General features: G+C 44.7%; 15 non-coding genes across 15 annotated transcripts; 10 read left to right on the forward strand and 5 right to left on the reverse strand.

The window, feature by feature from the left end:
- Nucleotides 1-10,312: 10,312 nt before the first annotated feature.
- trnaw-cca (transfer RNA tryptophan (anticodon CCA)) lies at nt 10,313-10,384 on the reverse strand. The gene has a single exon. It is a non-coding gene; the product is annotated as a tRNA-Trp (tRNA).
- An 11,619-nt stretch (nt 10,385-22,003) lies between these two features.
- Nucleotides 22,004-22,076, forward strand: trnar-ccg (transfer RNA arginine (anticodon CCG)). The gene has a single exon. It is a non-coding gene; the product is annotated as a tRNA-Arg (tRNA).
- A 4,516-nt stretch (nt 22,077-26,592) lies between these two features.
- trnav-uac (transfer RNA valine (anticodon UAC)) lies at nt 26,593-26,665 on the reverse strand. The gene has a single exon. It is a non-coding gene; the product is annotated as a tRNA-Val (tRNA).
- Nucleotides 26,666-27,800: 1,135 nt separating this feature from the next.
- Nucleotides 27,801-27,873, forward strand: trnan-auu (transfer RNA asparagine (anticodon AUU)). The gene has a single exon. It is a non-coding gene; the product is annotated as a tRNA-Asn (tRNA).
- Nucleotides 27,874-27,951: 78 nt separating this feature from the next.
- trnal-cag (transfer RNA leucine (anticodon CAG)) lies at nt 27,952-28,034 on the forward strand. The gene has a single exon. It is a non-coding gene; the product is annotated as a tRNA-Leu (tRNA).
- Nucleotides 28,035-32,695: 4,661 nt separating this feature from the next.
- Nucleotides 32,696-32,783, reverse strand: trnap-cgg (transfer RNA proline (anticodon CGG)). The gene is given in 2 exon segments: nt 32,696-32,731; nt 32,748-32,783. It is a non-coding gene; the product is annotated as a tRNA-Pro (tRNA).
- Nucleotides 32,784-35,635: 2,852 nt separating this feature from the next.
- On the forward strand, nt 35,636-35,709 carry trnan-guu (transfer RNA asparagine (anticodon GUU)). The gene has a single exon. It is a non-coding gene; the product is annotated as a tRNA-Asn (tRNA).
- Nucleotides 35,710-36,150: 441 nt separating this feature from the next.
- trnav-aac (transfer RNA valine (anticodon AAC)) lies at nt 36,151-36,223 on the forward strand. Its single transcript has one exon. It is a non-coding gene; the product is annotated as a tRNA-Val (tRNA).
- Nucleotides 36,224-38,847: 2,624 nt separating this feature from the next.
- Nucleotides 38,848-38,920, reverse strand: trnak-cuu (transfer RNA lysine (anticodon CUU)). Its single transcript has one exon. It is a non-coding gene; the product is annotated as a tRNA-Lys (tRNA).
- A 7,858-nt stretch (nt 38,921-46,778) lies between these two features.
- Nucleotides 46,779-46,850, forward strand: trnag-ucc (transfer RNA glycine (anticodon UCC)). Its single transcript has one exon. It is a non-coding gene; the product is annotated as a tRNA-Gly (tRNA).
- An 11,326-nt stretch (nt 46,851-58,176) lies between these two features.
- On the forward strand, nt 58,177-58,249 carry trnak-cuu (transfer RNA lysine (anticodon CUU)). Its single transcript has one exon. It is a non-coding gene; the product is annotated as a tRNA-Lys (tRNA).
- A 69-nt stretch (nt 58,250-58,318) lies between these two features.
- trnal-cag (transfer RNA leucine (anticodon CAG)) lies at nt 58,319-58,401 on the forward strand. Its single transcript has one exon. It is a non-coding gene; the product is annotated as a tRNA-Leu (tRNA).
- A 5,748-nt stretch (nt 58,402-64,149) lies between these two features.
- trnap-cgg (transfer RNA proline (anticodon CGG)) lies at nt 64,150-64,237 on the forward strand. The gene is given in 2 exon segments: nt 64,150-64,185; nt 64,202-64,237. It is a non-coding gene; the product is annotated as a tRNA-Pro (tRNA).
- A 4,396-nt stretch (nt 64,238-68,633) lies between these two features.
- On the reverse strand, nt 68,634-68,716 carry trnal-cag (transfer RNA leucine (anticodon CAG)). The gene has a single exon. It is a non-coding gene; the product is annotated as a tRNA-Leu (tRNA).
- Nucleotides 68,717-70,000: 1,284 nt separating this feature from the next.
- Nucleotides 70,001-70,073, forward strand: trnav-uac (transfer RNA valine (anticodon UAC)). The gene has a single exon. It is a non-coding gene; the product is annotated as a tRNA-Val (tRNA).
- Nucleotides 70,074-71,146: the final 1,073 nt, after the last annotated feature.

Consider the following 71,146-nt stretch of genomic DNA (forward strand, 5'->3'; position numbering starts at 1 on the left):
GAAAACGGCCTTGAGCTAATTTCTGCTTACTCCAAAAGCACGTTCGCTAGTTCCAACCAAAAACCTAAGGATGACTTTTATCTGATAATTGTATTGCAGTCCTCCGCTGTACGAAGGGAAGCAGCCAGGATTGCTCTCTTTGGTAAATATTCACTGTGCGCCTTTTGACACTCCCGGACTCGTGGAGTCACGTGTGCATGACCGAGACTGACTCATTTCCTGCTCAGACCGCAGCGCTGTGGCAGTGTGAGCTGCTACTTTCTCTGCACACCGTGCAGCAGTGGATGTCGTGTCTGATGACAAATCAGAAGATTGTCTGGACAACTCCTACCTGACTGGATTGTTTTTGCCAACTGTCCATTACTTTATGACTTTAGATAGCTTGCAAACTAACCTAATTGGCAGTGCTGCCTGGCAGTCTCCACCGTTCGTGCGCTTTTCACACAGCAGGGAGTATATTAGTTTTATTAACTTTGTAAATCCTGAGTTCAATCCACAGAAAAGATATCAGGACTTGTGAAGCTTTTTTCCATGTCTCACTTCATCTTTCCATCTTTGCTAAACACCAAAATCAAAAACTTTTGCTGACTGCAGCACACCTAAAGATTTGCTGCTCATTGATCTCGATTTATCGAAGCTGAGGATTGACGTGGGTTCTGGATTTGCTGAAAACTGACACCATTTTTGTTTCGGGACAATTCCCCAAGGTAAAAAAGTGAGTGGAAAATGCGGGCATCGATCCCGCTACTTCTCGCATGCAAAGCGAGCGCTCTACCATTTGAGCTAATTCCCCTACTTAGCAAGTCCACTTGCCCTTCACAGTAGTCGCTTAACACTCGCCTCCAAACAGCGCCACGAATTGCCACCTCCCTGAATTTTTTCAATCCTTTGTTCCAATCCGCGGTATCGAGTATTCGCAAGTGAGCAACCGCAGAACGGGAAGGCACAGTAATCGTGAATGATGCCGAGAAGAGCCCGAGCCTGCGGAAGGAAGACGAGGTCATCGGAAAAGAACAGCAGCCCGAGCTTGAGGGAACAGCGAGAGCTCTGTCTGTCTGTCTGTCAGACTGACCGATCGAAGGCTGATTTGCCTGAAAGTGAGTGCGGTTTGACGTGTTGTTACTCAAAGGCACTCCCTGCTGGTGAGCAGAGGCAAATGCTCGAGCAAAACAGCCGTTTTCGGGCAGACACAAAAAGCTTTCTGGTTTCAGAAAGGAAAGGAGGTCTCCTGTGCCTCAGCGCCAACATGTTAAGCTGTCGGCTGTCTGTAAAGTAAAGAAAACGGCCTTGAGCTAATTTCTGCTTACTCCAAAAGCACGTTCGCTAGTTCCAACCAAAAACCTAAGGATGACTTTTATCTGATAATTGTATTGCAGTCCTCCGCTGTACGAAGGGAAGCAGCCAGGATTGCTCTCTTTGGTAAATATTCACTGTGCGCCTTTTGACACTCCCGGACTCGTGGAGTCACGTGTGCATGACCGAGACTGACTCATTTCCTGCTCAGACCGCAGCGCTGTGGCAGTGTGAGCTGCTACTTTCTCTGCACACCGTGCAGCAGTGGATGTCGTGTCTAATGACAAATCAGAAGATTGTCTGGACAACTCCTACCTGACTGGATTGTTTTTGCCAACTGTCCATTACTTTATGACTTTAGATAGCTTGCAAACTAACCTAATTGGCAGTGCTGCCTGGCAGTCTCCACCGTTCGTGCGCTTTTCACACAGCAGGGAGTATATTAGTTTTATTAACTTTGTAAATCCTGAGTTCAATCCACAGAAAAGATATCAGGGCCTGTGAAGCTTTTTTCCATGTCTCACTTCATCTTTCCATCTTTGCTGAACACTAAAGTCAAAAACTTTTGCTTACTGCAGCACACCAAAAGATTTACTGCTCCTTGACCTCAATTCATCGAAGCTGAGGATTGACGTGGGTTCTGGATTTGCTGAAAACTGACACCATTTTTGTTTCGGGACAATTCCCCAAGGTAAAAAAGTGAGTGGAAAATGCGGGCATCGATCCCGCTACTTCTCGCATGCAAAGCGAGCGCTCAACCATTTGAGCTAATTCCCCTACTTAGCGAGTCCACTTGCCCTTCACAATAGTCGCTTTACACTCGCCTCCAAACAGCGCCACGAATTGCCACCTCCCTGAATTAATTCAATACTTTGTTCGAATCCGCGGTATCGAGTATTCGCAAGTGAGCAACCGCAGAACGGGAAGGCACAGTAATCGTGAATGATGCCGAGAAGAGCCCGAGCCTGCGGAACGCAGACGAGGTCATCGGAAAAGAACAGCAGCCCGAGCTTGAGGAAACAGCGAGAGCTCTGTCTGTCTGTCTGTCTGTCTGACTGACCGATCGAAGGCTGATTTGCCTGAAAGTGAGTGCGGTTTGACGTGTTGTTACTCAAAGGCACTCCCTGCTGGTGAGCAGAGGCAAATGCTAGAGCAAAACAGCCGTTTTCGGGCAGACACAAAAAGCTTTCAGGTTTCAGAAAGGAAAGGAGGTCTCCTGTGCCTCAGCGCCAACATGTTAAGCTGTAGGCTGTCTGTAAAGTAAAGAAAACGGCCTTGAGCTAATTTCTGCTTCCTCCAAAAGCACGTTCGCTAGTTCCAACCAAAAACCTAAGGATGACTTTTATCTGATAATTGTATTGCAGTCCTCCGCTGTACGAAAGAAGCAGCCAGGATTGCTCTCTTTGGTAAATATTCACTGTGCGCCTTTTGACACTCCCGGACTCGTGGAGTCACGTGTGCATGACCGAGACTGACTCATTTCCTGCTCAGACCGCAGCGCTGTGGCAGTGTGAGCTGCTACTTTCTCTGCACACCGTGCAGCAGTGGATATCGTGTCGAATGACAAATCAGAAGATTGTCTGGACAACTCCGAGCTGACTGGATTGTTTTTTGCCAACTGTCCATCACTTTATGACTTTAGATAGCTTGCAAACTAACCTAATTGGCAGTGCTGCCTGGCAGTCTCCACCGTTCGTGCGCTTTTCACACAGCAGGGAGTATATTAGTTTTATTAACTTTGTAAATCCTGAGTTCAATCCACAGAAAAGATATCAGGGCCTGTGAAGCTTTTTTCCATGTCTCACTTCATCTTTCCATCTTTGCTAAACACTAAAATCAAAAACTTTTGCTTACTGCAGCACACCAAAAGATTTACTGCTCCTTGACCTCAATTCATCGAAGCTGAGGATTGACATGGGTTCTGGATTTGCTGAAAACTGACACCATTTTTGTTTCGGGACAATTCCCCAAGGTAAAAAAGTGAGTGGAAAATGCGGGCATCGATCCCGCTACTTCTCGCATGCAAAGCGAGCGCTCTACCATTTGAGCTAATTCCCCTACTTAGCGAGTCTACTTGCCCTTCACAATAGTCGCTTTACACTCGCCTCCAAACAGCGCCACGAATTGCCACCTCCCTGAATTTTTTCAATACTTTGTTCGAATCCGCGGTATCGAGTATTCGCAAGTGAGCAACCGCAGAACGGGAAGGCACAGTAATCGTGAACGATGCCGAGAAGAGCCCGAGCCTGCGGAACGCAGACGAGGTCATCGGAAAAGAACAGCAGCCCGAGCTTGAGGAAACAGCGAGAGCTCTGTCTGTCTGTCTGTCTGACTGACCGATCGAAGGCTGATTTGCCTGAAAGTGAGTGCGGTTTGACGTGTTGTTACTCAAAGGCACTCCCTGCTGGTGAGCAGAGGCAAATGCTAGAGCAAAACAGCCGTTTTCGGGCAGACACAAAAAGCTTTCAGGTTTCAGAAAGGAAAGGAGGTCTCCTGTGCCTCAGCGCCAACATGTTAAGCTGTAGGCTGTCTGTAAAGTAAAGAAAACGGCCTTGAGCTAATTTCTGCTTCCTCCAAAAGCACGTTCGCTAGTTCCAACCAAAAACCTAAGGATGACTTTTATCTGATAATTGTATTGCAGTCCTCCGCTGTACGAAGGGAAGCAGCCAGGATTGCTCTCTTTGGTAAATATTCACTGTGCGCCTTTTGACACTCCCGGACTCGTGGAGTCACGTGTGCATGACCGAGACTGACTCATTTCCTGCTCAGACCGCAGCGCTGTCGCAGTGTGAGCTGCTACTTTCTCTGCACACCGTGCAGCAGTGGATGTCGTGTCTAATGACAAATCAGAAGATTGTCTGGACAACTCCTACCTGACTGGATTGTTTTTGCCAACTGTCCATTACTTTATGACTATAGATAGCTTGCAAACTTACCTTATTGGTAATGCTGCCTGGCAGTCTCCACCGTTCGTGCGCTTTTCACACAGCAGGGAGTGCATTAGTTTTGTTAACTTTGTTAATCCTGAGTTCAATCCACAGAAAAGATATCAGGACTTGTGAAGCTTTTTTCCATGTCTCACTTCATCTTTCCATCTTTGCTAAACACCAAAATCAAAAACTTTTGCTGACTGCAGCACACCTAAAGATTTGCTGCTCATTGATCTCGATTTTTCGAAGCTGAGGATTGACGTGGGTTCTGGATTTGCTGAAAACTGACACCATTTTTGTTTCGGGACAATTCCCCAAGGTAAAAAAGTGAGTGGAAAATGCGGGCATCGATCCCGCTGCTTCTCGCATGCAAAGCGAGCGCTCTACCATTTGAGCTAATTCCCCTACTTAGCAAGTCTACTTGCCCTTCACAGTAGTCGCTTAACACTCGCCTCCAAACAGCGCCACGAATTGCCACCTCCCTGAATTTTTTCAATCCTTTGTTCCAATCCGCGGTATCGAGTATTCGCAAGTGAGCAACCGCAGAACGGGAAGGCACAGTAATCATGAATGATGCCGAGAAGAGCCCGAGCCTGCGGAACGCAGACGAGGTCATCGGAAAAGAACAGCAGCCCGAGCTTGAGGAAACAGCGAGAGCTCTGTCTGTCTGTCGGTCTGTCTGACTGATGGAAGGCTGATTTGCCTGAAAGTGAGTGCGGGTTGACGTGTTGTTACTCAAAGGCACTCCCTTCTGGTGAGCAGAGGCAAATGCTAGAGCAAAACAGCCGTTTTCGGGCAGACACAAAAAGCTTTCAAGTTTAAGAAAGGAAAGGAGGTCTCCTGTGCCTCAGCGCCAACATGTTAAGCTGTAGGCTGGCTGTAAAGTAAAGAAAACGGCCTTGAGCTAATTTCTGCTTACTCCAAAAGCAGGTTCGCTAGTTCCAACCAAAAACCTAAGGATGACTTTTATCTGATAATTGTATTGCAGTCCTCCGCTGTACGAAAGAAGCAGCCAGGATTGCTCTCTTTGGTAAATATTCACTGTGCGCCTTTTGACACTCCCGGACTCGTGGAGTCACGTGTGCATGACCGAGACTGACTCATTTCCTGCTCAGACCGCAGCGCTGTGGCAGTGTGAGCTGCTACTTTCTCTGCACACCGTGCAGCAGTGGATATCGTGTCGAATGACAAATCAGAAGATTGTCTGGACAACTCCGAGCTGACTGGATTGTTTTTTGCCAACTGTCCATCACTTTATGACTTTAGATAGCTTGAAAACTAACCTAATTGGCAGTGCTGCCTGGCAGTCTCCACCGTTCGTGCGCTTTTCACACAGCAGGGAGTATATTAGTTTTATTAACTTTGTAAATCCTGAGTTCAATCCACAGAAAAGATATCAGGGCCTGTGAAGCTTTTTTCCATGTCTCACTTCATCTTTCCATCTTTGCTAAACACTAAAATCAAAAACTTTTGCTTACTGCAGCACACCAAAAGATTTACTGCTCCTTGACCTCAATTCATCGAAGCTGAGGATTGACGTGGGTTCTGGATTTGCTGAAAACTGACACCATTTTTGTTTCGGGACAATTCCCCAAGGTAAAAAAGTGAGTGGAAAATGCGGGCATCGATCCCGCTACTTCTCGCATGCAAAGCGAGCGCTCTACCATTTGAGCTAATTCCCCTACTTAGCGAGTCCACTTGCCCTTCACAATAGTCGCTTTACACTCGCCTCCAAACAGCGCCACGAATTGCCACCTCCCTGAATTTTTTCAATACTTTGTTCGAATCCGCGGTATCGAGTATTCGCAAGTGAGCAACCGCAGAACGGGAAGGCACAGTAATCGTGAATGATGCCGAGAAGAGCCCGAGCCTGCGGAACGCAGACGAGGTCATCGGAAAAGAACAGCAGCCCGAGCTTGAGGAAACAGCGAGAGCTCTGTCTGTCTGTCTGTCTGACTGACCGATCGAAGGCTGATTTGCCTGAAAGTGAGTGCGGTTTGACGTGTTGTTACTCAAAGGCACTCCCTGCTGGTGAGCAGAGGCAAATGCTAGAGCAAAACAGCCGTTTTCGGGCAGACACAAAAAGCTTTCAGGTTTCAGAAAGGAAAGGAGGTCTCCTGTGCCTCAGCGCCAACATGTTAAGCTATAGGCTGTCTGTAAAGTAAAGAAAACGGCCTTGAGCTAATTTCTGCTTACTCCAAAAGCACGTTCGCTAGTTCCAACCAAAAACCTAAGGATGACTTTTATCTGATAATTGTATTGCAGTCCTCCGCTGTACGAAGGGAAGCAGCCAGGATTGCTCTCTTTGGTAAATATTCACTGTGCGCCTTTTGACACTCCCGGACTCGTGGAGTCACGTGTGCATGACCGAGACTGACTCATTTCCTGCTCAGACCGCAGCGCTGTGGCAGTGTGAGCTGCTACTTTCTCTGCACACCGTGGAGCAGTGGATATCGTGTCTAATGACAAATCAGAAGATTGTCTGGACAACTCCGAGCTGACTGGATTGTTTTTTGCCAACTGTCCATCACTTTATGACTTTAGATAGCTTGCAAACTAACCTAATTGGCATTGCTGCCTGGCAGTCTCCACCGTTCGTGCGCTTTTCACACAGCAGGGAATATATCTTTGCGAAACAACAAAATCAAAAACTTTTGCTCACTGCAGCACACCAAAAGGTTTACTGCCTGTTGACCTCTCTTTATCGAAGCTGAGGATTCATGTGGGTTCTGGATTTGCTGAAAACTGGCACCATTTTTGTTTCGGGACAATTACCTGAGGTAAATAATTGAGTGGAAAATACGAGGATCGATTCCACTCCTTCTCACATGCTCAGTGAGCGTTCTACCATTTCAGCTAACTCCGGGCGCTAAATTACGCTTCACAATAATCACTTCATACTCGCCTCCAGGCAGCGCCACGAATTGCCCCCTCCCTGAATATATTCAATACTTTGCTCCAATCCACGGTATTGAGCAACAGCAGAACGTGAAGCCACAGGAAGCGGCCTTGATCAAAATGCTGCTTATTCCAAAATCACATTCGCTACTTGGAGACGGAATTCAACCAGCAACCTAAGGGTGACTCTCCATTGTTTTCCACTATAGTCCTCTGTTCTACCAGCTGAGCGATCGAAGGGAAGCAGCAAAGATCCTTCTGTTTCTTGATTGTTCACCGTTTTAATCACCCCGACTCGTGCAGTCACGTGGGCCTGACGGAGATTTACTCGATCCCTGCCCTTCACAGTCGCTGCTTTGAACTCGCCTCCAAGCAGCTCCATGACCAGCAGAGAAATCTTGCCTTGGGTTGGCCCCTCCCTGAATACAATCAATACTTTGCTCCAATCGGCGATATCGTACATCAGCAAGTGAGCAACAGTAGAACGGGAAGCCACAGTAATGGTGAATGATGCTGAGAAGAGCCCGAGCCTGCGGAAGGCAGACGAGGTTACCGGGAAGGAACAGCCGCTCCCCGCTTGAGGGAGCAGCCAGAGCCCTCTTTGACTGATAGAAGACTTTTTGTCCTGAAAGCATTTTTTTTTTATTTATTCGTTCGTGGGGTGTGGGCGTCGCTGGCGAGGCCGGCCTTTATTGCCCATCCCTAATTGCCCTTGAGTGCGGTTTGACGTGTTGTTACTCAAAGGCACTCCCTGCTGGTGAGCAGAGGCAAATGCTCGAGCAAATCAGCAGTGTTCGGGCAGACACAAAAAGCTTTTAGGTTTGCGAAATGAAAAGAGGCCTTCTCTCCCTCAGCACCAACATGTTAATCAGTCGGCTGCCTGTAAAGTTAAGAGAACGGCCTTGAGCTCATTGCTGCTTCCTCCAAAAGCACGCTCGCTAGTTCCAACCAGAAACCTAAGGATGACTTTCTCCACGGATGCTGCCTCACTTGCTGATGATTTCCAGCATTTTCTCTTTATAATTCACATTTCCAGCATTCGCATTATTTTGCTTTTGATTGGATAAACCTCGCCCTTCTAAAACCCATCACAGAATAATCAGCAAGAGGGGCTTACAATGGCGGATGACATTACCCAGAATGCCGCGCGAGGTAGAATACGGTCTATCTCCATTCGAAGGGGCCCAGCGGGAATGCGCGTCAAGAGCCGCCGGTCGCAGAAATCAGCGCCTTGGAGAGACCCTGAGATTAAGAGTCTCATGCTCGACCGACTGAGCTAGCCGGGCCTAAGCTTTCCTAACCGCCTTATCTGTTATTGCAGCAAGCCGGAGAAAGACTCCATTTCAAATTATTGGAATTAATTCTGAGGGAAAGGATAAACTGTCACTTAGAAAGGCACGGACTAATCAAGGACAGTCAGCATGGATTTGTTATGGGGAGGTCGTGTCTGACTAACCTGATTGAATTTTTCGAGGAGGTGACAAGGAGGATCGATGAGGGTAGCGCAATTGATGTCGTCTACATGGATTTTAGCAAGGCTTTTGAAAAGTTCCCACATGGCAGATTGGTCAAAAAAGTAAAGGCCCGTGGGATCCAAGGGAATGTGGCTTGTTGGATCCAAAATTGGCTCAGTGGCAGGCAGCAAAGGGTAATGGTCGACGGGTGTATTTGTGGCTGGAAGGCTGTTTCCAGTGGGGTGCCGCAGGCCACGGTACTTGGTCCTTTGCTTTTTCTGGTATACATTAACGATTTGGACTTAAACATAGGGTGTATGATTAAGAAATTTGCGGGTGACCCAAAAATAGGCCGTGTGGTTGATAGCGAGGAGGAAAGCTGTAGACTGTGGGGGTTCACGTAATTTTCTGATAACAAAGCACTCAATCTATCTCTGATAAAATTTCGAACGAATACGTTGGTTTGATCTGGCACAGGCACGATGGGCCGAATGATCTCCTTTTGTGGACTAACATAATACGATGATACTAAGTGTTGTCTGACGGAAAAGCAACACATTCCAAATAAGAGCAGAGAGAGGAAAGCAGTCTAACAGCATAACAACACGGTGAGATATTGTATTTGTGAAGAAGAGGAGGGATTGTTTATCATGGTGGTAGTCACATAGGGTATCATTTGTGACTTTGATAAGGACCATTTCATGCTGCGACAGGGGCGGAAACCTAATTGGAGAGATTCAGCCCGGGTGCGGCCCCATCGTGCGCGGAAAGAGGGAAGAGGCGGGGGGGAGGGGTGCGTGTAAATGTCAGAGCTGGGGCTCACCGGTGGAAGCCGTATAAAAGTTTAAAACGGTACTCGCCCAACGTGGGGCTCAAACCCACTACTCTGAGAGTTTTTAAAGAAAAGGGGGAGCAGCCACTGTCTGTGTCTCTCGCTGCACTTGAAACAACACATTCCAAGTCCGAGCAGAGAGAGGACACCATTCAGTTGTCCGTTGTGTTGAATAAAATGCTGTCGGTTTCCGTAGTGTAGCGGTTATCAGGTTTGTTTTAAAACGGGGAAGTTCCCGGCTCGATCTTGGGCAGAAACGTTATGTTGGAATTTGGTCTCCAAATACATCCCGATCGATTTTCTTCTCTTGCCAAAAAGGGAGACAGTGGCTGCTCCCTCATTCTTTTTCAGCTGTATCTTTTACTTCATTAAACAGATAACTTTGAGTGATAGAAAACTGATCGACAGTGACGCTCACTTCAAGTTTTATTCCCTTTTAATCTGGAAGGATATATTGGCTTTGGAAAGGAGTTAGTAGCGTAGGATCGACAAACCTTTTCCGCCAGTGGTGGACAAGGGAACCGAACCAATCATCGACCAAGTTCTCCTGAATTCTCCAGTGCAATGGGAAACCGACCAACAAAAGCCCTTTCATTGACCGTGGAGGTTCAGACAAATTTCTGATGACGAAGCGCTCAATCTATTTCTCTTGTCTGTTTCCCGATCCTGTCTGCATCTCTGCCCTGTGTTTATCTCACGATGTGTCCACCTGCAGGTTGGTTTTTGAACGAAGACGTGTGTTTGTCTTCTGTTCGTTGCATGAAATAAATGAGGGATTCAGGTGCTTCCCTCCCTGACATTGGGGAGCCAGTGGCAGACTTCAGAGTTGGGTTCTGTTAATTGTGAAGACGCAAAGAAAACATGAATTGCAGAATTATACAAACCAGCCTTAAGGGAAAAAACTGTGACCCCGACGTGATTTGAACACGCAACCTTCTGATCTGGAGTCAGACGCGCTACCGTTGCGCCACGAGGCCTGGATGTAACACTGCGTGTTTGTTTCTATCAATGTTTGTCAAGCACCGCTTTAGAGATCCGAGATTGGTGGAATGGGTTGGCTTTCAAATCCCCGCCCACCCCCACCGGATGTCAGGCAGCATCAGAAGTCTCCTTCACCTGTCAGCGGCAGCATGGCGCTCGCTTCCATCGCCTGCTGTCAGCGGACTGCAGCAAATCCAATTACATTCATCCTGCACCCAGAATTATCACATCACAGGAAAAGGATGTGGGAAACTGCTCAAGATAATTAACAGGAGGGGAAACTTCTGAAAAACACTGAGACTTTCGGTGTTTCGACTTCGATTCGAACTGCAAAAAAGAACGTGTGAAAATATAAACTATGGGTGTGATGTTTATATATGTAGGAAACTGCTCAAAATACATAACAGGAGGGGAAACTTCTGAAAAACACGTGGACTTCCGAATGTTTGTACTTTGGTTAGAACTACAAAAAAGAACGTGTGAAAATATAAACTATGGGTGTGATGTTTATATGTAAATTGAATGTTTCTTGGCGGATTTTTCCCGTTTCTCTCGCAGCTATGGGTTGTTAATCCATCAACAATAACTTCTGCTTGATTTTAGCCCGAGTGGTTACAAAATAGCAAGTTTAATAGGTTGACTTACAACAGAGTTGCACGACAGCAGTCTTCAACATTACATTCAACAGTATTATTATTTTAATATAACTGTCTACAGGTTACATTAATGACAAGCAATCAACACAACCTGACCTGTCTTCGAATCCAGGTATATCGGACCTGACGTTAGCGGACTGCCTGTGGCAATGGACTTCTGACTGTCCCCTATTGAGAGCTCTAACATTTGAGAAGGGAGCATGCCCTATCTTTAGACGATTCGGCTGCATTGTTCTGTACGTAAGCACCACTGATCTTAACTCATGGTCGTAAACCATCCCACTTTGCTGACTCTCAGAAACCACCAAGGATTGTTTCGTGTCTTCGTGTTTATTTAGCCTTTCTCCGTCATCAGGTTTTGGATGCTTATACCAGGTTACCACAACCTGGAGTTCAGGTGTCCAGGACACTCAAGATTCTCTGGACATCAACATTTCATAATTTCTCACCACTTAAGAAATATTCTGTTTTTCTTTTCTTCCGACCAAAGTGAATAACCTCACATTTCCCCACATTATACTCCATCTGCCACCTTCTTGCCCACACACTTAAACTGTCCATATCCCTTTGCAGAATCTTTGTGTCCTCCTCACAGCTTACTTTCCCACCTAACTTTGTATCATCAGCAAACTTGGATACATTACACTCGATCCCTTCATCAAGTCATTAAAAGTCGTCCATAGGCATATAAATAGTAAACAGGTAGTAAGAGGAGGGGTAAGACCGAATAGGGACCAAAAAGGAGATCGACGCATGAAGGCATAGAACATGGCCGAGGTACGAAATGAGTATTTTGCATCTGTCTTTACCGAGGAAGAAAATGCTGCCGAAATCACAGTAAATGGGGAGGTAGTTGAGATACTGAATGGGGTGAAAATTGCTAAAGAGGAGATACTAGAAAGGCTGGCTGTACTTCAAGTTACCTGGTCCGAATGGGATGCATCCTAGGTTACTGAGGGAAGTAAGGGTGTAAATTGCAGAGGTCCCGACCATAATCTTTCAATCCTCCTTAGATACAGGGTTTGGTGCCAGAGAACTGGAGAATTGCAGATGTTACACCCTTGATCAAAAAAGGGTGTAAGGATAAACCCAGCAATTACAGGCCAGTCAGTTTAACCACGGTGGTGGGAAGCTTTTAGAAACGATAATCTGGGACAAAATTAATAGTCATTTGGACAAGTGTGGATTGATAATAAAACGCCACTGTGGATTTGTTAAAGGCAAATCGTGATTGAGTTTTGTGATGAGTTAACCAAGAGGGCTGATGAGGGCAATGTGGTTGATTTTGTGTTTGTGGCCTTTCAAAAGGCGTTTGATAAAGTGCCACAAAATAGGCTTGTCAAAAGGGGCGATAGTGGCTGCTTCCTTATTTTTTAAAAGCGCTTTCTTTTATTTCACTCAACAGATAACTTTGAGTGAGCGAAAACTGATCCACAGTGACGCTGATTTCAAGTTTATACCTTTTAATCTGAAAGGATATATTGGCCTTGGAAGGAGTGCTGCACAGATTCACCAGATTGTTACCAGGGTGCAATGCGTTAAATTATGACAAGATGTTATATAAACTAGGCTTAAAATCACACAAGTCAAACTGCAAGAACTTTTCATTTTTGATACATACTTTAATGACCTGGGCTTGGGTATACAGGGTATAATTTCAAAGTTTGCAGATGACACGAAACTCGAGAATGTCGTAAACAATGTGGTGGATAGTATCAGACTTCAGGAGGACATGGACAGCCTTGTGAAATGGGCTTTATTAATAGAGGCATAGAGTACAAAAGCAACAAAGTTATGCAAAACGTTTATAAAACACTGGTTAGGCTACAGCTGGAGTATTGTGTTCAATTCTGGGCACCACACTGTACGAAAGATGTCAAGGCCTTGGAGAGGGTGCAGAGGAGATTTACTAGAATGGTAACAGGGAGGAGGGACTTCAGTTATGTGGCGAGATTGGAGAAGCTGGGATTATCCCCTTAGAGCAGAGAAGGTTAAGGGGAGATTTGATAGAGGTGTTCAAAATTATGAAAGGTTTTGATAGAGCAAATAAGGAGAAACTGTTTCAAGTCTCTGAGATGATTCTCTTAATTACCATTAATAAACACACAACTTTCTGTTTCGCACTCAACGAAATGCTAACAAGTTTGATGAATGACTGTCGAAACTACGCTAACTTTTCTGACTTTCTTCCCTTCTCATTTTACTCACTTTATTTTAGGAGACTGCTTCGAAGTTTTCAGTGGTTATGAGACCAGGAATCTGATGCAGCCGTTGTTGAATTTGAAAGGATTGCAGCCCAATTTACACGAGACAAAGCTCGCGGCTGGAAGTTTGTGAGGAGCAAGTTCCAGCAAATTGTTTCTGACCCGGGATTAAACCGGGAGTTTTTCGTGTGAGGCCAACATGATAACCATTACACCACGAAAACATCTATTTAGTTCAGCCCAGGTCAGATGGAAGTGTTAAGGGAGAAAGTGAACTGCTGACTCCCACTTCTGGGGGATATCCCAAAGCGCTTCAAAGAGGTGTAATCAAAAACATAGAATCATAGAATCACAGGAGGCCATTCGGCCCATCGTGTCTGTGCCAGCTCTTTAAACTAAATGGTGCAATTTTAAAGGGGGTGCAGGAACAGAGAGACCTGGGGGTATACGTGCACAAATCTTTGAAGGTGGCAGGACAAGTTGAATAGATTGTAAAAAAAAAAGTATTCAGAATCGGTGACTTTATTAATAGAGGCCTAGAGTACAAAAGCAAGGAACTTATGCTAAACCTTTATAAATCACTGTTTAGGCCCCAGCTGGCTACCACACAATTCTGCCCACCACACTTTAGGAAGGATGTCAAGGCCTTGGAGAGGGTGCAGAGGTGTTTTACTAGAATGGTGCCAGGGATGAGGGACTTCAGTGAGGTGTAGAGACTGCAGAAGCTGGGGTTGTTCTCCTTTGAGCAGAGAAGGTTAAGGGGAGATTTAACAGAGGTGTTCAAAATCATGAAAGGTTTTGATAGAATAAATCAGGAGAAACTATTTCCAGTGCCAGAAAGGATGGTAACCAGAGGACATAGATTTAAGGTCATTGGCAACAGAGGTGAGATGAGGAGAATGTTTTTACGCAGCGAGTTGTCATGATCTGGAATGCACTGCCTGAAAGGGTGGTGGAAACAGATTCAATAATAACATTCAAAGAGGAACTGGGTAAAAACTTGATGGGGAAAATTTTGCAGGGCTATGGAGAAAGGGAAGGGGAGTGGGTCTAATTGGATAGCTCTTTCAAAGAGTTGGCACATGCACGATGTGCCGAATGGCCTCCTTCTATGATGTTTCCATGCTGAGATTCGATGTTATGGAGGATTTTCTGATGCAGTGGATATTCGGGGCAGAGGACCAAGTGGGGATTGAGCTCGACGGCAAGTGTATACAGTTCGTTCAAAGGACTGAAGCCGATGGTTTCATTCTTCCCGTCGTTTAGCAGCAGGAAATTACTCGGCCATGCAGGCGACTTTTTTTGTCTTCATTCATGGGATGTGGGTGTCAATGGCAAGATCAGCATTTATTGCCCATCCCTAATTGCTCTTGAGAAGGTGCTGGTGAGTCGCCTTCGTGAACTGCGCCTTTCATTGACTGTGTCATTGACATTTTCTGGATGGAGAGAAACTATTTCCGCTGGTTGGGGATTCTCGGACGAGGGGCCAGACCTTTCAGGAGTGAGATTAGAAAACACTTCTATACACAAAGGGTATGTTCCCATGTTCCTATGTTCCTATGATATTATTAATATAGAATTCCGACAGGCATTTGATAAGATTCCACACAAGAGACTGTTCGCAAAAATGAAAGCGCATGAAACTTGAGTCAAATTATTGACATGGGGAGAGAATTGGTTCGCAGATAGGAGACAGAGAGTAGGGATAATGGGTACATACTCCAATTGGCAGGATGCGACTTGTGGTGTCCCCCAGGGATCTGTAACTGGGGTCTCAGCTTGTCATTATATTTATCAATGACTGAGATGAAGGAACAGAGAGTTGTATATCCAAGTTTGCTGATGACACTAAGTTAGGTGGTACAGTAAGTAGTGTGGAATGCGAGTTGAAAGTTACAAAGGGACATTGATAGATTAAGTGAGTGGGCAAAACTATGGCAGATGGAGTTCAATGTGGGGTAATCCACTTTGGACCTATGGTCAGGGTATTTTCCAAATGGTAAGAAGCTCGGAACTGTGGAGAAGCAGAGAGAATTAACGGTTCATTTACATAAATCAGTAAAAGCTAACGGACGGGTCCAAAAATAATTTAAAAGACTAACGGAGTGTTAACCTTTATCTCAGGGGGCTGGAATATAAAGAAGTGGAATGTATGTTGCAGTTATATAAAGCTCTGGTTAGCCTGCGTCTGGAGTAACTGCGTTCAGTTTTGGACACTGCACCTCAGGAAGGATAGATTGACCTTTGAGGGGGTGCAGAGCAGATTGACCAGAATGTTATCGGGGCTAAAAAGGTTAAATTATGACGACAGGCTGCGTATTCCCTCGAGTATAGAAGATTGAGGGGCGGTCTGAGCGAGATGTTTAACATGTTTAAATGATTCGATAGAATAGAGAGAGAGAGAGAATCAATTTCCTCTGGGGAATCAAGAACGAGGGGGACATAAGCTTAAAATTAGAACCATGCAACTCAGGTTCGAAATCAGGAAGCACTTTTTTACACAAAGGGCAATAGAAATCTGGAGCTCTGTCCCCCAAAAGGCTGTGGATGCTGGGGGGCAATTGAAGCTTTCAAGACTGAGATCGATAGAGTTTTGTTGGCTGAGGGTATCGAGGGATCGGGAGCAAAGGAGGGTAAATAGATTTGAGGTGCAGATCATCAATGATCTAATTGAAGGGCGGAACAGGTTCAAGGGGCTCAATGGCCTCCTCTTGTTCCCAATGGAAATGTTGAGAATATGCTTTGTTGAGGCTGTGACGTCTGGGTCAACCCCTGTCCAAACAAGGCAGGTCACATTTGGGAGTTGAATAACTTTGAAACGAACATTTTTCTTTTGTGACTTGTGCAACTTCGATCAATTGAATAGTTATGAAAGAGAATCAATGCAGTCACTCTAACTTCTGGCTATTAATCAGAACAGAGGTTTCCGTAGTGTAGCGGTTATCACCTTGTCCTGATATGCAGAAAGTCCCCGTTTCGATCATGGGCGGGAGCATTATGTTGGGGCAGGTTTTTTTTCCTCTGTGAAAACTATGGAGAAAACAGACACTTGGGGAAATGTAACATGGGGAAATGTAACATAGGAACAGGAGTCGGTCATTCAGCCCCTCGAGCCCACTCCGCCATTTGATAAGATCATGGCTGATCTGTGATCCAACTGCATATACCTGCCTTTGGCCCATATCCCTTAATACCTTCGGTTGGCAAAAAGCTATCTATCTCAGATTTAATTTTTGGACTGTGCCCCCTCGTCCTAGAATTCGCAACCAGCGGAAATAGTTTCTGCAAATCCAGAAAATGTCAATAACACAGTCAATGAAAGCTGCAGTTCACGAAGGAGGCTCCCCAGCAACTTCTCAAGAGCTATTTGGGATGGGCAATAAATGCTGACCTTGCCATTGACACCCACATCCCATGAATGAAGACAAAAAAGTCGCCTGCATGGCCGAGTAATTTCCTGCTGCTAAACGACGGGAAGAATGAAACCATCGGCTTCAGTCCTCTATGTCTTATTTGTCATTGCACACAAATACATAACACAGATACACAGAGATATAATGATAACCACCACACAGTTACACCCAAATGTATTTATAAATGTCACAGATGCAATCATACATATTTATGACAAGATATATCATATTTTAAAAATAATCAAAATAAATTTTTCAATGGCACACAGAACATAAACACTCACTTTATAAAGAAGCATGACATCCATTTATACAAATCCATAGTTTACATTTTAACACCGTCTTCTGAGCAGTCTTGAACAAATTCCACACACCGAAAGTCTCCGCGTTTTTTCAGATGCTGCCCGTCCTCTTCTGCATTTTGAGCAGTTCCTTTCCTGTGATGTGATGATTCTGGGTGCCGGGTGTGTGCCATTGTGTTTGCTGCAGACAAGCTGCCGCGGACAGGTGAAGGCTGCTTCTGAGGCTGCCTGACACCCGGTGGGAGTGGGCGGGGATTTGGGAATCTGAAATAAATGAAACAGTAAATGAGAAACGTTCATAAAGGTAAAACCCAACTCTCTACTATCTCACTTCGTGGCGCAATGGTAGCGCGTACTGACTCCAGATGAGATAGCTCAGTGTTTAAATCACATCTGGGTCGCACTTGTTCTTCGCGCTGGTAAGAGACTGAATAATACATATTGAGATCCCTTTTTCACAATAAACAGAACCCTGCTCTGAATTCTGCCTCACTAGTTCCCCAGTGTCAGGGAGAGAAGCGTCTGATTCCCTCATTTATTTATTGCAAGAAACATACACAAACGCACTTATTAATTCAAAATCAGCCTGCAGCTCCACACGCACAGAGATAAACACAGCCAGAGAGACAGGCAAACACCGGGAAATAGACAAACCGGTTTCTCAGAGAATTGCCTGTCCCTCCACGGTCGAATGTAAGGGCTTTTGTTCGAACATAAGAACATAAGAAATTGGAGCAGGAGTAGGCCAATCGGCCCCTCGAGCCTGCTCCGCCATTCAATAAGATCATGGCTGATCTGATCCCAACCACAAATCTAAAGAACACAAGAAGTCGGAGCAGGACCCGGCCACATAGCCCCTGGGCCCTCTCCGCCACCCACAGGGCATTGACCGATCCGAACTCAGCTTCATGTCCAATTTCCTGCCCGCTCCCCATAACCCCTAATTCCCTTTACTTCTAGGAAACTGTCTATTTCTGTTTTAAATTTATCTAATGATGTAGCTTCCACAGCTTCCTGGGGCAGCAAATTCCACAGACCCACTACCCTCTGAGTGAAGAAGTTTCTCCTCATCTCAGTTTTGAAAGAGTGGCCCCTTATTCTAAGATTATGCCCCCTAGTTCTAGTTTCACCCATCTTTGGGAACATCCTTACTGCATCCACCCGATCAAGACCCTTCACAATCTTATATGTTTCAATAAGATCGCCTCTCATTCTTCTGAACTCCAATGAGTAGAGTCCCAATCTACTCAACCTCTCCTCATATGTCCGCCCCCTCATCCCCGGGATTAACCGAGTGAACCTTCTTTGTACTGCCTCGAGAGCAAGTATGTCTTTTCTTAAGTATGGAGACCAAAACTGTATGCAGTATTCCAGGTGCGGTCTCACCAATACCTTATATAACTGCAGCAATACCTCCTTGTTTTTATATTCTATCCCCCTAGCAATAAAAGCCAACATTCCGTTGGCTTTCTTGATCACCTGCTGCACCTGCATACCAACTTTTTGATTTTCTTGCACTAGGACCCCCAGATCCCTTTGTACTGCAGTACTTTCCAGTCTCTCGCCATTAAGAAAATAACTTGCTCTCTGATTTTTCCTGCCAAAGTGCATAACCTCACATTTTCCAATATTATATTGCATCTGCCAAATCTCCGCCCACTCACCCAGCCTGTCTATATCCCCTTGCAGGTTTTTTATGTCCTCCTCACTCTCTACTTTCCCTCCCATCTTTGTATCATCTGCAAATTTTGATATGTTGCACTCGGTCCCCTCCTCCAAATCGTTAATATAGATTGTAAAGAGTTGGGGACCCAGCACCGACCCCTGTGGAACACCACTGGTTACTGGTTGCCAGTCCGAAAATGAACCATTTATCCCAACTCTCTGCTTCCTGTTCGATAACCAATCCTCCACCCATGCCAGAATATTACCCCCAATCCCGTGATTTTTTATCTTAAGTAATAATCTTTTATGTGGCACCTTGTCGAATGCCTTCTGGAAGTCTAAATACACTATGTCCACTGGTTCCCCTTTATCCACCCTATACGTTATATCCTCGAAGAACTCAAGCAAATTTGTCAGACATGACTTCCCCTTGTTGTTCGCTTTCGTTCCACACCTTGGAATTCAGGAGAATCTGGTACATGGTTTGTAGGACAAGGCACGGGCGCGATGGCCCGAATGGCCTGCTTCTGAGCTGTCTCCTTCTCCGACTCGAAACTCAGCCCCTCGGGGGGAGCCAGCAGCTGCCTCACTGCAATAACAGACCAAATGGAGAGATTTTAGTGGGCCCGGCTAGCTCAGTCGGTGGAGCATAAGACTCTTCGTCTTGTGGTCGTCGGTTCGAGCTCCACGTTGGGCAAATTCTGTTTTAAACTTTGACGCTGCTTTTGCAAGTGAACCCTCTGCTTGCTTGACTGTCAGTGCAAGAGACGATTCTGTCAGTGCCGCCTCGTGCGCAATGATCAAAACTATAAAAGGAGCAGAAGGTTATTCGGGGTTCAGAGACACAAACCTCTCTGATGAGCCTGAGATTTAGTCAGAGGTTGCTGCCTCCCCTACATCTCTTGCCCTCTGACGAGGCACTTGCTCCGGTTTCAATTTACAAACTGGGTGAGTTGGTGATCGGGTGTAGGAGAGCTGGTTTGTGATCTGAGCAGGAAACTCAGCGGCCCCGGGTGAGACAGAGAAAAAAAATCAGTCCAGGCCCGGCCCCAATCTGCGGATGTGGAAGAAAACACGGGAGGAGGGTGCGATGTGAGGTCCCTGTCAAACCAACTGCCCGAACAAAGCTGGCCACAGTCACAGAATCAGAATGGCTATTTCCTGACGGGGGTGGGCGTGGCCGGTTCATGTGGAAAAGGATCCGGACGAGAATGATCTGATTCATAATGTTAGGGGAGGGAAATTAGGGAGCTCCTTCGGAACGTTCATTACTTGAAAATGAAGACTTTCTCCGGTGTAACTTGTGTGGTTTTTGATGAATGAAATATTTGTAAAAAGGCATCCTTGGAGAAGGATTGAGAGCTTTTAGGACTAGAGGGGAAATGAGGATATTTTGTTTCACACAGAGGGTTGTTCCGATCTGGTAGCCACTCCCTGAAAGGGCGGTGGAAGCAGCTTTCATAGGAACTTTCAAAAGGCAATTGGACAGGTACTTGAAGAGGACTGATTTGCAAGGTTATGGGGAAAAGGCTGGTTTTTTTGGACTAAATTGGACAGCTCTTTCAAAGAGTAGGCAGGGCAACACGGCCGAATGGCCTCCTTCTGTGCTGTAATATTCTATGATTCAATTCCATGATTTAAGTGTGGGACAGGAGAGATGTTGTTTAAAGAGAGGTAAAACTGTCCCAATCAGAGCAGACAGAGGTGACTGGTCGGTTCCCCTCTGCCCAGTATAAGTCACCAGCGGTTTTTTGTGGTGTAGTGGTTACCAGTTCGTTTGACACGCGAACGGCCCTGCTTTCGATCCTGGGCGGACAATTTATGTTGCAATTGCTGTTTACATTCTATATTAATGACATGGATGAGGGGACCGAGTGTAATGTATCCAAGTTTGCTGACGATACAAAGGTAGGTGGGAAAGTAAGCCGTGAGGAGGACGCAAAGGGAGGGGGACAGGTTAATTGATTGGGTAAGAAGGTGGCAGTAGGAGTATAAGGTGGGAAAATGTGAAATTGTCCACTTTGGTAGGAAGAATAGAAAAGCAGAATAGTTTTTATAAGGTGAGAGTCCAATAAATGTTGATATTCAGAGGGAGTTGGGTGTACTTGTAAACAAATCACAGAAAGTTAACATGAAGGTACAGTAAGCTATTAGGAAGAAAAATGGTATGTTGGCCTTTTTGCAAGGAGGTTGGAGTATAAGAGTAAGGAAGTCTTGCTGCAATTAAATAGGGCTTTGGTGAGAACACACCTGGAGTACTTTGATGTCGTCTACTTGGATTTTAGCAAGGCTTTTGACAAGGTCCCAATTGGCAGACTGGTCAAAAAAGATGTGATTGCTCTAGAGAGGGTACAGAGGAGATTTACGAGGAGGTTGCCAGGGCTGGAGAATGTTGGCTGTGAGGAAAGCATGGATCGGCTGGGGTTGTTTTATTTCGAACAGTGGAGGCTGAGGGGTGATTTAATTGAGGTGTACAAAATTATGAAGGGCCGAGATAGAATGGATGCGAAGGACGTATTTACCTTAGCAGGGAGATCAATAACCAGGGAGGCACAGATTTAAAGTGATTGTTCGAAGGATTAGAGGGGAGATGAGGAGAATCCTTTTTCACCCAGAGAGTGGTAGGGGTCTGGAACTCACTGCCTGAAAGGGTGGGAGAGGCAGAATCCCTCGTTACATTTAAAAAATACTTGAATATGAACCTGAAGTGGCATAACCGACAAGGTGACGGACCGAGTGCTGGAAAGTGGGATGAGGCTGGGTGGCTCATTTTCGGCCGGCGCGGACGCGATGGGCCGAATGGTCTCCTTTTGTGCCGTCAATTTGCTATGATTTGGCAAAAGGTTTTTTTTAAGAGCAAATTCCCTGACCAAGCATTGAACACGGGCCGTGGCTGTGAAAGCACCGAATCCGAACCACTGGACCACCAGAGAAGGTGCGAATAGTTTCGAAATATATCTGAGAGTGTTTGTATTAGGTACAAATAATATTTATGGTTTCGTGACTCTGTTGGTTGCAAATGTATTACACGGATCTGTAGTATTTATTTATTGGGGTGTATATATTGTAAATCTACTTTTGGCGCTGATAAGAGTCTGTATAATTCCGCAATTGATGCTTCATTTGCGTTTTCTCAAAAACAAGTCTGTCTCACTGGTTCCCCCGTGTCAGGGAGGGAAGTGTCTGATGCGCTATTTTGTTTAATGTTACAAACAGAAGACAAACACTCGTATTCGCTCAAAATCAACCTGAAGGTGGACACACACACAGAGATAAACACAGCCAATGATATAGTCGTTATGTTGGGATTGCTGCACATGGACACCCAGGGCCGAGTTTACTGCAATGACAGACAAGAGTGGTCGAGTGCTTTAGGCCCGGCTAGCTCAGTCGGTAGAGCATGAGACTCCGAGTCTCCGGGTCGTGGGTTCAAACCCCACGTTGGACGATTTCTCTTTCAAACTGTTTCTGTTGCTTTCAGGGGTGAATCCCAGCTCTGACTCTCTCCTGCAGTATGTCTGCGCCACGGCTGATTTCTCTCCATTTCACCCGGGACCGCTGAGTCTACTGTACTGTGATCACCAACTCACCCAGTTTGGAAATTGAAACCGAAATAGGTGCCTCGCAAAGGGCAAGAGCAGCAGGGAAGGCAGCAACCTCTGACAAAATCTCACTCCCATTGGAGGTTTATGTTTCTGCACCTTTTAAAAGTTTTGACATTCACTGTGCAGGACGCGGCACCGAGAGACTCGTCTCTCATATTCACAGTGATGCGTTGGGCCGTTTTCACTCGGAAAGCAGCTATTGTGATATTGTCTGAGGCTCCCTCCCCAGCGGAAAGGGTTTGTCCATCTCCCTTCCAAAATCCGAAAAATCCTTCGATATTCCAGGGAATACAAGTATGCAACCGCTCCTCATAATTTAACCCTTCGAGCCCTGCTAACATTCTGGTAAATCTGGGCTGCGCTCCTTCCAAGGCCAATATACCCTTTTAGAGTAAAAGGGAATAAAACTTGAAATGAGCGTCACTGCGGATCAGTTTTCTCTCACTCAAAGTTATCTGTTTAGTGAAGTAAAAGATGCAGCATTTCAAGAATAAGGGAGCAGCCACTGTCGCCCTTTTTGGCAGGAGAAAAAACTCCTCGCTGGATGTTTATGGAGAGCAAGTTTCAACATAATGTTTACGCTCGGGAACTTTTCGCGTGCAAAGCAAACCCGATCACCGCTACACTACGGAACCCGCTGCTATCTCATTAAAAACAATGGGGAACTGACTTAGTCTCCTGTCTCTGTTCTGATTTGGAATGTGTTGCTTCTTCGCCCAGCAACACTTAATATGTTGCAACATAGAAGGCGATCATTCGGCCCATCGTGCCTGTGCTAGCTCTCTGAAAGAGCGATCCAAGTAGTCTAACCACCCATAAGCTCTTTCCTCATAAGCCCTGATTTTTATTTCTTTTCAAGTATTTATCCAATCACCTTTTGAAAGTTACTATTGAATCTGCTTCCACCGGCCTTTCAGGCAGCGCATTCCAGATCATAACAACTCGCTGTTTAAATTATATTCCCTCATGTCGCCTCAGGCTCTTTTACCAATTACCTTAAATCTGTGTCCTCTGGTTACCAACTCTTCTGCCACTGAAAACAGTTTCTCCTTATTTGCTCTATCAAAACCTTTCATTATTTTGAACACCTCTTTCAAATCTCCCCTTTACCTTCTCTGCTCTAAGGGGTCAATCCCAGCTTCTCCATTCTCGTCTCATAACTGAAGTCCCTCATCCCTGTTACCGTTCTAGTAAATCTCCTCTGCACCCTCTCCAAGGCATTGACACCTTTCCTAAAGTGCGGTGCACAGAATTGAACACAATCCTCCAGCTGCAGCCCAACCAATGTTTTATGAACGGTTAGCATAACTTTGTTGCTTTTGTACTCTATGCCTCTATTAATAAAGTCCATTTCACCAGGCTGTCGATGTCCTCCTGAAGTCTGATACTATCCACCACATTGTTTACTACATTCCCGATATTCGTGTCATCTGCAATCTTTCAAATTATACCCTGTATACTCAAGCCCAGGTCATTAATGTATGTATCAAAAATGAAAACTTTTTGCAGTGTGACTTGTGTGATTTTAAACCTAATTTATACCACATCTTCTCATAACTTAACTCCTTAACCCTGGTAACAATCTGGTGAATCTGTGCTGCACTCCTTCCAAGGCCAATATATCCTTTCAGATTAAAAGGTATAAACTTGAAATAAGCGTCACTGTGGATCAGTTTTCGCTCACTCAAAGTTATCTGTTGAGTGAAATAAAAGAAAGCGCTTTTAAAGAATAAGGAAGCAGCCACTATCGCCCCTTTTGACAAGTCTATTTTGTGGCACTTTATCAAATGCCTTTTGAAAGGACATTTACACAACATCAACCACATTGCCCTCATCAGCCCTCTCTGTTAACTCACCACAAAACTCAATCACGATTTGCCTTTAACAAATCCAAAGTGGCTTTCCTGTCCAAATTACTATTAATTTTGTCCCAGATTATAATTTCTAAAAGCTTCCCACCACCGTGGTTAAACTGACTGGCCTCTCATTGTTGGGTTTATCCTTACAACCTTTTTTGAACAAGGGTGTAACATCTGCAATTCTCCAGTTCTCTGGCACCAAACCCTGTATCTAAGGAGGATTGAAAGATTGTGGCCAGGACCTCGGCAATTTACACCCTTACTTCCCTCAGCAACCGAGGATGCATCCCATTCGGACCAGATGACTTATCTACTTTAAGTACAGCCAGCCTTTCTAGTATCTCCTCTTTATCAATTTTCACCCCATCCAGTATCTCAACTACCTCCCATTTTACTGTGATTTACTGTGATTTAGGCAGCATTTTCTACCTCGGTAAAGACAGATGCAAAATACTCATTTAGAACCTCAGCCATGCCCGATGCCTTCATGTGTAGATCTCCCTTTTGGTCCCTAATCGTTCTTACCCCTCCTCTCACTACCAGTTTACTATTTATATGCCTATAGACGACTTGTAATGACTTGATGAAGGGATCGAGTGTATTGTATCCAAGTTTGTTGAAGATACAAATCTAGGTGGGAAAGTAAGCTGTGAAGAGGACACAAAGAGTCTACAAAGGGATACAGACAGGTTAAGCGTGTGGGCAAGAATGTGGCAGATGGATTATAATGTGGGGAAATGTGAGGTTATTCACTTTGGTAGGAAGAACAGAGAACTGAATATTTTTGAAATGGTGAGAAACTATAAAATGTTGATGTCCAGAGAAACTTGGGTGTCCTGGACACCTGAACTCCAGGTTGTGTTAACCTAGTATATGCATCCAAAACCTGATGACGGAGAAAGTCTAAAAAAAACTGAGACAATAAACAACCCTTGGTGGTTTCTGAGAGTCAGCAAAGTGGGATGGTTTACGACCATGAGTTAAGATCAGTAGTGCTTACGTACAGAACAATGCAGCCGAATCGTATAAAGATAGGGCATGCTCCCTTCTCAAATGTTAGAGCTCTCAATAGGGGACAGTCGGAAGTCCATTGCCACAGGCAGTCCGCAAATGTCAGGTCTGATATACCTGGATTCGCAGACAGGTCAGGTTGTGTTGATTGCTTGTCATTAATGTAATCTGTAGACAGTTGTATTATAATAATAATAATACTGTTGAATGTAATGTTGAAGATACCTGTAGTGCAACTCTGCTGTAATCAGTCTATTAAAATTGCTATTTTTGTAACCAATTGGGCTAAAATCAAGCGGACGTTATTGTTGATGGATTAACAACCCATATTTGCGACAGTAACGGGAGAAATCCGAAAACAAACATTCACTTTATATACAAGCATCACACCCATAATTTATTTTTTCACACCTTCTTTTTTGCAGTTCTCACCAAAGTCCAAACATCGAAAGTCCACGTGTTTTTCAGAAGTTTCCTGTCCTGTTATGTATCTTGAGCAGTTTCCCACATCCATTTCCTGTGATGTGATAATTCTGGGTGCAGGATGAATGTAATTGTATTTGCTGCAGTCCGCTGACAGCAGGCGATGGAAGCGAGCGCCATGCTACCGCTGACAGGTGAAGGATACTTCTGATGCTGCCTGACATCCGGTGGGAGTGGGCGGGGATTTGAAAGCCAACCCATTCCACCAATCTGGGAGCTCGAAAGCGGTGCTTGACAAACATTGATAGAAACAAACACGCATTGAAATACCCAGGCATCGTGACGCAACGGTAGCGCGTCTGACGCCAGATCAGAAGGTTGCGGGTTCAAATCACGTGGGGATCACATTTTTTTCCCTGAGAGCCGGTTTGAACAATTCTGCAATTCAAGTTTTCTTTGCGTCTTCACAATTAACAGAACCCTGCTCGAAAGTCTGCCTCTGGCCGGGAGGGAAGCACCTGATGACCTCATTTATTTAATGCAAAAAACAGAAGACAAACACACATCTTCGTTCAAAAACCACCCTGCAGGTGGACACATAGTGAGATAAACACAGGGCAGAGATGCAGACAGTATCCGGAAACATCGGGAAATAGACAAGAGAAATAGATTGAGCGCTTTGTTATCAGAAAATTGTCTGAACCTCCACGGTCAATGAAAGGGCTTTTGTTGACCGGTTTCCCATTGAACCGGAGAATTCGGGAGAACTTGGTGGATGGTTGGTTCGTATTCCCTTGTCCCCCACCATTGGAAAAGGTTTGTCCATCCCACCGGACTAACTCCTTTCAAAAGCCACTATTTCCAAAGCCAATATATCCTTCCAGATGAGAAGGGAATAAAACTTGAAAAGAGCGTCACTGTGGATCAGTTTTCTCTCACTCAAAATTATCTGTTTCATGAAGTAAAATATGCAGGTGACAAAGAATACGGCAACAGCCACTGTCTCCCTTTTTGGCAGGAGAAGAAAATCGATCTGTCTGTTTGTGGAGACCAAGTTCCAACATAATGTTTCCGCCCGGGATCGAACTGGGGACCTTTCGCGTGTAAAGCGAACGTGATAACCACTACACTACGGAAACCGATAGCATGGTGTGTAACACAATGGGTAGCTGAATGGTGTGCTCTCTCTGCTCGTACTTGGAATGTGTTCTTTCCATTGCAGCTGGAGACACAGACAGTGGCTGCTCCCCCTTATCTTTAAAAACTCTCAGGGTAGTGGGTTTGAGCCCCACGTTGGGCGAGTACCGTTTTAAACTTTTATGCTGCTTCCACCCGCCCCCCTCCGTCTCACCCCGCACACGGTGGGGCCGCGCCCGGGCTGAATCGCTCCAATCAGGTTTCCGCCCCTGTCTCAGCATGAAATGGTCCTTTGCAAAGTCACAAATGATACCCGATGTGACTACCACCTTGATAAACTATCCCTCCTCATCCTTCTCAAATACAATATCTCACCGTGCTGTTATGCTGTTAGACTAGTTTCCTCTCTCTGCCCTTATTTGGAATGTGTTGCTTTTCCATCTGATAACACTTAGTATCATGGTATTATGTTAGTCCACAAGAGGAGATCATTCGGCCCATCGTGCCTGTGCCGGGTCAAACACACGTATTCGTTCAAAATAAGTTCAGAGACAGATTGAGTGTTTTTTTTTATCAGAAAATTGCCTGAACACCCACAGTCCACAGCTTTCCACCTCGCTATCAACCACACGGCCTATTTTTATGTCAACCGCAAATTTCTCAATCATGCCCCCGACGCTTAAGTCCAAATCGTTAATGTATACCACAAAAAGCAAAGGACCAAGTACCGAGCCCTGCGACACCCCACTGGAAACAGCCTTCCAGCCGCAAAAACACCCGTTGACCATTACCCTTTGCTTTCTAGCACTCAGATAATTTTGGATCCAATAAGCCACATTCCCTTGGATCCCATGGGCCTTTACTTTTTCGACCAATCTGCCATGTGGGAATTTTTCAAAAGCCTTGCTGCAATCCATGTAGACGACATCAATTGCGCTACCCTCATCGATCCTCCTTGTCATCTCCTCGAAAAATTCAATCAGGTCAGTTGGACACGACCTCCCCTCAACAAATCCATGCTGACTGCCCTTGATTGGTCCGTGCCTTTCGAAGTGACAGTTGATCCTGTCCCTCATTTGAAATGGAGTCTTTCTCCTGCTTGCTGCAATAACAGATCAGGCGGTTATTCAGACTCAGGCCTGGCTAGATCAGTTGGTGGAACATGAGACTATTAATCTCAGCATCGTGGGTTCGAGCCCCACATTAGGCGAAGACCATTTTAAAGTTTTATGCTGCTATCACTGGCCAACAGTGCAGAAATAATGCAGAAGAAAGCATGGTATCGGTAGTCAGAATGGCCGAGCGCTCCAAGGCGCTGCGTTCAGGTCGCAGTCTCTTCTGGAGGCGTGGGTTAGAATCCCACTTCTGACATTGCTGATTTTTACCAAGACGTGGAAATATTTTATTTGCGGATTGGGCTGCAGCTGATTTTTCTGCCAAGTTGATTTGCTCCTCCCACAAAAGCAACTGGCTTTGTCATGCATATGTGACTTGAGAAGTTTTGAATGGTGAAATGTTTGACATATTAATGACCGGGACAAAGAAATAGAACAGCAGTGGGAAACATTTAAAACGATGATCGATAAAGTCCAGGAGAAATATATCCCACGACAAAGCAAGAAAAAAATAGCCAGAAATGATACAACAGGGATGAATAAAGAAATAAGGACAAAATTGAAACAAAAGAAAAAGGCACACAAGAGACAATAAAGGAGAGAGGGGAATGTGAAAAGACTGGGAAAGAAGTCTAAAGAACTATTCGAAAGGCAAAAAGGAAGATCAAAAAAGCGAAGTATTCTGGACACATCAACAGCCAAAGAAAATTTAGGATTGGAATAGGGCCACTAAGGGATACACATGACAAACTCACAGGCAATGACAGCGAAATGGCAGAAATATTAAATAATCACTTTGCTTCAGTATTTACCAGGGAGACTAATATTGTGGACATGACAGGAGAAGAAGAGATCAAAAAAAATATAAAGACATTTAAGATCGAAAGGGGGGAGATAATTGATAAACTAATCAAAGCGAGAGAGGAAATTTCCTGTTCGGAGCCGAACCACAGTTTCAAACCGCTCAGCCACGCTAATTTCCGTATTACTGTTCAGGAGCTCATTTCACAGGGACACGATTACTGCGCTCCATTTAGAGAGGCTCAGTGACAGGTGGATATTGACCTATTAATAGAATCATAGAACAGGACAGCGCCATTCAGATGCCATTCGGCCCATCGTGCCTGTGCCAGCTCTCTGAAAGTGCTGTCCAGTTAGTCCCACTCGCCTGCTGTTTCCCCATAGACCAGAAAAAGTTTCCATCCAAGCGTTTATCCAATTCCCTTTTGAAAACTGTGAGTTAAGAAAAACAATATTGAAAGGGGTGCTGGGGCCTCTGCAGAGTCGATGTAGAGTGTGTGATGATTGAAGTTATCAAGATGGTTGCTTTACACATGGTATGTTGTGCAATCATCCTGAAATATCTTCAATATCCAATACCAATTGAATTGCAAATCTGACGGACAAACACTGGAAAACATGTCACGAGTGAACGCAAATCATCTGGGACCCGTTTTCAGCCTCACCGCACTTTAAATAAAGTGAAATAACTTTGCATTGAAAAGATTTGGAACTTGCATCTGTACCTTTATCTGTTCCATTTCTTAAAGTTGCTGGCGTCTGATGATGAACACGCCTCTGCTCCCTCCATTGAACAAGAAAGGAGGTGTTTGACGTTGACGGGACCTGTTGGTTCTGAGCTCATTCTTTCCATTGAGTGGGTTCGCGTCCTTCAACTTTAGCCCAGCGTTGAACTTCGCAGCAAACAAGTTCGACACCGTCTCACCGCGGACGCTGACTGCCATGTTTATTGTAAACAATTTTACAACACCAAGTTATAGTCCAGCAATTTTATTTTAAATTCACAAGCTTTCGGAGGCTTCCTCCTTCCTCAGGTGAACGTTTGTTGGAAATGACAAACGTTTCCAACAAACGTTCACCTGAGGAAGGAGGAAGCCTCCGAAAGCTTGTGAATTTAAAATAAAATTTCTGGACTATAACTTGGTGTTGTAAAATTGTTTACAATTGTCAACCCCAGTCCATCACCGGCATCTCCACATCATGCCATGTTTATTGTTATTTCTTTCAGACCTAAATAAATAGTGACCGTGATTTTAAATTTGCACTCAGTGATTTTTAGGTAGTCTCCTTTCAGTGTTTCAAAGGCGACCCCTAATTTATGATAGTCCGGCCATTTCACCAGCCGTGTTGAAAACAAAACATGTCTCTGCTTTTCGCGTCTTTTTTCGAAAGGCAAAAAATATTTTTCCCGTGACCTCTGAAGGATGGACAAGTACAGTTCAGAAAGCAGAAGCAAGTTCACCGAGCTTAAATCGTCTGACCACGTTAAAGGCGATATATACAGATATATATATATATATATATATATATACACAAGTATTTGCTGTCTGTTTCTGTGGTTGTCTTTTTTCTGTGTGTGTCCATCTGCAGGTCGATTTTGAATCAATACCAGTATTCGTGTCAGTTTGTTGCATGAAATAAATGAGGGTATCAGGCGCTCCCCTCCCTGCCACTGGGGAGGTACTGAGTCAGGGTTGAGACCAAACTTCTGTTTTGTTTTGTGTGAAAAAGCAATTGAAACCTTCATTCGGGAATTATCCAGTCTCATGTGAGCGGTGAAAGAAACAGTGACCCCGATGTGATGTGAACACACAACCTTTTGATCTGGAGTCAGACCTTTGCGCCACGCACTCTGAAGACATGATCCTGGATGTTATTATATTTTTTGAATGTTTCTCAAACACCGTTTCATGTATTGGTTAAATGGATCGGGCTGATCAAATCTCCGCCAGATCCCACCGGGTGTGAGACAGTCTTGGAAGCAGCCTTCACCCCCAATATCACGCTGGCATTCATCGCCTGCTCCCAACGGACTGCATGAACAGGGCTGGGAGATATGGACTTTGTTCACATCATTCAGCAATGTGAATCGTTAAATATTTAATCATTTTTAATGGGGACAAGGTTTCAAAATGCTTCCGCCCGGTTTCGAACCGGGGACCTTTCGCTTTCTCGGCAAACGTGATAACCACTATACTACGGAAAACTGATACTTCAAGCTCTGTGATATGGATATCACCCCTCAGCCAAACTAATTTCCATATTACTGTCCAGGAGCTCATTTCACAGGGATACATTTACTGCGCTGTATTCAGGAAGGCTGCAGAGAAGGACAGGTAGCGATGGTCAGGCAGGGAATCCCAGAGCATCGCGCCGACACAAACATTTCACTGTTTTTTTCATGTACTTGTTATCCGACCGCAGTTTAAACTATTGCGAATGGCATGCGCAGATGATAATGTTCATTGAGTGTTTTCTTGCTCGAACCATCAGCCTTTACGGTTAATAGCCGAACGCGCTAACCGATTGCGCCACAGAGACCAACCGGTGTGGTTTCTTGCAAGATACACGAAAGCAGCGTGTCACCTGGCCAAAGTTTCATGTTGCAGCCACAGAAATGTAGTTGTCCATTATCAGTGTTACTTTTCCAGAAATAAAGGAAGGAACATTGTTTGTGGAAACATGGAAACGGTCTGATCTCGCTCACAGCATCGATATCACCGCCAACCAGCTCTCCTGCAACCGGCGCGCTAATCGCTGCTTTGTCTGTTACTTATTAGCACTGCGGGAGAGCCTTCGTCACACGGATTGCAGCGGTTCAACAAGGCGGCTCACCACCACCTTCTCAAGGGTAATTAGGGATGGGCAATAAATACCGGCCTCGCCAGCGACACCCACATCCCATTCACGAATAAAAAAAAATATTAATTTCAGATTCTGCATCAGTTTGAGGTGCTGTATTGGATTAAGCTGTTGTATTTGTTTGAGGTACTTTATTGCTTTGAGATACTGTATTAGATTGAGATGCTGTATTAGTTTGAGGTATTAATTTATGTTTCAGGTTCTGTATCGGTTTGAGGTACTGTATTAGTTTAAGGTGTTGTATTTGATTGAGGTACTGTATTAATTTGAGGTTCTTTAATAGTTTGAGATGATGTATTAGCTTGAGGTATCATATTAGTTTCAGATTCTCTATCCGTTTCAGGTATTGTATTAGCTTGAGGTACCGTATTAGTTTGAGGTACTCTTTTAATTTGAGAAGCTCTATCAGTTTGAAGTGTTATATTAGTTTGGGGTATCTGTATTGTAAGGAAAGAGTTAGTCTTTATATTGAATTAATATTAACCTTTACCATTTGCCTCTTAAGTAAGGAAGTATAAATCTCTGTTGGGAGAATGAAACTACAATCATCAGACAGATTTGCTTCATTTTATATGCATGCATATGTTTAATATAGAGACGAGTAGATTCTGAAGTCCAGAAACTCTTGGATCGGAGCTGATATCATAATACTCATAAGTTTAATTATCCTTTTGATATAAACAATTCTCTGACAATCATAACAAGGCCTTTAAATCAGTCAGAGCTGGTGTGTATGTGTGTCAGACAGCATTGTGTGCTATTCGTCTTACCAGCTTCACAGGGAAGCAGGAGAGGTGTGAGATATGTATGATAGCTACGTATCATTCCAAGCTGACGAAGCGGGAAAGGGCTGTACTGGTGAGAGACAAACACCATTCTGCTCTCTGGTCAATGGGCAAGGCCATATGTTTTAACTAACAAGTTCCAAAGTTATAGTTATAATTAATGCCTAAAGCAGAACACCTGGCTGTGCCGAAGGAGCCTGTTTGCACCACAAGGCTGCATCTAGTGGAGGAGTGTAGTTCGGTGATGAGGGAAGTGATACTCTGATGACACAGAAAATTCTGGAAACCCTCAGCAGGTCAGGCAGCATCTGTGGAGAGAGAAACCGAGTTAATGTTTCAGGTCAATGACCTTTCATCAGAACCACGTTGGGCAGTTGTGTTTGGTAATAGTATGAAACGTTGTAATTGTTTCACTCATGTGGGTTGATTTGAGTACTTTTCTGTCTTTGGAAGTTGAAGAGTAAAATAAGGGCTCGTCCGGGATTTGAACCCGGGACCTCTCACATATTTGGACAGACAACCCCGAAGCGAGAATCATACCCCTAGACCAACGAGCCCGTTGACAAAACCCAACGCATTAAAGAGCCAGCCGTCGTAAAACCCTTTTTGTTGGCTATCCTTGATAAGCAATTATGAGGACAGGTTGCAAAGACCAGACTTGCATTCCCTTGAGTGCAGAATATTAAGGGGTGATCTAATTGAGGTGTTTGGATTATTAAAGGATTTGACAGGGCAGATAGAGACTATTTCCTCTGGTGGGGAGAGTCCAGAACAAGGGGGCATAACCTTAAAATTAGAGCTGGGCCGTTCAGGGTTGATGTCAGGAAGCACTTCTTCACACAAAGGGGAGTGGAATTCTGGAACTCTCTCCCTCAAAAAGCAGTTGAGGCTGGGGGTCAATTGAAAATTTAAAAACTGAGATTGATAGATTTTGGGGCTAATTCGGGAGTTTAATGACTTTGACATTTTTTCCCTGTGACTTGGAGAGTTTCGATCGATGAAATATTCGTGAAAAGAGTCAGTGTGAAGAGAGTCAACAGTTCATGTTTTCCCGAGACACTTCCTTCAGAGCTGAGAACGAAAAGTTTTTCATTTCCACAGTGCAGCAGTTATCATGTTCACCAGTTACACGCAGAAAGTCCCCGATTTGACCTCGGAGGGAAACATTTTGTTGGGACTTGCTCCCAGAAACCTCCAGCGTCGAGCTTCTTCAAGCGTGAAAGGGGCTACAAACCTTTTTAAATTTAACAGCGGCTACACCAGATTCCTGGTACAATAAGCACTAAACACTTTTAAGCAGACTCCTAAAATACAGTATGTAAAACGGGAAGGGATAAAAGTTCATGACATGCAAAATACAAAGATTTATTGACGTTTTAATTGTCACTTGGCAAACAAGTTAGCATTTCCTTCAGTGTGCAACAGAACGTATTAATGGCGATTAAAAAAACATTAAATGTCTCACAGACTTGAATTATTTTTGTGCAATGAACTATTCCCAACCACAAGGGAACACTGCATCAAACATAGAAATTTATGTATATAATAAGTATATATAATATATATATATATATAATCTATGCCATCAGTAGACCTCGTGGTGAAACGGTAACGCGTCTGACTTTGGATTCTGAAGGCTGCGTATTTAAATCATGTCGAAATCACTACTTCTTATACCATTCATATCAGCCTGGATAATTTCGGAATCACTGCTTTTTAATAATAAACGAAACTTTGCTCACTGGTTCATTGTTCATTGCTCCCTGTCATTGATAATTGAAATGAAATATTAATCTAGCTAAGCCGGAGAACAAAATATTAAACAAGCGAAACAAACACTGAGCAAAATTATTTACAATGTTTGGGGGGAAGTGCAGCTGAAAAGCAGAAGATCTGATTGGAATGATCAATGATTGAGCGGAATACATTGCTCGACTTGTTACTCGATTGCCTTCTTGCACAGCACCTCACAAACCCGTGACCTCAACCACCTAGAAGGACAAAGGCAGCAAGTACATGGGAATAACACCACCTGCACGTTCCCCTCCAAGTCACACACCATCCCGACTTGGAAATATATCGGCCGTTCCTTCATCGCCGTTGGATCCTGGAACTCCCTACCGAACAACACTGAGGGAGAACCTTCACCACACGGACTGCAGCGGTTCAAGAAGACGGCTCACCACCACCTTCTCAAGGGCAATTAGGTTTGGGCAATAAATTCTGGCCTTGCCAGCGACACCCACATCCCATGAACGAATAAAAAAAATCTCTGTGCTCCTCCAATTCTGGCCTCTTGCGCATCCCCGATTTAAATCGCTCCACCATTGGCGGCTGTGCCTTCAGCTACCTAAGCTCTGGAAATGCCTCCTTAAACCTCTCCGCCTCTCTCTCCTTTAACACATACCTTAAAACCTACCTCTTCGACTAAGCTTTGGTCACCTGTCCCAATATCTCCTTATGTGGCTTAGTGTCAAATTTTGTTCAATAACGCTCCCGTGAAGCACCTTGTGACGTTTTACTACGTGAAAGGCGCTCGACAAATGCAGGCTGTGTCCTCTGGTTATCGACCCTCCTGCCAATGGAAACAGCTTCTCCCCATCCATTCTATCAAAATCCCCTCATAATTTTGAATACCTCTATTAAATCTCCCCTGAACCTTATTTTGCTCGAAGGAGAAAAATCCCAGCTTCTCCAGTCTCTCCACATAACCCATCCCCGGACACGATGCAAGGCGGAGGGTTGCAACCAGGTTTGCAAATTATTGCCAGTCGGGAGCTGGACAAATCGAAAGGAACCGAAATGACAAACAGCTTTGTGAATCTGTAGAAACGCTTTGGGAAACGGAATTGGAGACGAATAAAAGACTGACCAGACAGGCGGCCAAGACGCAGCTGAGTCGGCATGTCCCCCTGGAACAGTTACTCTGATGTTGTGGGTGAAATTAAGAGGTCGGAGCCATTTAAACCGCTCCCAGTTACTGCAGATCAGGCTTCAAAAACTGAAATCAGCGTCAGGACGCTCAGAATACTTTTTTATTCATTCATGGGATGTGGGCGTCGCTGGCGAGGCCGGCATTTATTGCCCATCCCCAATTGCCCTTGAGAAGGTGGTGGTGAACCGTCTTTTTAAACCGCTGCAGTCCGTGTGGTGAAGGTTCTCCCACAGTGCAACTAACTAACAGACAAAGCACCGGTGGGCGCGCCGGTTGCAGGAGAGCTGGTTGGCGGTGATATCGACGCTGTGAGCGAGACCAGACCGTTCCCATGTTTCCACAAACAATGTCCCATCCTTTATTTCTGGAAAAGTAACACTGATCGTGGTCAATTGCATTTCTGAGGCTGCAACATGTAACTTTGGCTAGGTGACACGCTGCTTTAGTGTATCTTGCAAACAGCCACACCAGATGGTCTCTGTGGCGTAATCGGTTAGCGCGTTCGGCTGTTAACCGAGAGGTTGGTGGTTCGAGCCCACCCAGGGGTGATAGTGCTTCCTTTTACTTCCCACTTTCGGATTCATTGCCTCATTCTGATAGCCCTGAAGCCGGTGCCATGTTTTAATTCCTGATCTGCAGGAACTGGGAGCACTTTAAATGGCTCCGATCTCTTCATCTCATTTCAAGTTTTCGAATGTGTGATTTGGCTGCAAGAAAACATTCTGTGAACAATGTGATCTGAGCATGCCTGATTCGCCATAATTTACACTGCGGTCGGATATCAGGCACATGCAAAAAAAAACAGTGAAATGTTTGTTTCGGCGCGATGCTCTGAGATTCCCTGCCTGACCATCGTCACCGATCCTTCTCTGCAGCCTTCCGAAATACAGCGCAGTAAATGTATCCCTGGGAAATGAGCTCCTGGACAGTAATACGGAAATTAGTTTGGCTGAGGGGTTATATCCCTAACACGAGGTTGGAGGTGTCAGGTTTCCGTAGTGTAGTGGTTATCACGTTCGCCTAACACGCGAAAAGTCCCCGGTTCGAAACCGGGTGGAAATATTTTGAAACCTTGTCCCCATTAAAAATGATTAAATATTGAACGATTCACATTGCTGATTAAATGTGAACAAAGTCCATATCTCCAAGCCCTGTTAATGCAGTCCGCTGAGAGCAGGCGATGAATGCCAGCGTGATATTGGGGGTGAAGGCTGCTTCCAATGCTATCTCATTCCCGGTGGGATCTGGCGGAGATTTGATAAGCCTCATCCATTCAACCAATATATGAAACGGTGTTTGAGAAACATTCAAAAAATATAATAACATCCAGGAGCCTGTCTTCAGAGTGCGTGGCGCAAAGGTCTGACTCCGGATTAAAAGGCTGGTGAACTTGATTCAGCTTTCTGAAATGTACTTGTCCATCCTTCAGAGGTCATGGGAAATATGTTTTTTGCCTTTCGAAAAAAGACGCGAAAGTTAGAGACATGTTTTGTTTTCAACACGGCTGGTGAAATGGCCAGACGATCATAAATTCGCAGTCGCCTTTGAAACATTTAAAGGCGACTACCTAAAAATCACTTCGTGCAAATTTAAAATCACGGTTCCTATTTATTTCGGTCTGAAAGAAATAACGATAAACGTGTCAGTCAGTGCCCGCGGTGAGACGGTGATGAACTTGTTTGTTGCGAAGTTCACCGCTGGGCGAAAGTTGACGCCGTTTCAAGGACGCGAACCCACTCAATGTAAAGGATGAGCTCATAACCAACAGGTCCCGTCAACGTCAAACATCTCCTTTCTTGTTCAATAGAGGGAGCAGAGGCGTGTCCATCATCAGACGCCAGCAACTTTAAGAAATGGAACAGATAAAGGCATAGATGCAAGTTCCAAATCTTTTCAATGTCAAGTTATTTCACTTTATTTGAAGTGCCGTGAGGCTAAAAACGGGTCCGAGATGATTTGCGTTCACTCGTGACTTGTTTTCCAGTGTTTGTCCGTCAGGTTTGCAATTCAATTTGTATTGGATATTGAAGATATTTCAGGATGATTGCACAACATACCATGTGTAAAGCAACCATCTTGATAACTTCAATCATCACACACTCTACATCGACGCTGCAGAGGCCCCAGCACCCCTTTCAATATTGTTTTTCTCAACTCACAGTTTTCAAAAGGGAATTGGATAAACGCTTGGATCAAACTTTTTCAGGGTTATGGGGAAACAGCAGGCGAGTGGGACGAACTGGACAGCTCTTTCAGAGAGCTGGCACTGGCACGATGGGCTGAATGGCGCTATCTTATTCTATGATTCTATTAATAGATCAATTTCCGCCTTTCACTGAGCCTCCCTAAATGGAGCGCAGTAATCGTGTCCCTGTGAAATAAGCTCCTGAACAGTAATACGGAAATTAGCGTGGCTGAGCGGTTTGAAACTCTGGTTAGGCACCTAACAGGAAATTTCCTCTCTAAGATTGATTAGTTTATCAATTATCTCCCCCCTTTCGATCTTAAATGTCTTTACATATCTTTTTGATCTCTTCTTCTACTGTCATGCCCACAATACCAGTCTCCCTGGTAAATACTGAAGCAAAGTGATTGTTTAATATTTCTGCCATTTCGCTGTCATTGCCTGTGAGTTTGTCGTGTGTCTCCCTTAGTGGCCCTATTATCATAGAATCATAGAAGTTACAACATGGAAACAGGCCCTTCGGCCCAACATGTCCATGTCGCCCAGTTTATACCACTAAGCTAGTCCCAATTGCCTGCACTTGGCCCATATCCCTCTATACCCATCTTACCCATGTAACTGTTCAAATGCTTTTTAAAAGACAAAATTGTACCCGCCTCTACTACTGCCTCTGGCAGCTCGTTCCAGACACTCACCACCCTTTGAGTGAAAAAATTGCCCCTCTGGACCCTTTTGTATCTCTCCCCTCTCACCTTAAATCTATGCCCCCTCGTTATAGACTCCCCTTAAGAGACATGTTTTGTTTTCAACACGGCTGGTGAAATGGCCAGACGATCATAAATTCGCAGTCGCCTTTGAAACATTTAAAGGCGACTACCTAAAAATCACTTCGTGCAAATATTCCTATCCTAAATTTTCTTTGGCTGTTGATGTGTCTCGAATACTTTGCTTTTTTTGATATTCCTTTTTTGCCTTTCCAATAGATCTTCAGACTTCTTTCCCAGTCTTATCACATTCCCCTCTCTCCTTTATTGGCTAGTGTGTGCCCTTTTCTTCAGTTTAAATTTTGCCCTTGTTTCTTTATTCATCCCTGGTGTGTCATTTCTGGCTAGTTTGTTCTTGCTTTTTAGTGGGATATATTTCTCCTGGACTCTATTTATCACCGTTTTAAATGTTTCCCACTGCTGTTCTATTTCTTTGTCCAGGTCATTAATATGTCAAACATATCACCGTTTGAAACTTCTCAAGTCACATTTCCATGAAAAAGCCAGTTGCTTTTGTGGGAGGAGCAAATCAACTTGGTCTAAAAATCAGCTGCAGCCCAATCCACAAATAAAATATTTTCACGACTTCGTAAAAATAAGCAATGTCAGAAGAGATTGCGACCTGAACGCAGCGCCTTCGACCGCTCGGCCATCCTGACGACAAATTTAACGTTTCATTCTGCATCAATTCTGCACCGTTGGCCAGTGAACGCAACATAAAAGTTTTAAATGATACTCGCCCAACGTGGGGCTCGAACCCACGACCCTGAGATTAAGAATCTCATGCTCTACCGACTGAGCTAGCCGGGCCTGATGGCACATCACCGCCTTATCTATTATTGCAGCAAGCAGGAGAAAGACTCCATTTCAAATTATTGGAATCAATTCTGAGTGACAGGATCAACTGTCACTCCGAAAGGCACGGACGAATCAAGGACAGTCAGCATGGATTTTTTAAGTGGAGGTCGTGTCTGACTAACCTGATTGAATTTTTCGAGGAGGTGACAAGGAGGATCGATGAGGGTAGCGCAATTGATGCAGTCGACATGGATTTTCGCAAGGCTTTTGAAAAATTCCCACATGGCAGATTGGTCAAAAAAGTAAAGGCCCATAGGATCCAAGGGAATGTGGCTTATTGGAGCCAAAATTGGCTCAGTGGCAGGAAGCAAAGGGTAATGGTCGACGGGTGTTTTTTGTGGCTGGAAGACTGTTTCCAGTTGGGTGCTGCAGGGCTCCGTACTTGGTCCTATGCTTTTTGTGGTATACATTAACAATTTGGACTTAAACGTCGGGGGCATGATTAAGAAATTTGCCGGTGACACAAAAATTGACCGTGTCGTTGATAGCGAGGAGGAAAACTGTAGACTGTGGGGGTTCAGGCAATTTTCTGATAACAAAGCACTCAATCTATCTCTGAATGAATTTTGAACGAATACGTGTGTTTGACCCAGCACAGGCACGATGGGCCGAATGATCTCCTCTTGTGGACTAACATAATACGATGATACCAAGTGTTGTCAGACAGAAAAGCAACATATTCCAAATAAGAGCAGAGAGAGGAAACTAGTCTAACAGGATAACAGCACGGTGAGATATTGTATTTGAGAAGGATGAGGAGGGTTAGTTTTTCAAGGTGGTAGTCACTTAGGGTATCATTTGTGACTTTGATAAGGACCATTTCATGCTGCGACAGTCTCTGGCACTGTGTGTGAGTGTGGGATTCATTCTGTATCTGTCAGTCTCTGGTACTGTGTGAGTGTGGGATTTATTCTGTATCTGTCAGTCTCTGGTACTGTGTGTGAATGTGGGATTCATTCTGTATCTGTCGGACTCTGGTGCTGTGTGTGAGTGTGGGATTCATTCTGTATTTGTCAGTCTCTGGTACTGTGTGTGAGTGTGGGATTCATTCTGTATCTGTCAGTCTCTGGTACTGTGTGTGAGTGTGGGATTCATTCTGTATCTGTCAGTCTCTGGTACTGTGTGTGAGTGTGGGATTCATTCTGTATCTGTCAGTCTCTGGTACTGTGTGTGAGTGTGGGATTTATTCTGTATCTGTCAGTCTCTGGTACTGTGTGTGAATGTGGGATTCATTCTGTATCTTGTCACTCTCTGAGACTGTGTGTGAGTTTGGAATTGATTCTGTATCTTGTCAGCAGTGTGTGTGAGAGTTTGTGATTAATTCTTTATATAAAACTGTGTGTTAGTGTGGGATTCTTTCGGTATCTGTCAGTCTCTGGTACTCCATGTGACTGTGGGACTCATTCTGTATATACAGTCTCAAGTACTGTATGTGGGAGTTGAATTCATCCTATATATGCAGTTACTCATACTGCATGTGATTGTGGGATTCATTCTGTATATACAGTCTCCAGTACTGTATGTGGGAGTTGAATTCATCCTATATATGCAGTTACTCATACTGCATGTTAGTGTGGGATTCATACTGTACCTGTCAGTCTCTGGCACTGTGTGTGAGTGTGGGATTAACTGTGTGTCTGTCAGTCTCTTGTACTGTATGTGAGTTTGGGATTCGTTCTGCATCTGTGAGAGTTGGAGTCATTCTGTGTCTGTGTGTCTCTGGTACTGTCTCTGAATGTGAGATTCATTCTGTATCTGTACGTAATTATTCTCTCAGATTAAATTATGGTGTTCAATATTGCAGCTTTTATATCTCAATGTTTAAATAGTTTTACTCCTTGTTTAATTGGTAAATATGGACATACTTTCGGATTTGATGCTGGAGGTTTTAACCAGATTATTTGTGCGCTTTTTGGAGTACTATTAAATCTGTATCTCTGTGAGTACTGTTGTGGATGATAATGTATCTTTAAAACTGATAAGGTGACATTTTTGAATTGGTATGTAATGTGTAGATCAGTCTGTAGAAATGGAATTGATACCGTATCTTTCAGTCTAATATTGTATGAGATTTTTGGACTGGTATGTAATGTGTATCTCAGTCTGCACTAATAGAATTGATACTCTATCTTTAAATCTCATTCTACGAGTTCATTCTGAACAGGTATCTAATTTGTCTCTCAGGTTTACTATCTTTCAATATTTCTCAATCTGATACTCTGCCTGAGTTTTGGACTTGTGTGCAATTTGTATCATATGATACACATTTCGAATGGATATTCCATGGATTAAAGTCATGTGTGTGAGAGTTCTGGGCCAGTATTCAATTTGAATCTCGGGGTACATTATTGGGATTCATTCTGTACCTTTGAATCGGGTACCATGTGTGATTTCTATCTGGTATTTAATTCGTAGCTAATGTTGCTCTATTGTGAGATTGACACAGTGCCTTTCACTCTGAGAGTGTGATTTTGGACTGGGATTTTTGTATCTACCTGTCAGCGGGACTGAGTTAGGGGGAAATGGAACAGTGTCTGCCTCACCTACTCTGCTTGACTGTTGGATTGAAAATGTGTCTCTGGAAATTGTGATCATTGTGGGACTGACTACTCCTGCTGTCTGAGACTGTGGAACTGATGACCTGTCTGTGTCTCTGTGCTCTGTGAGTGATAATATACTTACTGTGTGTGAGAAGGAGCTGGCTGTACTGTTCCTTCTGCCTCGGGTGGAGGAAGCATCACATTTATTCTGGATCGTTCAAGGGTTTGCCTGGAGAAAGAAAATGATCTCTTGTTACTCAGGAACAGGTGAGGTAGAAAAGACAGAAGTGATCAGTTTAATATCTCTGTTAATGATCATTTTGAATATCCACAAATGAAATCCAGTGATACAAACAGTGTCAGTGTCTGACTCCACTGCAGTACTGCAGCACTCAGCTTCTGCATACCAGGTGTGTTGGGCTGTTTTACAACAATTTAATAACATCCAGACACGGCCCAACCCCTGCACTGATCCATGAATGGGACGACCCGATGTAGCAGGGACCTTTGTACAGGTCAGGTTTCTAATCCCCTCTCCCATGGGACTAACCGTTCAACGGAAACCAAACAGCCGCTGTTTAAAATGTGTCCTTGACACTTCTCACCTGATGCCTGCAATAGATGCTCTTTGTATAACTCCCCACATCCTTACTGTCCGGCTCTGTTTCCACTCTTCACTATCCAATCACAATAAATAGGGTGAGGCTGGAACTAAACCAGGACCATTCACTCCTGGTTTGGGGAGAGAAAGCAGCAATGATTTTAATAGCAGGTTCCTCCCATTCTCTCTCCTTCCCCTGGACACACCCTGTACACACACAGTCCGAGAATGACCTCTCCCTTCCCCCCTCTCACTCCATGTTCCGGGACCAGTTCCTGATCCACTCCGCCTCTTACAAACAGCCCCCGGACTCCCCCTGACCTTCCCCCGGACTCAATGCCGATGTCTGAGCCCATCCGCGGACACGGTCCCGAAGCGATGAACTGCTGTAACGAGGCTGCTCTTTGCTCCCTTCCCGCGGGGGCCGTGATCTCTCCATTCCCGGCTGCTTCAAACCATCTTCTTCCGCTCACTGAGGGAATGGCGCCCACAATTCCCAATCCAAAAATCGATGGAAACTTTCCCCAATTGGAATTTTTCCGAGTCTGAGCAAAGGAAGTGGGTCTGGGGGAAAGATCAGAGGGAATGGGGTCCACAGGCAGTGCAGGAACAGGCACCAGAATGGGAAACAGATGGGATTCCACCAGTGCCTAACGCTGGAATCCAGACTGACTTTACAATCTCCAACTATTAAACTAGATGTTTCCATCCCTGCTGTTTCTCTCGGGGTCTTTTGATGGTAAAGAGCCTTTCAGAGATAAAGTGAGCGGCTGTGAAATCAGCCAATGGATTCTCTTCATTAATGGCCCCTATAATGTGTGACTGAGAGAGGATTTCTCAAACCAATCCTGGAGAAACATGGGAGGAAAGTGGGAGTCGGTGTATTTGCTGGGACCGTGTAGGGTTAATATCAGGCAGCAACAGTCGCAGATTAATTTAACCGGAGTGAAACTGTAGGTCACTGAGAGTAATATCGAACAGCCCTGAGCTGTAAAACTGCAGATAGTACAACAGGCATTAGAGGGTTAAATGTGACCCATTGTTTCTGTCCCTCTCTGTACTGTCCCTGAGTGTGGGATTAATAGTGTTTCTGACCCTTGCACAATATCAGTGAGAGATGAGATTGCATCTTCTGTCTCTCCAACGCGATCTTTCTGGATAAAACGGCACTTTACCGGTCAGTCTGGAACTAATACTGTTAACGTCTGTCTGTCATTGTGTCTCATCACTCTCTCTGTCTCTCTCACCGTGTCTGCCTCCCTCTCTCTCTCTGGTGCTGTATATGAAGGTGGATACTGCTATTGAGCGTGATTTGGACACAGATAGGAAGTGTAAGACTGATACTGTCTCTCTCTCTCTCTATTGCTGGACATGACAGTGGGATACTGTCTGATATAAAATAGAGAGAATGAGATGTCCGGGCCGGGCCTCACTGTAACTGGGGATGTGTTCGGCTCCAGTCCCAGTTCATGGTCATAATCTTTTCACAGATTCAGGGCGAGAGTCTCTGTGAGACGGTAACACTGGCGGAGAAACTCCGCGTCATAACTCAAACCCCAACACATGAGATTCTCCAAATAAGCTGGAATTAGGTGTTTGTAAAACGCTGAACCGGTCTGGGAGGGGATGTCTGGGGAGATAGAACAGGGAATCAGACTGAAATGGAGGAGCCAAGTAGACTTGTTATTGAATGGACTGTATTTAGGCAGGAATATTAACGATTTCTCACTGTAACGGGGCTTATTTGAAAGCTTCGGGTTTTGGGAATCCTTGAATATGAAGCCCGGGTCTGTCAGGGTTTGTGCGGAGCACTGAGGTTCGGTTCTATTATCGATAAACGGTTTGAAACTGTCGGATGGAGAGAACTGGAGGTGGAGCTGGAAGATCAGAGGCCGATCTCCGCTCTGTCACTCTAACTGTCTCCTCCCCTCCCGATTTCTCTGTTTAATCCCCCATATGGAACCAAAGCGGGTCGGTGGACTCGAAACACGGTTTACTCTTTAACAGGACGAAAGGCGAGTAATGTTCCTGATCTCCTGGGCACCAGGCAATTCACTGTTATTTGTTTCTGTACAGAGTTACATTTCAGTGATTCCCCAGTGAGTTTGATGCGTTATGTAAATAATCCAACAAAATAGAACAGAAATGGAGCGAAGAGCTGAATTCCACAGATGTAGAAAGGTTAGTCGAGCAGTTCTGGTGATTCTTTACGAGCCCAGCATGGCAAGTAGTTTAAATAAATACAAGAAATCTGGTGATGTGTGGGCTAGGGTCTATAAGTCACCGTTTAAAGTACTGGACTGTGGTCACTGCCCCCACTCCAGTCCCATTAATAGCTCATCTCGTCCACAACGAGACAAAATCAGCTTAAAGCCACACTGGTAGCATGATATCAGCGTCTCCCTTCAGACAGTAACCAGCCCTTTCACAGATACAGAGGGTGGCTCTGAAAAGAGCCATTACATCGAGTTACATTGAAACTACAGCACAGAAACAGGCCATTCGCCCCAACTAGTCTATGCCAGCGTTTATGCTGCTCATGAGCCTCCTCCTTCCTTACTTCATCTAACCCTATCGGCATATCCTCCTATACCTTTCTCCCTCATGTGCTGATCTATCTTCCCCTGAAATGCCCCTGTGTTATTTGCCTCAGCTACTCCTCGTAGTTACAAGTTCCACATTCGAACCACTCTCTGGGTAAAGCAATTTCTCATGAATTCCCCATTTGATTTATTAGCGACTATTTTATATTTATTACCTGAAGTTTTGGACTCCCCACAAGTGGAAACATTTTCTCTATATCTATCCTAACAAATCCTATCATTATCTTAAAAACCTCGATCAGATCAACCCTCAGCCTTCTCTTTTCTGGTGAAACGAGACCCAGTCTGTGCAGTCTTTCCTGATAAGAATATCCTCTCATTTCTGGTATCATCCTTGTGAATCTTGTTTGCACCTTCTCCAATGCCCCTATGTCTATAATATGGAGACGAGACCTGTTCGCAGTATTCCAAGTCTGGTCTAAACAAGGTTCCATACAAGTTTAACATAACTTCTTTGCTTTTCAACTTTATCCCTCTAGAAATGAATCCTAGTGTTTGATTCATCTTTTTATGACCTGATTAACCTGGGTCGCTACTTTTAGTAATTTGTGTATCTGCACCACTAGATCCCTTCGCTCCTCTATCCCGTTTAGACTCTTATTATCCAAGCAGTGTGTGACCTCCTGATTCTTCATTCTGCAAGTTTATTAATGTCCTCTTGCATTTTGATGCATTTTTCCTTTGTATTAACTAAATCCCCCAATTTGTTGTCGTCCACAAATTTTGGAATTGTACTTCCGATTCCCGAATCCAAATCGTTAATGTAAATTGTGAAGAACAGTGGTCCCAGCAACTGGAACTCCACTTCCCACCTTTTGCCAGTCTGAGTAGTGACGCTTAACCTCTATTCTCGGCTTTCAGTTTTGTAGCCAACTTACTATCCATTCTGCCAGCTGATCCTGACTCCACGAGCTCTGAACTTAGCCATGAGTCTACAATGTGGTACATTATAGAAGACCTTCGGAAAATCCAAATATATCACCTCTACTGCATTAAACTTGTCTACACTTTCTGTTCCTTCTTCAAAGATTTCAATCAGGTTGGTCCTGTCCTTTGGGTTATCAGATTAAGCCTTGGCCGGTTTACTTGCTCTTGGAGCTCACAATGCTGGTTTTCTTTGGCAGCAGCAAGGCCTGGATATCAGACAACACCCTGAGCGATGGTCACCCGTCCCAGCAGCTTGTTGAGCTCCTCGTCGTTGCGGATGGCCAGCTGCAGGTGTCTGGGGATGATACGCGTCTTCTTGTTTGTCCCGGGCCGCGTGGCCGGCCAGCTCGAGGATTTCAGCCGTCAGATACTCGATGCACAGCGGTCAGATAGACCGGGGCTCCGGCACTCACACGTTCAGCATAGTTCCCCTTTCGCAGGAGCCTGTGAACACGGACAACAGGGAACTGCAGTCCGCCCCGGGATGAGCGAGACTTGGCCTTCGACAGAGCTTTACTGCCGGTTTTTCCTCTTCCAGACATTTCCACAATCTCTCAAACACTTTTACAAAGAATGAAGAAATCCTCCCGCGCTCGCCCTTCTTGTACCTTCTGGAGGAGTACAGTGGGGGCACTTGTGATGGGTCTCTCTCAGAGTGTTTACACTGCCCGCTCGCCCTCACTGATACTCTATCTTTGAACTGCTGTAATATTGACCTTTAGTAATATTGCTGCTCCTCCTCCTTTCCCTATTTCCCTGTCCTTTCTGAAGATCTTATAGACTTGAATATTAAGCTGCCATTCCTGCCCAGTTGGTATTCAGGTCTCTGTAATGATTTGATGGATTTATTTAACTTTACTCAATGGCTGATGTGAGCTGTGGTAAAATGTATTTCCAGCTGGTCAAGTATTGCAGGTATCGACTGTCTCTTCAGTCCGATATCAGGTGAAGAATTACTGGCTGGTGTGGAATTTCCATTGATTGGGAGTTGGCGAAATCTACTGGGCGGAAACAGGAACTGCAACAGAGCGAGGAAGGATCCGTCAGAAACCAGTGAAAATGAAGAACAAAATCCAACAGCCTGCAGTGTCTGTTCAGGATCTGATGTTTGGGAACTATTTTATTGTTGATCATTTTCAGCGATGGTGGTATAGTGGTGAGCATAGCTGCCTTCCAAGCAGTTGACCCGGGTTCGATTCCCGGCCATCGCAATTAAATGTGCTTCTTCCTTTATTTTCATCAGAAACTCTTAAGTTTACAATCGAATTTGATGCAGTTCAGTTGGATATTGTTTCCAAAACATAATCGAGTGTAATTATAGTAAAATGTTATCAACCTTCATTTCTTTTCCCCATCGAAGGAAAAGAGGAAAAACATGCTGGAAATACTGAGTTACCAAGGGTCTAATGAGAGTGAGGAAGGGACATGATCTGTTAGCCTTTATTGGAAGGGTGTTGGAATATAAGAGGAAGGAGGTCTTGCTGCAATTGTAGTATGAGGAAATATTGTGCAAAATTGGCCAATATTGGTTGGAGTTTAGAAGAATGAGAGTTGATCGCATTGAAATGTATAAAATTCTTAGACGGCTTGACAGGGTAGATGCTGAGAGTATGATTTCTCTGGCTGGAGAGTCAAGAACTAGAGCTCATCGTCTCAAGATAAGGGGTCGGCCATTTAGGACCGACATGAGGAAACATTTCTTCACTCAAAGGATTGTGAATCTTTGGAATTCTCTACACCCCAGAGGGCTGTGGATGCTCAGTCGTTGAGTTATATTCAAAGCTGAGATCGATAGATTGTTGGACTCGAGGGGAATCAAGGGATATGGGGATCGGGCAGGAAAGTGGAGTTGAGATCGAAGATCAGCCATGAACTTATTGAATGGCGGAGCAGGCTCGATGGGCCATATGGCCTATTCTGCTGCTATTTCTTATGTTCTTATGTAAAGAGCTTTATTTCCAAGTGTGCTGACGACAATAATTTAGGTAGCACAGTAAATATTGTAGATGGGAGCAGAAATTTGCAAAGGGACATTGATAGATTAAGTGAGTGGGTGAAACTGTGGCAGATGGAGTTCAACGTGGGGAAGTGTGAGGTTATCCCTTTGGACCATAAAACGATAGATCAGTGTATTTTCGAAATGGCAAGAAGCTAGGAACTGTGGGGGAGGATAGAGATTTAGGGGGTCCAATACAGAAATCACTAAAAGTGATCACTAATTCACTAAAACAATGTTAAAATGGAGATTAAATTTTGATCTTTATCTCAAGGGAATTGGAAAAAAAGCAGTGGAATTTATGTCACCGTTATACAGAGCTCTAGTTAGTTAGGCATCATTTAGAGTTCAGTGCTCAGTTCTGGGCACCGCACTCTCTCTAATGGCTTGGAATGAGAAGGGGTTTTTCATTAAAGGAAGCTCACTGAAATACAGGGTTTTTGAAGAGTTATGATCAGAAATGGGAGCGGAGCTCATTTCCTGCTTCACACTGTTACAACACATTGAGGAGAACAGCATCAATGAAGATAAAGGGAATGAAATGAAATGTGTCACACAGTTACATCTCGCTGCTCTGTCTGACATTTTAGTCGCTACTTCCCTGTAGAGGGATTTGAAAATTTGAAGGAAAAGCGTTGGGTGAAAATCCTTTTGCTTTGGGAAATCCTGAATCAATAATGAGGCTAAACTTGATGCCTGAGCAAGAAAACGAGCCGGTACGACTCACCTGTGAACACATTGAAAACACGCCACAAGTCATTCAGATTGTCATCTTTTTGGATCAGTGCTTTCAAAGAATATCCTCTGTTATGATTCGTGTTCTGTTGTTGCTGCCGTTCACAACAACCTACCTGTGCGAAATGGGATTTTCGACTTTGACAAGGTTAAAAACAAGAGAAAGAAACTCAACAGCGCACCTGAGATGCGTGAAGCACTTTCATCCTGTGATCCAGATTGGAACGAGATCATGACCAACAGACAGACCCACCCCTCACATTGAGGAAGTGAAACTCAACCTGATCTTCTTTTACTGTATTTATACTGTATTTAAAATGTTTTTCAAGCAACGTCGATGTCTAATTTTAATTATTACTTGAAGTGAATTGAAGAGCGAGCATGGACTCACCTTTATTGGGATTTGATGAAAACTCCAGTCTGAAGTTATTATTGTTTGGGGTCCCTGGGGGAAGTGTTTTTCTTCCATTGTGTCACGAGAAAAATAGTTTGATAAACTCTGTTCTACATTGTACGGTCAGTGTCTGTTCAGCAAACCCGCTCTGAATTCCTCAGTCTGTATTTCCAGAAACGGTCTGTGGGCGATGCGGGCAATAGAACATTGACCCACAACCTGCGACTAATGGCGGCTGGAGAGCCCACAATCCAACGCGCCCCAGAAACCCCTCTATCTCTCCAAGGCGCTGATTTATCCGGCCGGCTGCCCTTGCCGCGCCTGCGCGCTGCGCCCCTTCGAATGGAGATAGACCGTATTCTACCGCGCGCGGCATTCTGGGTAAGGTCATCCGCCATTGTAAACCCATCTCGCTGATAATTCTGTGATGGGGTTTAGAAGGACGAGGTTCATCCAATCAAAAGCAAAATAATGCGGATGCTGGAAATGTGAAATATAAAGAGAAAATGCTGGAAATCCTCAGCAAGTGGAGAAAAACATCCTCAGGTTTCTGGTTGGAACTAGCAAACGTGCTTTTGGACGAAGCAGAAATTAGCTCAAGGCCGTTCTCCTAACTTTACAGACAGCCTAAAGCTTAACATGTTGGTGCTGAGGCACAGGAAACCTCTTTTCCTTTCTCAAACCTAAAAGCTTTCTGTGTCTGCCCGAACACGGCTGTTTTGCTCGAGCACTTGCCTCTGCTCACCAGCAGGGAGTGCCTTTGAGTAACAACACGTCAAACCGCTTTCAGGACAAAAAGCCTTCCGTCAGTCAACCAGACAGACAGGGCTCTCGCTGCTCCCTCAAGCTGGAGGCGGCTGTTCCTTCCCGGTGACCTCGTCTGCCTTCCGCAGGCTCGGGCTCTTCTCAGCATCATTCACGATTACTGTGGCTTCCCGTTCTGCTGTTGCTCACTTGCTGATGTACGATATCGCCGATTGGAGCAAAGTATTGATTGTATTCAGGGAGGGGCTAACCCAAGGCAAGATTTCTCTGCTGCCCATGGAGCTGAATGGAGGCGAGTGCAAAGCAGCTACTGTGAAGGGCAGGTACCGAGTAAATCTCCGTCAGGCCCACGTGACTGCACGAGTCGGGGTGTTCAAAACGGTGAACAATCACGAAACAGAAGGATCTTTGCTGCTTCCCTTCGATCGCTCAGCTGGTAGAATAGAGGACTACAGTGGAAAACAAAGCAGAGTCACCCTTAGGTTGCTGGTTTAATTACGGCTCCAAGCAGCGAATGTGATTTTGGAATAAGAAGCAGTTAGATCAAGGCCGCTCACTGTGGCTTCCCGTTCAGCTGTTGCTCACTTGCTGATGTTCGATACCGCCGATTGGAGCAAAGTATTGAATATATTCAGGGAGAGTGCAATTCGTGGCGCTGCTTGGAGGCGAGTGTGAGGCGATCATTGTGAAGGGCAATTTCCCCAACACAGGTGGGGAATTAGCTCCAATAGTAGAGAGTTCACTGAACATGCGAGAAGTAGCGGGATCGATACCCAATTCTCCACTCATTTTTTAACTTGGGGAATTGTCCCAAAACAAAAATGGTGTCAGTTTTCAGTAAATCCGCAACCCACGGAAATCCGAAGCTTCGATGAAGAGAGGTCAAGCGGCAGAAAATATTTTGGTGTGCTGCAGTCAGCAAAAGGTTTTGATTTTGGTGTTTAGCAAAGATGGAAAGATGAAGTGAGACAAGGAAAAAAGCTTCACAGGTCCTGATATCATTTCTGTGGATTGAACTCAGGATTTACAAAGATAATAAAACTAATGGATTATTTGCTGTGTTCAGAGCGTACGAACCATGGAGACTGCCAGGCAGCAGTCACAGTTAGGACAGTTTGCAAGCTATCTAAAGTCATAAAGTAATGGGCAGTTTGCAAACACAATCCAGTCAGGCAGGAGTTGACCTGACAATCTTCTGATTTGTCATTAGACACGATATCCACTGCTCCACTGGTCTAGGGTGTGCAGAGATAGTAGCAGCTCACACTGCCACAGCGCTGCGGTCTGAGCAGGAAATGAGTCAGTCTCGGTCATGCACACGTGACTCCACGAGTCCTGGAGTGTCAAAAGGCGCACAGTGAATATTTACCAAAGAGAGCAATCTTGGCTGCTTCCCTTCGATCGTTCAGCTGTTACAGCGGAGGACTGCAATACAATTAACAGATAAAAGTCATCCTTAGGTTTCTGTTTGGAACTAGCGAACGTGCTTTTGGAGTGAGCAGAAATTGGCTCAAGGCCGTTTTCTTTACTTCACAGACAGCCAAAAGCTTAACATGTTGGCGCTGAGGCACAGGAGACCTCCTTTCCTTTCTGAAACCAAAAGCTTTTTGTTTCCGCCCGAAAATGGCTGTTTTGCTTGAGCACTTGCCTCTGCTCAGCAGCAGGGCGTACCTTTGAATAACAACACATCAAACCGCACTCACTTTCAGGCAAATAAGCCTTCCATCAGTCAGTCAGACCGACAGACAGACAGAGCTCTTGCTGTTTCCTCAAGCTCGGGCTGCTGTTCTTGTCCGATGACCTCGTCTGCGTTCCGTAGGCTCGGGCTCTTCTCGGCATCATTCACGATTACTGTGCCTTCCCGTTCTGCGGTTGCTCACTTGCGATTACTCGATTGGAGCAAAGTGTTGAAAAAATTCAGTGAGGTGGCAATTCGTGGTGCTGTTTGGAGGCGAGTGTGAAGCGACTATTGTGAAGGGCAATTTGATTGGCCAAGCAGGGGAATTAGCTCAAATGGTAGAGTGCTCGCTTAGCATGCGAGAAGTAGCGGGATCGATGCCCGCATTCTCCACTCACTTTTTTGCCTTGGGGAATTGTGCCGAAACAAAAATGGTGTCAGTTTTCAGCAAATCCAGAACCCACGTCAATCCGAAGCTTCGATAAATAGAGGTCAAGGAGCAGCAAATATTTTGGTGTGCTGCAGTAAGCAAAAGTTTGTGATTTTGGTGTTTAGCAAAGATGGAAAGATGAAGTGAGACATGGAAAAAAGCTTCACAGGTCCTGATATATTTTCTGTGGATTGAACTCAGGATTTACAAAGTTAACAAAACTAATGCACTCCCTGCTGTGTGAAAAGCACACGAACGGTGGAGACTGCCAGGCAGCACTGCCAATTAGGTTAGTTTGCAAGCTATCTAAAGTCATAAAGTAGTGGACAGTTTGCAAAAACAATCCAGTCAGGTCGGAGTCGACCAGACAATCTTCAGACTTGTCATGAGACAAGGTATCTCCTGCTCAACTGGCCAAGGCTGTGCAGAGAAAGTAGCAGCTCACACTCCCACAGCGCTGCGGGATGAGCAGGAAATGAGTCAGTCTCGGTGATTCCACGAGTCCGGGACTGTCAAAAGGCGCACAGTGAATATTTACGAAACAGAGCAATCTTGGCTGCTTCCTTTCGATCGTTCAGCTGTTACAGCGGAGGACTGCAATACAATTGACAGATAAAAGTCATCCTTAGGTTTCTGGTTGTAACTAGCGAACGTGCTTTTGGAGTGAGCAGAAATTAGCTCAAGGCCGTTTGTTTTCTTTACTTTACAGACAACGAACAGCTTAACATGTTGGCGCTGAGGCACAGGAGGCCTCCTTTCCTTTCTTAAACCTGAAAGTTTTTTGTGTCTGCCCGAAAACAGCTGTTTTGCTCGAGCACTTGCCTCTGCTCACAAGCAGGGCGTACCTTTGAATAACAACACGTCAAACCGCACTCACTTTCAGGCAAATCAGCCTTCCATCAGTCAGTCAGACCGACAGACAGACAGAGCTCTCGCTGTTTCCTCAAGCTCGGGCTGCTGTTCTTTTCCGATGACCTCGTCTGCGTTCCGCAGGCTCGGGCTCTTCTCGGCATCATTCACGATTACTGTGCCTTCCCGTTCTGCTGTTGCTCACTTGCGAATACTCGATACCGCGGATTGGAGCAAAGTATTGAAAAAAATCAGGGAGGTGGCAATTCGTGGCGCTGTTTGGAGGCGAGTGTGAAGCGACTATTGTGAAGGGCAATTGAACTCGTCAAGCAGGGGAATTAGCTCAAATGGTAGAGCGCTCGCTCAGCATGCGAGAAGTAGCGGGATCGATGCCCGCATTCTCCACTCACTTTTTTACCTTGGGGAATTGTCCCGAAACGAAAATGGTGTCAGTTCTCAGCAAATCCAGAAGCCACGTCAATCCTCAGCTTCGATAAAGAGAGGTCAAGGAGCAGCAAATCTTTTGGTGTGTTGCAGCGAGCAAAAGTTTTTGATTTTGGTGTTTAGCAAAGATGGAAAGATGAAGTGAGACATGGAAAAAAGCTTCACAGGTCCTGATATCTTTTCTATGGATTGAACTCAGGATTTACAAAGTTAATAAAACGAATGCACTCCCTGCTGTATGAAAAGCGCATGAACGGTGGAGACTGCCAGGCAGCATTACCAATAAGGTAAGTTTGCAAGCTATCTATAGTCATAAAGTAATGGACAGTTGGCAAAAACAATCCAGTCAGGTAGGAGTTGTCCAGACAATCTTCTGATTTGTCATTAGTCACGAAATCCACTGCTCCACTTGTCTCGGGTGTGCAGAGAAAGTAGCAGCTCACACTGCCACAGCGCTGCGGTCTGAGCAGGAAATGAGTCAGTCTCGGTCATGCACACGTGACTCCACGAGTCCGGGAGTGGCAAAAGGCGCACAGTGAATATTGACCAAAGAGAGCAATCTTGGCTGATTCCCTTCGATCCTTCAGCTGGTACAGCGGAGGACTGCAATACAATTAACAGAGAAAAGTCATCCTTAGGTTTCTGGTTGGAACTAGCGAACGTGCTTTTGGAGTAAGCAGAAATTAGCTCAAGGCCGTTTTCTTTACTTTACAGACAACCAAAAGCTTAACATGTTGGCGCTGAGGCACAGAAGACCTCCTTTCCTTTCTTCAACCTGAAAGTTTTTTGTGTCTGCCCGAAAACGGCTGTTTTGCTCGAGCACTTGCCTCTGCTCACCAGCAGGGCGTACCTTTGAATAACAATACGTCAAACCGCACTCACTTCCCAGGCAAATAAGCCTTCCATCAGTCAGTCAGACCGACAGACAGACAGAGCTCTCGCTGTTTCCTCAAGCTCGGGCTGCTGTTCTTGTCCGATGACCTCGTCTGCGTTCCGCAGGCTCGGGCTCTTCTCGGCATCATTCACGATTACTGTGCCTTCCCGTTCTGCGGTTGCTCACTTGCGAATACTCGATACCGCGGATTGGAGCAAAGTATTGAGAAAATTCAGGGAGGTGGCAATTCGTGGCGCTGTTTGGAGGCGAGTGTGAAGCGACTATTGTGAAGGGCAATTGGCCCCGTTACGCAGGGGAATTAGCTCAAATGGTAGAGCGCTCGCTTAGCATGCGAGAAGTAGCGGGATCGATGCCCGTATTCTCCACTCACTTTTTTACCTTGGGGAATTGTCCAGAAATAAAAATGGTGTCAGTTTTCAGCAAATCCAGAACCCACGTCAATCCTCAGCTTCGATAAAGAGAGATCAAAGAGCAGCAAATCTTTTGGTGTGCTGCAGTAAGCAAAAGTTTTTGATTCTGGTATTTAGCAAAGATGGAAAGATGAAGTGAGACATGGAAAAAAGCTTCACAGGTCCTGGTATCTTTTCTGTGGATTGAACTCAGGATTTACAAAGTTAATAAAACTAATGCACTCCCTGCTGTGTGAAAAGCGTACGAACGGTGGAGACTGCCAGGCAACACTGCCAATTAGGTTAGTTTGCAAGCTAACTAAAGTCATAAACTAATGGACAGTTGGCAAAAACAATCCAGTCAGGTAGGAGTTGTCCAGACAATCTTCTGATTTTCATTGGACACGAAATCCACTGCTGCACTGGTCCAGGGTGTGCAGAGAGAGTTGCAGCTCACATTGCCACAGCGCTGCGGTATGAGCAGGAAATGAGTCAGTGTCGGTCATGCACACGTGACTCCACGAGTCCGGGAGTGTCAAAAGGCGCACAGTGAATATTGTCCAAAGAGAGCAATCTTGGCTGCTTCCCTTCGATCCTTCAGCTGGTACAGCGGAGGACTGCAATACAATTAATACATAAAAGTCTTCCTTAGTTTTCTGGTTGGAACTAGCGAACGTGCTTTTAGAGTAAGCAGAAATTAGCTCAAGGCCGTTTTCTTTACTTTACAGACAGCCAAAAGCTTAACATGTTGGCGCTGAGGCACAGGAGACCTCCTTTCCTTTCTGAAACCAAAAGCTTTTTGTGTCTGCCCGAAAACGGCTGTTTTGCTCCTGCACTTTCCTCTGCTCACCAGCAGGACGTACCTTTGAGTAACAACACGTCAAACCTCACTGACTTTCAGGCAAATAAGCCTTCCATCAGTCAGTCAGACAGACAGACAGACAGAGCTCTCGCTGTATCCTCCAACTCGGGCGGCTGTTCTTGTCCGATGACCTCGTCTGCGTTCCGCAGGCTCGGGCTCTTCTCAGCATCATTCACGATTCCTGTGCCTTCCCGTTCTGCGGTTGCTCACTTGCGAACACTCGATACCGCGGATTGGAGCATTGAATGCATTCAGGGAGGGGGCAATTCGTGGCACTGCCTCGAGACGAGTGTTAAGCGATTATTGTGAAGGGCAATTGGCCCTGTTCCGCAGGGGAATTAGCTCAAATGGTAGAGTGCTCGCTTAGCATACGAGAAGTAGCGGGATCGATGCCCGAATTTTCCACTCACTTTTTTACCTTGGGGAATTGTCCCGAAACAAAAATGGTTTCAGTTTTCAGCAAATCCATTACCCACGTGAATCCTGAGCTTCGATAAATCGAGGTCAAGGGGCAGTAAATCTTTTGGTGTGCTGCAGTCAGCAAAAGTTTTTGATTTTGGTGTTTCGCAAAGATGGAAAGATAAAGTGAGACATGGAAAAAAGCTTCACTGGTCCTGGTATCTTTTCTTTGGATTGAACTCAGGATTTACAAAGTGAATAAAACTAATGCATTTCCTGTTCTGTTAAGAGTGCACGAACGGTGGAGACTTCCAGGCAGCACTTCCAATTAGGGCAATTTGCAAGCTATTAAAAGTCATAAAGTAATGGACAGTTTGCAAAAACAATCCAGTCAGGTTGGAGTTGACCAGACAATCTTCTGATTTGTCATAAGACACGGTATCCACTGCTGCATTCGCCTCTCGGGTGTGCAGACAAAGTAACAGCTCACACTCCCACAACGATGCGGTATGAGCAGGAACCGAGTCTGTCTCGGTCATGCACATGTGACTCCACGAGTCCGGGAGTGTCAAAAGGCGCACAATGAACATTTACCAAAGAGAGCAATCTTTGCTGCTTCCCTTCGATCGTTCAGCTGGTACAGCGGAGGACTGTAATACAATTAACAGATAAAAGTCATCCTTAGGATTCTGGTTGGAACCAGCGAACGTGCTTTTGGAGTAAGCAGAAATTAGCTCAAAGCCGTTTTCTTTACTTTACAGACAGCCTACAGCTTAACATGTTGGCGCTGAGGCAGGAGACCTCCGTTCCTTTCTTCAACCTGAAAGCTTTGTGCATCTGCCCGAAAACGTCTGTTTTGCTCGAGCACTTGCCTCTGCTCACCAGCAGGGCAAGTGCACCTTTGAGTAACAACACGTCAAACCGCACTGACTTTATCACGAACAGAAGACAAACACACGTCTTCGTTCAAAAACCACCCTGCAGGTGGACACGGAGTGAGATCAACACAGGGCAGAGATGCAGACAGTATCCGGAAACATCGGGAAGTAGACAAGAGAAATAGATTGAGCGCTTTGTTATCAGAAAAATGTCTGAACCTCCACGGTCAATGAAAGGGCTTTTGTTGGTCGGTTTCCCATTGAACCGGATAATTCGGGAGAATTTGGTGGATGTTTGGTTTGGTTCCCTTGACCACACCAGCGGAAAAGGTTTATCGATCCCACCCGACAACTCGTTTTGAAAGCCACTCTGTCCAAAGCAAATGTATCCTTCCAGATTAAAAGGGAATAAAACTTGAAAAGAGCGTCACTGTGGATCAGTTTTCTCTCACTAAAAGTAAACTGTTCAATTAAGTAAAAGATGCACTTTCCAAAGAATCAGGGAACAGCCACTGTCTCCCTTTTTGGCAGGGGAAAAAAATCGATGTGGATGTTTATGGAGACCAAGTTCCAACATAATGTTCCTGCCTGGAATCGAACTGGGGACTTTTTGCGTACAAAGACAGACGTGATAACCGCTACACTACGGAAATGCATAATATTTCAGTAAACAATGGGCAACTGAATGGTGTTCTCTCTCTGCTCGCAGTTGGACTGTGTTGTTTCAAGTGCAGCAAGAGAGACAGACAGTGGCTGTTCCCCCTTTGCTTTAAAAACTATCAGGGTGGTGGGTTTGAGCCCACGTTGGGCGAGTACCGTTTTAAACTTTTGTGCTGCTTCCACCGGTGAGCCCCAGCTCTGACACTTCCCCCACCCCCCTCTGTCTCACCGCTCACGATGGGGCCGCGCCCGGGCTGAATCTCTCCAATTAGGTTTCCGCCCCTGTCGCAGCATGAAATGGTCCTTATCAAAGTCACAAATGATACCGTATGTGACGACCACCATGATAAACTATCCCTCCTCATCCTTCTCAAATACAATATCTCACCGTGCTGTTATGCTGTTAGACGAGTTTCCTCTCTCTGCTCTTATTTGGAATGTGTTGCTTTTCCGTCTGACAACACTTGGTATCATCGTATTATGTTAGTCCACAAGAGGAGATCATTCGGCCCGTCGTGCCTGTGCCGGGTCAAACGCACATTTTCGTTCAAAATTCGTTCAGGAATAGATTGAGTGCTTTGTTATCAGAAAATTGCCTGAACCCCGACAGTCTACAGCTTTCCACCTCGATATCAACCACACGGCCTATTTTTGTGTCACCCGCAAATTTCTTCATCATGCCCCCTACGTTTAAGTCCAAATCGTTAATGTATACCACAAAAAGCAAAGGACCAAGTACCGAGCCCTCCGGCACCCCACTGGAAACAGCCTTCCAGCCGCAAAAACACCCATCGACCATTACCCTTTGCTTCCTGCCACTGAGCTAATTTTGGATCCAACAAGCCACATTCCCTTGGATCCCATGGGCCTTTAATTTTTCGATCAATCTGCCATTTGGGAATTTTTCAAAAGCCTTGCTAAAATCCATGTCGACTACATCAATTGCGCGACCCTCATCGATCCTCCTTGTCACCTCCTCGAAAAATTCAATCAGGTTAGTCAGACACGACCTCCCCTGAACAAATCCATGCTGACTGTCCTTGATGAGTCCGTGCCTTTCGAAGTGACAGTTTATCCGAGCCCTCAGAAATTATTCCAATAATTTGAAATGGAGTCTTTCTCCTGGTTGCTGCAATAACAGACAAGGCGATTAAAGTAACCATGCCCGGCTAGCTCAGTCGGTAGAGCATGAGATTCTTAATCTCAGGGTCGTGGGTTCGAGCCCCACTTTGGGCGAGTGCGATTTTCAAATGTTATGCTCAATTCACTGTGCAGAAATAATGCAGAATGGAATATGCATCGGTAGTCAGGATGGCCGAGCGGTCTAAGGCGCTGCGTTCAGGTCGCAGTCTCTTCTGGAGGCGTGGGTTCGAATCCCACTTCTGACATTCCTTACTTTTACTCAGACGTGAAAATATTTTATTGGTGGATTGGGCTGCAGCTGATTTTTCGACAAAGTTGAGTTGCTCCTCCCACAAAAGCAACTGGCTTTTTGATGGAAATGTGACTTGAGAAGTTTCAAACGGTGAAATGTTTGACATATTAATGACCTGGACAAAGAAATAGAACAGCAGTGGGAAACATTTAAAACGGTGATCAATAGAGTCCAGGAGAAATATATCCCACTGAAAAGCAAGAACAAACTAGCCAGAAATGACACACCAGGGTTGAATAAAGAAATAAGGGCAAAATTGAAACTGAAGAAAAAGACCCACCCTGGACAATAAAGGAGAGAGGGGAATGTGAAAAGACTGGGAAAGAAGTCGAAAGAACTATTAGAAAGGAAAAAAGGAATATCAAAAAAGCAAAGTATTGCAGACACATCAACAGCCAAAGAAAATTTAGGATATGAATAGGGCCACTAAGGGATACACACGACAAACTCACAGGCAATGACAGCGAAATGGCAGAAATATTAAATAATCACTTTGCTTCAGTATTTACCAGGGAGACTGGTATTGTGGGCATGGCAGTAGAAGAAGAGATCAAAAAATATGTAAAGACATTTAAGATGGAAAGCGGGGAGATAATTGATAAACTAATCAAACTCAGAGAGGAAATTTCCTGTTCGGAGGCTAACCAGAGTTTCAAACCGCTCAGCCACGCTAATTTCCCTATTACTGTTCAGGAGCTCATTTCACAGGGACACGATTACTGCGCTCCATTTAGGGAGGCTCAGTGAAAGGCGGAAATTGATCTATTAATCGAATCATAGAATAAGACAGCGCTATTCGGATACCATTCGGCCCATCGTGCCTGTGCCTGCTCTCTGAACGAGCTGTCCAGTTAGTACCACTCGCCTGCTGTTTCTCCATTGCCCTGAAAATGTTTCCATCCAAGCGTTTATCCAATTCCCTTTTGAAAACTGTGAGTTAAGAAAAACAATATTGAAAGGGGTGATGGGGTCTCTGCACCGTCGATGTAGAGTGTGTGATGATTGAAGTTATCAAGATGGTTGCTTTACACATGGTATGTTGTGCAATCATCCTGAAATATCTTCAATATCCAATACAAATTGAATTGCGAACCTGAAGGACAAACACTGGAAAACAAGTCACGAGTGAACGCAAATCATCTGGGACCCGTTTTCAGCCTCACGGCACTTTAAATAAAGTGAAATAACTTTGCATTGAAAATATTTGGAACTTGCATCTGTGCCTTCAACTGTTCCATTTGTAAAAGTTGCTGGCGTCTGAAGATGTACACGCCTCTGCTCCCTCCATTGAACAAGAAAGGAGGTGTTTGACGTTGACGGGACCTGTTGGTTATGAGCTCATCCTTTACATTGAGTGGGTTCGCGTTTTTTAAACGGCGTCAACTTTAGCCCAGCGGTGAACTTCACAACAAACAAGTTCATCACCGTCTCACCGCGGGCACTGACTGACATGTTTATTGTTATTTCTTTCAGACCAAAATGAATAGTGACCGTGATTTTAAATTTGCACTAAGTGATTTTTAGATAGTCGCCTTTAAATGTTTCAAAGGCGACTCCTAATTTATGATAGTCCGGCCATTTCACCAGCCGTGTTGAAAACAAAACATGTCTCTGCTTTTCGCGTCTTTTTTCGAAAGGCAAAAAATATATTTCCCCTGGCCTCTGAAGGATGGATAAGTACATTTCAGAAAGCTGAAGCAAGTTCACCGAGCTTAAATCGTCTGACCACGTTAAAGGCAATGTATACAGATATATATGCAAGTCGTTGCTGCCTGTTTCTGTGGTTCTCTTTTTTCTGTGTGTGTCCATCTGCAAGTCGATTTTGAATCAATACCAGTATTCGTGTCAGTTTGTTGCATGAAATAAATGAGGGTATCAGGCGCTCCCCTCCCTGCCACTGGGTCGGTGCTGAGTCAGGGTTTAGGCGAAACACCTGTTTCTTTTCTGTGAAAAAGCAATTAAAACCTTCATTCGGGAATTATCCAGTCTCATGTGAGCGGTGAAAGAAACAGTGACCCCGATGTGATGTGAACACGCAGCCTTTTGATCTGGAGTCAGACCTTTGCGCCATCCACTCTGAACACAGGATCCAGGATGTTATTATATATATATATATGAATGTTTCTCAAACACCGTTTCATTTATCCCACCTTGGTTGAACAGACAGGACTTACCAAATTTCCACCAGGTCCCACCGGGTTTGGGACAGTATTGGAAGCAGCCTTCACCCCCAATATCACGGGTCTTTCATCGCCTGCTCTCAGCGGGCTGCAAGTTATGGACTTTGTTCACATTTAATCAGCAGTGTGAATCGTTAAATATTTATTCATTTTTAATGGGAACAAGGTTTCCGCCCGAAAGGAACTGGGGACCTTTCGCGTGTTAGGCGAACGTGATAACCACGACACTACGGAAACCTGAAGCTTGCAGTCCCGTGTTTGGGACATAACGCCTCAGCCAAGCTGATTTCACGGGGATACATTTCCTGCGCTGTATTTCGGAAGGCTGCAGAGAAGGATCGGTGGCGATGGTCAGGCAGGGAATCCCAGAGCATCGCGCCCACACAAACATTTCACTGTTTTTTTTCATGTGCCTGATATCCGACGGCAGTGTAAATTATGGCGAATCAGGCATGCTCAGATGACATTGTTCACAGAGTGTTTTCTTGCAGCCAAATCACACATTCGAAAACTTGAAATGAGATAACGAGATCGGAGCCATTTAAAGTGCTCCCAGTTACTGCAGATCAGGAATTAAAACCTGGCACCGGCTTCAGGGCGATCAGAATGAGGCAATGAATCCGAAAGTGGGAAGAAAAAGGTGCAATTTTCGTCCATGGGTGGGCTCAAACCACCAAAGCTTTTGGTTAATAACCGAACGCGCTAACCGATTGCGCCACAGAGACCACCCAATGCATGTGTTTGCAATATACACTAAAGCAGTGTGTCACCTAGCCAAAGTTACAAGTTGCAGCCACAGAAATGCAATTGTCCACTATCAGTGTTACTTTTCCAGAAACAAAGGATGGGACATTGTTTGTGGAAACATGGGAACGGTCTGGTCTCACTCACAGCATCGATATCACCGCCAACCAGCTCTCCTGCAACCGGCGCGCCCACCGGTGCTTTGTCTGTTACTCAGTAGCACTGTGGGAGAACCTTCGCCACACTGACTGCAGCGGTTCAAGGAGGCGGCTCACCACCACCTTCTCAAGGGCAATCAGGGATGGGCATTAAATGCCGGCCTCGCCAGCGACGCCCACATCCCATGAACAAATAAAGAAAAAGTATTCCAAGCGTCCTGATGCTGATGTCAGGTTTTGATCCCTGATCTGCAGTAACTGGGAGCGCTTTAAATGGCTCCGACCTCTTAATTTCATCAGAGTAACTGTTCCAGGGGGACATGCCGACTCAGCTGCGTCTTGGCCGCCTGTCTGGTCAGTCTTTTATTCGCCTCCAATTCCGTTTCCCAAAGCGTATCTACAGATTCACAAAGCTGTTTGTCATTTCGGTTCCTTTCGATTTGTCCAGCTCCCGACTGGCAATAATTTGCAAACCTGGTTGCAAACCTCCGCCTTGCATCGTGTCCAGGGATGGGTTTTGTGGAGAGACTGGACAATCTGGGATTGTTCTCCTTAGAGCAAAAAAAGGTTAAGGGGAGATTTAATAGAGGTATTCAAAATTATGAGGGGATTTTGATAGAATGGATGGGGAGAAGCTGTTTCCATTGGCAGGAGGGTCGATAACCAGAGGACACAGCCTGCATTTGTCGAGCGCCTTTAACGTAGTAAAACGTCACAAGGTGCTTCACGGGAGCGTTATTAAACAAAATTTGACACTAAGCCACATAAGGAGATATTGGGACAGGTGACCAAAAGCTTAGTCGAAGAGGTAGGTTTTAAGGTATGTGTTAAAGGAGAGAGAGGCGGAGAGGGTTAAGGAGGCATTTCCAGAGCTTAGGTTGCTGAAGGCACAGCCGCCAATGGTGGAGCGATTTAAATCGGGGATGCGCAAGAGGCCAGAATTGGAGGAGCACAGAGATTTTTTTGTATTCGTTCATGGGATGTGGGTGTCGCTGGCAAGGCCAGAATTTATTGCCCAAACCTAATTGCCCTTGAGAAGGTGGTGTTGAGCCGTCTTCTTGAACCGCTGCAGTCCGTGTGGTGAAGGTTCTCCCTCAGTGTTGTTAGGTAGGGAGTTCCAGGATCCAACGGCGATGAAGAAACGGCCGATATATTTCCAAGTCGGGATGGTGTGTGACTTGGAGGGGAAGGTGCAGGTGGTGTTATTCCCATGTACTTGCTGCCTTTGTCCTTCTAGGTGGTTGAGGTCACGGGTTTGTGAGGTGCTGTGCAAGAAGGCAATCGAGTAACAAGTCGAGCAATGTATTCCGCTCAATCATTGATCATTCCATTCAGATCTTCTGCTTTTCAGCTGCACTTCCCCCCAAACATTGCAAATAATTTTGCTCAGTATTTGTTTCGCTTGTTTAATATTTTGTTCTCCGGCTTAGCTAGATTAATATTTCATTTCAATTATCAATGACAGAGAGCAATGAACAATGAACTGGTGAGCAAAGTTTCGTTTATTATTAAAAAGCAGCGATTCCGAAATTATCCAGGCTGATATGAATGGTATAAGAAGTAGTGATTTCGACATGATTTAAATACGCAGCCTTCAGAATATATATATATATATATTATATATACTTATTATATACTTAAATATATATGTTTGATGCAGTGTTCCCTTGTGGTTGGGAATAGTTCATTGCACAAAAATAATTCAAGTCTGTGAGACATTTAATGTTTCTTTAATCGCCATTAATACGTTCTGTTGCACACTGAAGGAAATGCTAACTTGTTTGCCAAGTGACAATTAAAACGTCAATAAATCTTTGTGTTTTGTATGTCATGAACTTTTACCCCTTCCCGTTTTACATACTGTATTTTAGGAGTCTGCTTAAAAGTGTTTAGTGCTTATTATACCAGGAATCTGGTGTAGCCGTTGTTAAATTTAAAAAGGTTTGTAGCCCCTTTCATGCATGAACAAACTCGACCCTGGAGGTTTATGGGGAGCAAGTCCCAACAACATGCTTCCCTCCGAGGTTAAATCGGGGACTTTCTGCGTGTAACTGGTGAACATGATAACCGCTGCACTATGGAAATGAGAAACTTTTCGTTCTTAGCTCTGAAGGAAGTGTCTCGGGAAAACATGAACTGTTGACTCTCTTTGCACTGACTCTTTTCACGAATATTTCATCGATCGAAACTGTCCAAGTCACAGGGAAAAAATGTCAAAGTCATTAAACTCCCGAATTAGCCCCAAAATCTATCAATCTCAGTTTTTAAATTTTCAATTGACCCCCAGCCTCAACTGCTTTTTGAGGGAGAGAGTTCCAGAATTCCACTCCCCTTTGTGTGAAGAAGTGCTTCCTGACATCAACCCTGAACGGCCCAGCTCTAATTTTAAGGTTATGCCCCCTTGTTCTGGACTCTCCCCACCAGAGGAAATAGTCTCTATCTGCCCTGTCAAATCCTTTAATAATCCAAACACCTCAATTAGATCACCGCTTAATATTCTGCACTCAAGGGAATGCAAGTATGGTCTTTGCAACCTGTCCTCATAATTGCTTATCAAGGATAGCCAACAAAAAGGGTTTTACGACGGCTGGCTCTTTAATGCGTTGGGTTTTGTCAACGGGCTCGTTGGTCTAGGGGTATGATTCTCGCTTCGGGGTTGTCTGTCCAAATATGTGAGAGGTCCCGGGTTCAAATCCCGGACGAGCCCTTATTTTACTCTTCAACTTCCAAAGACAGAAAAGTACCCAAATCACCCCACATGAGTGAAACAATTCCAATGTTTCATACTATTACCAAACACAACTGCCCAACGTGGTTCTGATGAAAGGTCATTGACCTGAAACATTAACTCTGTTACTCTCTCCACAGATTCTGCCTGACCTGCTGAGGGTTTCCAGAATTTTCTCTGTCATCAGAGTATCACTTCCCTCATCACCTAACTGCACTCCTCCACTAGATGCAGCCTTGTGGTGCAAGCAGGCTCCTTCGGCACAGCCAGGTGTTCTGCTTTAGGCATTAATTATAACTATAACTTTGGAACTTGTTAGTTAAAACATATGGCCTTGCCCATTGACCAGAGAGCAGAATGGTGTTTGTCTCTCACCAGTACAGCCCTTTCCCGCTTCGTCAGCTTGGAATGATACGTAGCTATCATACATATCTCACACCTCTCCTGCTTCCCTGTGAAGCTGGTAAGACGAATAGCACACAATGCTGTCTGACACACATACTCACCAGCTCTGACTGATTTAAAGGCCTTGTTATGATTGTCAGAGAATTGTTTATATCAAAAGGATAATTAAACTTATGAGTATTATGATATCAGCTCCGATCCAAGAGTTTCTGGACTTCAGAATCTACTCGTCTCTATATTAAACATATGCATGCATATAAAATGAAGCAAATCTGTCTGATGATTGTAGTTTCATTCTCCCAACAGAGATTTATACTTCCTTACTTAAGAGGCAAATGGTAAAGGTTAATATTAATTCAATATAAAGACTAACTCTTTCCTTACAATACAGATACCCCAAACTAATATAACACTTCAAACTGATAGAGCTTCTCAAATTAAAAGAGTACCTCAAACTAATACGGTACCTCAAGCTAATACAATACCTGAAACGGATAGAGAATCTGAAACTAATATAATACCTCAAGCTAATACATCATCTCAAACTAATAAAGAACCTCAAACTAATACAGTACCTCAATCAAATACAACACCTTAAACTAATACAGTACCTCAAACCGATACAGAACCTGAAACATAAATTAATACCTCAAACTAATACAGCATCTCAATCTAATACAGTATCTCAAAGCAATAAAGTACCTCAAACAAATACAACAGCTTAATCCAATACAGCACCTCAAACTGATGCAGAATCTGAAATTAATATTTTTTTTAATTCGTGAATGGGATGTGGGTGTCGCTGGCGAGGCCGGTATTTATTGCCCATCCCTAATTACCTTTGAGAAGGTGGTGGTGAGCCGCCTTGTTGAACCGCTGCAATCCGTGTGACGAATGCTCTCCCGCAGTGCTAACAAGTAACAGACAAAGCAGCGATTAGCGCGCCGGTTGCAGGAGAGCTGGTTTGCGGTGATATCGATGCTGTGAGCGAGATCAGACCGTTTCCATGTTTCCACAAACAATGTTCCTTCCTTTATTTCTGGAAAAGTAACACTGATAATGGACAACTACATTTCTGTGGCTGCAACATGAAACTTTGGCCAGGTGACACGCTGCTTTCCTGTATATTGCAAGAAACCACACCGGTTGGTCTCTGTGGCGCAATCGGTTAGCGCGTTCGGCTGTTAACCGTAAAGGCTGATGTTTCGAGCAAGAAAACACTCAATGAACAATATCATCTGCGCATGCCATTCGCAATAGTTTAAACTGCGGTCGGATAACAGGTACATGAAAAAAACAGTGAAATGTTTGTGTCGGCGCGATGCTCTGGGATTCCCTGCCTGACCATCGCTACCTGTCCTTCTCTGCAGCCTTCCTGAATACAGCGCAGTAAATGTATCCCTGTGAAATGAGCTCCTGGACAGTAATACGGAAATTAGTTTGGCTGAGGGGTGATATCCATATCACAGAGCTTGAAGTATCAGTTTTCCGTAGTATAGTGGTTATCACGTTTGCCGAGAAAGCGAAAGGACCCCGGTTCGGAACCGGGCGGAAGCATTTTGAAACCTTGTCCCCATTAAAAATGATTAAATATTTAACGATTCACATTGCTGAATGATGTGAACAAAGTCCATATCTCCCAGCCCTGTTCATGCAGTCCGTTGGGAGCAGGCGATGAATGCCAGCGTGATATTGGGGGTGAAGGCTGCTTCCAAGACTGTCTCACACCCGGTGGGATCTGGCGGAGATTTGATCAGCCCGATCCATTTAACCAATATATGAAACGGTGTTTGAGAAACATTCAAAAAATATAATAACATCCAGGATCCTGTCTTCAGAGTGCGTGGCGCAAAGGTCTGACTCCAGATCAAAAGGCTGCGTGTTCACATCACATCGGGGTCACTGTTTCTTTCACCGCTCACATGAGACTGGATAATTCCCGAACGAAGGTTTTAATTGCTTTTTCACACAAAACGAAACAGATGTTTGGTCTAAACCCTGACTCAGTACCTACCCAGTGGCAGGGAGGGGAGCGCCTGATAACCTCATTTATTTCATGCAACAAACTGACACGAACACTGGTATTGATTCAAAATCGACCTGCAGATGGACACACACAGAAAAAAGACAACCACAGAAACAGACAGCAACTATTTGCACACACATATATATATATATATATATCGCCTTTAACGTGGTCAGACGATTTAAGCTCGGTGAACTTGCTTCAGCTTTCTGAAATGCACTCGTCCATCCTTCAGAGGTCACGGGAAATATATTTTTTGCCTTTCGAAAAAAGACGCGAAAGGTAAAGACATGTTTTGTTTTCAACACGGCTGGTGAAATGTCCGGACTATCATAAATTAGGGGTCACCTTTGAAAAATTTAAAGGAGACTACTTCAAAATCACTTAGTGCAAATTTAAAATCACGGTCACTATTTATATAGGACTGAAAGAAATAACAATAAACGTGTCAGTCAGCGCCCGCGGTGAGACGGTGATGAACTTGTTTGCTGCGAAGTTCACCGCTGGGCTAAAGCTGACGCCGTTCAAAAGACGCGAACCGACTCAATGTAAAGGATAAGCTCATAACCAACAGGTCCCGTCAACGTCAAACACCTCCTTTCTTGTTCAATAGAGGGAGCAGAGGCGTGTACATCATCAGACACCAGCAACTGTAAGAAATGGAACAGATAAAGGCACAGATGCAAGTTCCAAATCTTTTCAATGCAAAGTTATTTCACTTTACTTAAAGTGCGGTGAGGCTGAAAACGGGTCCCAGATGATTTGCGTTCACTCGTGATTTGTTTTCCAGTGTTTGTCCTTCAGGTTTGCAATTCAATTTGTATTGGATGTTGAAGATATTTCAGGATGATTGCACAACATACCATGTGTAAAGCAACCATCTTGATAACTTCAATCATCACACACTCTACATCGACGCTGCAGAGGCCCCAGCACCCCTTTCAATATTGTTTTTCTTAACTCACTGTTTTCAAAGGGGAATTGGATAAACGCTTGGATGGAAACATTTTCAGGGCTATGGGGAAACAGCAGGCGAGTGGGACTAACTGGACAGCACTTTCAGAGACCTGGCACAGGCACGATGGGCCGAATGGCATTAGAATGGCGCTGTCCTATTCTATGATTCTATTAATAGATCAATTTCCACCTTTCACTGAGCCTCTCTAAATGGTGCGCAGTAATCGTGTCCCTGTGAAACGAGCTCCTGAACAGTAATACGGAAATTAGCGTGACTGAACGGTTTGAAACTCTGGTTCGGCTCCGAACAGGAAATTTCCTCTCGAGCTTTGATTAGTTTATGAATTATCTCCCCCATTTCGATCTTAAATGTCATTATATATTTTTTGATCTCTTCTTCTCCTGTCATGCCCACAATATTAGTCTCCCTGGTCAATACTGAAGAAAAGTGATTATTTCATATTTCTGCCATTTCGCTGTCATTGCCAGTGAGTTTGTCGTGTGTATCCCTTAGTGGCCCTATTCCAATCCTAAATTTTCTTTGGCTGTTGATGTGTCTAGAATACTTTGCTTTTATGATATTTCTTTTTGCCTTTCTAATAGTTCTTTGGACTTCTTTCCCAGTCTTTTCACATTCCCCTCTCTCCTTTATTGTCTCGTGTGGGCCTTTTTCTTTCGTTTCAATTTTGTCCTTATTTCTTGATTCAACCCTGGTGTGACATTTCTGGCTATTTTTTTCTTGCTCTGTCGTGGGATATATTTCTCCTGGACTCTATTGATCAGCGTTTTTATTGCTTCCCACTGCTGTTCTATTTCTTTCTCCAGGTCATTAATATGTCAACCATTTCACCATTTAAAACTTCTCAAGACACATATGCATGACAAAGCCAATTGCTTTTGTGGGAGGAGCAAATCAACTTGGCAGAAACATCAGCTGCAGCCCAATCCACAAATAAAATATTTCCACGTCTTGGTAAAAATATGGAATGTCAGAAGTGGGATTGGAACCCACGCCTCCAGAAGAGACTGCGACCTGAACGCAGCGCCGTCGGCCGCTCGGCCATTCTGACGACCGATATCATGCTTTATTCTGCATTATTTCTGCACTGTTGGCCTGTGAAAGCAGCATGAAAGTTTAAAATGGCCCTCGCCGAACATTGGGCTCGAACCCACGATCCTGAGATTAAAAGTCTCATGTTCTACCGACTGAGCTCGCCGGGCCTGAGCACTGATAACCGCCTTATCTGTTCTTGCAGCAAGCAGGAGAAAGACTCCATGTCAAATGAGGGACAGGATAAACTGTCACTTCGAAAGGCACGGACCAATCAAGGGCAATCAGCATGGATTTGTTCAGGGGAGGTCGTGTCTCACGAACCTGATTGAATTTTTCGAGAAGGTGACAAAGAGGATCGATGAGGGTAGCGCAATTGATGTAGTCTACATGGATTGTCGCAAGGCATTTGAAAAATTCCCACATGGCAGATTGGTCGAAAAAGTAAAGGCCCATAGGATCCAAGGGAATGTGGCTTATTGGATCCAAAATTAGCTGAGTGGTCGAAAGCAAAGGGTAATGGTCAATGGGTGTTTTTGTGGCTGGAAGGCTGTTGCCAGTGTTTTGCCGCAGGGCTCGGTACTTGGTCCTTTGCTTTTTGTGGTTTACATTAACGATTTGGACTTAAGCGTAGGGGGCATGATTGAGAAATTTGCGGGTGACACAAAAGTAGGCCGTGTGGTTGATAGCGAGGAGGAAAGCTGTAGACTGTGGGGGTTCAGGAAATGTTCTGATAAAAAAAACACTCAATCTGTCTCTGAACGAATTTTGAATAGAATACGTGTGTTTTACCCGGCACAGGGACGAGGGGCCGAATGATCTCCTCCAGCGGACTAACATAATACAATTATACTAAGTGTTGTCAGACGGAAAAGCAACACATTCCAAATAAGAGCAGAGAGAGGAATCTAGTCTAACAGCGTAACAGCACGGTGAGATATTGTATTTGAGAAGGATGAGGAGGGATAGTTTATCATGGTGGTAGTCCCATAGGGCATCATTTGTGACTTTGATCAGGACCATTTCATGCTGCGACAGGGGTGGAAACCAAAATGGAGAGATTCAGCCCGGGCGCGGCCCCATCGTGCGCGGTGAGACGGAGGGGGGCGGGTGGAAGCAGCATAAAAGTTTAAAACGGTTCTCGCCCAACGTGGGGCTCAAACCCACTACCCTGCGAGTTTTTAAAGATAAGGGGGAGCAGCCACTGTCTGTGTCTCTTGCTGCAATGGAAACAACACATTCCAAGTACGAGCAGAGAGAGCACACCATTCAGCTGTCCATTGTGTTACCTACCATATCATCGGTTTCCGTAGTGTAGTGGTTATCACGTTTGTTTTACATGCGAAAGGTCCCCGGTTCGATCCCGAGAGGAAACATTATGTTGGAACTTGGTCTCCACAAACAGACAGATCGATTTTCTTCTCCTGCCAAAAAGGGAGACAGTGGCTGCTCCCTTATTCTTTGTCAGCTGCATCTTTTACTTCATTGAACAGATAATTTTGAATGAGAGAAAACTGATCCACAGTGACGCTCTATTCAAGTTTTATCCCCTTTTAATCTGGAAGGATATATTGGCTTTGGACAGAGTGTCTTTTGAAAGGAGTTCGTCGGGTGGGATCGACAAAACTTTTCCGCTGGTGGGTGACAAGGGAACCGAACCAACCATCTCCCAAGCTCTCCCGAATTCTCCGGTTCAATGGGAAACCGGCCAACAAAAGCCCTTTCATTGACCGTGGAGGTTCAGACAATTTTCTGTTAACAAAGCGCTCAATCCATGTCTCTTGTCTATTTCCCGATGTTTCCGGATACTGTCTGCATCTCTGCCCTGTGTTTATCTCACTATGTGTCCACCTGCAGGGTGGTTTTTGAACTAAGATGTGTGTTTGTCTTCTGTTCTTTACATTAAATAAATGAGGTCATCAGGTGCTTCCCTCCCTGACACTGGGGAACCAGAGGCAGACTTCAGAGCAGGGTTCTGTTCATTGTGAAGACGCAAAGAAAATTTGAATTGCAGAATTGTTCAAACCGGCTCTCAGTGAAAAAACTGTGACCCTGACGTGATTTGAACACATAACCTTCTTATCTGGAGTCAGACGCTCCACCGTTGCGCCACGAGGCCTGGGTGTTTCATTGGGTGTTTGTTTCTATCAATGTTTATCAAGCACCGCTTTAAAGCTCCGAGATTGGAGGAATGGGTTGGCTTTCAAATCCCCGCCCACTCCCACCGGATGTCGGGCAGCATCGGAAGTATCCTTCACCTGTCAGCAGCAGCATGGCGCTCGCTTCCATCGCCTGCTGTCATCGGACTGCAGCAAATCCAATTACATTCATCCTGCGCCCAGAATTATCACATCACAGGAAAAGGATGTGGGAAACTGCTCAAGATACATAACAGGAGGGGGTCTTCTGAAAAACACTTAGACTTTCGGCGTTTCGATTTCGATTAGAA

This window comes from Heptranchias perlo, unplaced genomic scaffold (assembly GCF_035084215.1).
Source record: "Heptranchias perlo isolate sHepPer1 unplaced genomic scaffold, sHepPer1.hap1 HAP1_SCAFFOLD_47, whole genome shotgun sequence".
Taxonomy (NCBI): Eukaryota; Metazoa; Chordata; class Chondrichthyes; order Hexanchiformes; family Hexanchidae; genus Heptranchias; species Heptranchias perlo.